Below are 72,089 nucleotides of genomic sequence, written 5' to 3'. Positions count from 1 at the left end.
TTACATAATGCTATGTGGTTTGTTAGTAGCGCACTGCTCCTTGGCTATTTGACCTCTTAGCAGTGTGGTGGTTTCCACGCCTTTGGCACAAGTTGTGTTCTTCAGACGCTTGCATTTGCTGTAAAATTTATCATTGTTCACAAAATGTTCTCAAATTGTGAACCTTGGCATAATAGAATAGAAGCAGGTGCCGCAGATCACATGTGTAGTGGGAAGACACAGCTGACTTTGTGGGACCCAACAATGAAATGCCAGCTGGTACAGGAGAGAACTGGACAAGTCAAGGTAGAGTGGTACATCCATATTGTTGTGGGAAAATCGTCTCGCATAAAATTGTTTTAAATGTTGTCTACAAACAAAATCACCCTATTGGAGTTAATTTTAGAAAAGCTGCACCTAGTGAGAAGGTATTTTCGTAAATGATATTTAGGTCATGATATTTATGTCAGGCGATATTTCTGTGTACCATATCCTGACTTCCTACTGTTGACCTCCTTAAATTATAAACAACATACTGTTCAGCAGGGAAGTAGATACAAGGCACATGGTTGGTTACATGCTAACAGGGTGGTCTTGGAGAGGGAGAACGACCTTTACAACGCGGTTGTTACATCGCAGTATGTTTACATCACGGGCATTACAACACAAGTCGTTACAACGACTTGCGCTGGATGGCGCTCGAAACTAAGGAATAGTATGATTTACTATTCCAACACCTTCCCTACTGTTAAGTAGGCTGGAGTTGGAATAGTAAATCATACTATTTCTAAGTCCAGCACCCTCCAGCGCAATTCGTTATAACGACTTGCGTTGTAACGAACTCGATGTAAAATACCGCGTTGTAAATGTATGCGTTGTAACGTCATACATTCCTTGGAGAGCCGATGAAAGACCAAAATCATTTCATCAGCTTCTCTCTTACTGAACCTACCTATTGCTATCAATATGTTATACCAAAGAGAGTTCTGCTTCAACTGTGTCTGAGCTCTCATTTTGCAAATAACGACAGTGGGGATATAGAAAGGGTGGCATTGGTGGGGTTCATAAGAGGCTGTACTAGTATCTATGTTTGGCTTTCCATTGGGATTCTCAATTAAATTCTGCTGATAAGCCCCTGCATGTAAGGCACAGGATCCCATAAAAATACAGAAAGGAATAACGGATCAGTTGACGGTTTAATATACTGGTTAATTTGTTTAATGTTATTGATTTTTTTGGGCCTCAGAGAGCTAGAACGCTTCTCTTCTCTGTGGCAGGCAGTCTGGCATTCATGGTGAAAAGAGACTGACCTCAACAGACCAGGAATTTAGCCATCCTTGTGGCCTCCATAGCAAGGATTTTGGCCTCTAAGAATGAGGAACTTCTCATCACTATAACATGGCTTCTGATCCCCATGGAGCGTGTGGCTTTGCTTCAACAGAATGAGTTATCTGAAATCTGTGGAATGGCAAATGTAATATCTGTGGACATGAAATATGGCTGCATTAGGCATTCAATGTGGCATCTTTGCTGGAAAGATTGGTCACATTGAACAATGGGCAAGGCATTCATGTGGAAAGTTATCTGGCATCCTCTGTAATGTGATTGTGGCAACAATATAATGAGCAGCCTGGTCACCATGAAGCAAAGAGTCTGGCATCGTAGACGTCAGAGGGCCGGCTATAAGAATGGCAATATGGCATCAATGAAACAGGAAGCTTTGCTTCAAAGGAACAATATGTCTTACCTCCAACAGCCAGTGACCCTGACACAGATTGGACCAGGAGGATGGCTTTCATTGAATGCCATGGGTCAGGGTGTTTGGGATTCACCATATCAGGGAGCCAGGCATTCGTGCAGCAGGTAGGATGGCCTACAATGTGTAAGATGGTGGTATATTAAGATTTTGGGACAACTTGGAATATATAACTAATTTTGAGATAATTTAAGCCTTCCTGATGCTAAACAGTATTGAGTTGTATGTTAATCTTTCAGAAATATGGATTGTAAAAGCAACAAAAAGCATTAGCTGCCTGGTATCCGCAAGCCAAGTCGTACCAAAATAAAGGTTGAACAAGCATTGATAAATTAATTTCTTTTTACACTTAATCTAAGTTGTTCCTTACAACAACATTAATTTACATGGATTCAGCGACTAACCAACCAGTTCCACTCATTATAGGAAAAACACAGTAAGCGTTGATGTTTAATGGATTTGTACATAATATTAAAATATGTTATATGGACATAGCACTTGAAAGTGGAGATTAATTGACTAAATCTCTCTTCACAACTGGCATTCTTCTTTAAACAGTGAAAATAAAAGCTCTGAAGATGTTTTTTACCATTCATTGGGTGAAATTTGAACATTTTCTGCTGAAGAAATGGGAGTGGTCATAAGACAAAAGGACGGATTGGTAAAGGTGAACTTTACAGTACTAGAGGAGAAGTTGGGGGAGAAGTGAGATAGAGATGAGGGATCACTGACAGAATATCGACGGACCGAATATCGACCTACAAGAATATCGAGTACAGAATATCAATGGACAGAACTCTACAAAGGTAAGTACAAAAATATCTAAACCAAAATATCGTTGTTTAAAATATCATTTTTTTAAATGTCTTAAAAATAATATAAAATTAATTAAATAATAAATATAATTAATAAAAACGTAGTTAGAATTATTTTAAAAAGTTAAAATGATAAATAAATGTAATATAAAGATAAAATTAAACATACATATTTAAAAACATTTATATATATTAACTTAATAATAAATAATTATTTTATTTAATTATAAAACGTTAGAAACATAATAAAATTATACATACATATATATATATATATATATATATATATATATTCACTGAAAAAACCATAGGTTTCAGGCACGTTATAGTTAGGAATTAGCATTTAAAAAACCTTAGAAATTCACTGACAAAACCATAGGTTTCAGGGGCGTAATAGTTAGCTGCACTTTTCACTCGTACAAAAGTCTCGGCGCGGATGGCACTGTGCTAATCCTGTGCTTAAAGATTTTGATAGAAAAACAGACATTTGAGGTGAGCAGATCTAGAGTGTCTCTGGTGTTGAGAGTGCTCCATACAGGAGCTGCTTTCCACCTAAACTTGAGAACTACCCAGAGTTCTCTGCTTCTTTTTTGCATATATATATATATATATATATATATATATATATATATATATATATATATATATATATATATATATATATTACCTACTGGCAGTCACCAGTAGGTAGTTATAGTTAGGACCCCTTTTCCATAGGAAATCCGCAACATTCTATTTTGAATAACTTTGGCGCCGGTCGATGAATCCTCGCGAATTTCTCAAAATAGGTGGGGCGCTACGTTCCGCTCCTACCCTGAAAGTCTCGGGGGGATTCGTCAAGCGGGGGCTGAGATAAAAGGGGGATCCCAAAATGCGTTTTTCCCATGCATTTTTCCATAGGACCTTTAGAACGAGCTACAGCCCGAACGGCTGAACAGAATTACTAGAAATTTGGCAGAGAGGTAGTCCGTAGGTCAAGGAAGTGCCTTTTGTAGGTTTGGTGTAAATCTGTTCAGTAGATTCTGAGAAAATAGCCTTTAAATCAATATATATATCTGAGCCCGCTTACGGTACGCTTACCGTACGCTTACGGTAAGCTTACGGTACGCGTACGGAGGCGTGCGCGAGCGCGATTCTGATTGGCTGTTAGATCTTAGTAAACATTCGAATCGGCCGAAACCAGGAAGCGGCGTCCGCCATTTAGTCTCTCGCACTGAGTGTTATTTATCAAACATGATGCCCAAAAACATGTTACGGGGCTGTTTTGACAACTCCCTCCCACATAGTCATGTTGAGGGAGTCCCCAAACATCCCCCAAGTGCAAAAACGGTTTTATTTTTTTTTCGGCAATTTCGCCGAGTACGCTTACCGTACGCTTACCGTAAGCGTACGGTAAAAAATAGAAATAAAAAAAACACTATCCACACTTACCCCACCCCCTGTGCTTTTGGTGGCCGTAGGCCACCTAATGTACAGGGCTTATTACATCAGTAAAAAAACTATATTTTGGCAACATGAAATTATAAAATCGAAATAAAAAAAACACTATCCACATTGACCCCACCCCCTGTGCTTTTGGTGGCCGAAGGCCACCAAATGTACAGGGCTTATTAAAGTTGATAAAAACCGTGCACGGAACGCACTGCGTTAAGTGGGCGCGCACGCCTCGAATGGCGTAAAGTAACTTAGCATTTAAAAAACCGTACAAATTCACTGAAAAAACCATAGGTTTCACACACGTTATAGTTAGGAATTAGCATTTAAAAAACCTTGCAAATTCACTGAAAAAACCATAGGTTTCACACATGTTATAGTTAGCGGAAATTTTACTGATAAAAAACCAATGAAATTGCCCCGTTATAGTTAGTGCTGGCAACTATAACTCACGCGACCGCAATCTTCTGCTGATGACATATGTGTCTTTATAAAAAAAAATATTTGTAATATATGTATAGCTAAAAATGTATGGAAGAAGACATGGGCAAATAAGTGTCTAAATACAGTATTAGCATCAGCAGAGGATTGCGGTCGCGTGAGTTATAGTTGCCAGCACTAACTATAACGGGGCAATTTCATTGGTTTTTTATCAGTAAAATTTCCGCTAACTATAACATGTGTGAAACCTATGGTTTTTTCAGTGAAAATATATATATATATATATATATATATATATATATATATATATATATATATATATATATATATATATATATATGTATATATATATATATATATTGCTGTGATTTTGTCCTGAAATTAAAAACAGGACACTGTTCCCGTGAGTGCTGGTGTGTTTTGTGTACCAGGAGCTTTGACTGTACGCGGTGTCCGTCACCGCGTTGGAAGCACCCGATCGCGAGTGAAGGGAGGGAGACGGAAAAACTGAGCTGGATATATATATATATATATACATAAACCTGTAATATAATTATAGAAATTAAATACATATGTAATAAATTAAAATATTAAAATTTATATTTTTGTAAAAAAATATTTTACACTACATTATGTAGTGAAGATTGCTATCTATATACGTACAATGCTAAGTTAGCACAACTGCGTTAGATGTTAGAAAGCCATCTTGCCGCTTTTGCTGCTTTTGCACACGACACTGTAGTTACATGTTATTAATTGAGAAATGCTTGCTCGACTTTGCTTCACATGAGAACTGTCTGTTGTTCACACCCCGAACAGTGAGCAGCGACCTTGGTCTGAACATTGTGTAAAGAAACAGTCTGGGTCGCTAGACGGTGCATGTTGTTGGGTTCAGGTTGATCGGCCCACTATTTAGCCATTACACGCACGCAGCTGCAAATACCTGAAAGTCGGGAGCTTTTAATATTGCAGTGTTGCATATTTTTCATTACTTTCGGAAGAAGAGCTTTCCCAGGAGCAGAGTCTAGCTGATCCTGTGATGTGATCTCACTAAGCTGATCTTTACGGTATGGGGTTCCCCATTCAAGCCTAGAGACCTTTTATTAGTCTAATAATATTAATATTAGTTTATTAGCGAAAGGAAGGTGGCTGATATCCACTGTCATTTTAGTATGATTACTCCTTTCATTTTCTATGGTATTGTAACTATGCTGATGGTTTTGATCTTAATCATTTGTCTGCTTATGTTAACCAAAGTACTGCATCTTAGGACACGAGGTTTATAAAATAAACTCTTTAAACTATACTGTGTCTCTGTTTATTCTGTTGTGGACTGATATGAGAATAATTACGAACAGGTATTTCTGATACCCTAAGTCGCTTGTTCTGGGTTGTCTATACATTGGGACCGCCGAGCTAAAACTCGGATAACGAATGGGACACTGATGCTGGTCGGATAAGGGGTTCTGAGGTGAGTTTTTGGTACACCACAATTCACTGAGGTCCTGGTTTCCTGTGCATAGTTCTGTGCATAAGCAGAATCCCTGCAACATGGCGCACCTAACGTTTTGTCTATTGATTTGAAACGCCTTAGTAGTGCTTGTATTAGTCCACAACACCCTCACTCTGGTTTCCGGTTGACGGGAGTGACGGTTTAACCTATCTGTGTTTCGACTAATAGGTTCATTCAAGCTTGATCATTAAAATGGTTATTTTTACTGAACCCCAGTGCTACTGTTGATATCGTTGATACTCTTTAGTGTGTCCTAATGGCGGTCGAGATAGCCGCGCATAGTCGTGCACCTCTACGCCGTCATTTGACGACGTATGGGGTGCCAGATGATGGGACGGCTGTTATTTTTGTGGTGAGCGCTGATGCGTCTTACCCGTATGAGTTGTTTTACTCTTGTGTGACTTTTCCGGCGGTGGATGAAGATGATACGTTTTATTCCTTTACTGCCACACAGCTACCTGTGGTCTATACCCCGTATAGGACACAAGAAATTCCAATCTCTGCCTGGCAGCAAACCATTTGGTTTAATGGCGCCCTTCCCCATGCGGTTGCACCGGCAAGAATGGGCCCGTTGTCTATTGCAGGGGCCACATGGCCGGTGCTGGCCGGCTATATGCCTCATCCCCGCTATCTCACGGTGGCGGTGGCTGAGTTGCGGGTACTACACACAGCCCTGATTACAATTCATAGGGCTTTAGTGCAGTTCGTGTCGTGCAACATGCAGGTGGGGACACCTGCTGTTGTGGGACAACCAACGGACCACCACGCGGTGGTTATTAGTCCTGTTATGGTTAATTCGGTAATGGGCAAGCGCCCACAGAGTAAGGATGACTTTCCTTATTGACTTGCTGAGAAATTTGACCAACTGGAGGCGGTTTTTCCGCATACCACTCCTGTGGAGAAACACAGGATACTCACCATTAGTTTGCCGAAAGACTTGGTCCCAGATATGGTTGATTGCACAAACTGGGGCAAGGTCTTTGCCGCGACCTACTCGAAGTGCTTCGGCACTCCGTTCATGTCTGTACTACCCTCCGTCATCAAACGTGTTCAAGAGAATCACGGTGCGGAGGCTGCTGTTGAATTAGGAAGAAGGCTTGTCGGAGTGTTCGTTGTGGTGGCTTCCATGGTAATGGGCAACCTCAAAGGCGATGCCATGCAGTTCCAAGTACTAAATAAGCTGGACAGCGTGGATGAACTCGACAAGCCCAAGGAGTTCGCATAAATAATTGCGCAAGCCTACAGGCAAGTGGGCCGTAGTGCTTTGGGTGTTAAACCAGCCGTAATAATTCCTGATATTGTGCAGCAAACTAAGGTGAGCTCGTCAACTAAAGACGAACGCCCAAATTTTCCTAAACAAAGTTGGCGAGCGGAAACAGGGGAAGCAGCAACAGAAACAGGGGTCTCGTCCTGCCTCGCCCGTGCAGTCGTCCAGCGAACGCACATATGATCTGCGCGATCGATCTCGTATTAAGTCACCTGATAGATTTCAGGTTTCTGAACAACGCTCTCCTCGTTCTTCACAGGAAAAATCAGCTTCACAATCCGGTGGCGGAGACCATGGGAAAGGAAGGCGTGCCCAAAGTCGTGAGCAACCCCGCCAGACTGACGGCAAAGGCAAGCAGAACGAGTCTGCACGTCAACGACCCCCGTTTCATAAGAAGAAAGTTGCTGCGCTAACAGCGAGGTATGCCACAGATGGTGCGGACGCAGCTTCAGAACCTGACATGGGCACTAACGCTTCTCGACAGCGCGGCGGAAGTTACAGTAGTGCGACAAGCACTGCGTCCATATCTGGTGGCGACAGCAACTGATACATTCATAACTGTAGAAACAGCTGACACTAGAGTGGCTCCCCCTGACAGACTATATAATATAGTCTTTTTAATTGAGGGTGACATACAACGCACGATTAAAGGGATTTTTTGGGATAATCTGACCTCTTCATATGATATTCTATTAGCAGAGGCTGATTGGCCCCCGGCTTTCGTTTTAGATGCTCCTAGAGGGGAGGAGGTAATCCTCCTGTCCTTCGCGCACACAGTGCCAAAGGACCAAGCTAAAAAGTTCGCCGAGGAGTGGGCTCTGGTGCTTGCACCTGCGCTGTATCGTAATCAGGTAGGCTGGGATAAATTGTCCCCCAGCCATGAAATTCCGTTGCGGTCCACGCCCCAGCCACAACCCCAATATCCCATGCGTCGCGAAGCACGACCTCACGTCGCGGCTATCCTTGAACAATTGGAATATCAAGGTGTATTTGAAACTTGTGTGTCACCAATGAATAATCCTTTATTCACTGTGATGAAGCCTGACGGGTCGTACCGCCTAGTTTTGGATTACCGGCATTTAAACTCTCATTGCCGGACATGCGCAGTACAAAATACCCACACTTCGGCTCTCGTCGATAGTCTCGTGAGAAAACGGTTTAAAACCATACTTGACATTTCCAATGGCTTTTACAGCCATAACCCGTCCTGTCTTAGTAGTGAGTGGACGGCATTTACCTCGGGTGGCAAACAAAATCGTTTCAAAAGATTACCGATGGGCTATATAAACAGTCCTGGTGTCTTCGCCGCTCGCGTGGTCTCTCTCTTAGAGAGCATAGACCCTGATGCGTACTCGTATGTGGATGATATTTATCTCACAGATGACAAGTTGGGACCGCATCTCCGTCGCGTTGATCGCATCATTGTTTTGTTTGCAGACTTCGGTTACAAATTCAACTTTGCGAAGTCTCACATTGCGGAATATACAGTGTTGTTCTTGGGATACGAACTCAACAATGAAGGTCGAGGATTGGCTCCGCACTTCCTAGAGAAATGCGCATGCCTACGTGCTCCCACAACATTGAAGAAATTACAATCTCTGCTGGGTTGTCTGAATTTCGGTCGAAGTTACATTCCAGATTATGCCCAGCATATCAAGCCGCTTTATGCCTTGGTACAACCTACTTTTTCCAAATCATGTTGGCTGCCGGAGCATTCAGCTATATTGCAATAATTGCAAGCTGACCTTCTTGCTTCAAAATACTTACTGACGCGTGATAACCACACTAACCTGGTAATAAGAATTTTGCCAGGCGCAGTGGGTTTCACATACTTAACGTTCAATGAGGGCGACACCGTCCCCATTGCCTACAAACCACACTTGTACACTTCGGCTGAACTGCGATTTTTCGCTGTCGAGAAAGTTCTGACGGCAGGACAGATGGCGATTCTGAAAGAGCGAGCGCTATCACAAGGCAAACGCATGTTGGTGGTAACACCATATCCTGCCCTTGAGGTGGTGACGAAAGCAAGTGTACCTAATTCTAAGGCTTTGCATCCAAGGTGGATACAATGGGCCACTTCCTTGACATCGCCTGACGTCACATATATCTTTGACGCGGCACTTCAGACTCAGGAGTTTTTGCAGTATGAATTTGTTCATCCAGCTCCTCTGTCTTTGCGCCCGCTCGAGGATTACCATTGTGTCATTTACACTGACGCTTCTGCGCAACCAGCTACTGGATCGAAGCATGCCCATTCAGCGGCCTGCGCAATTGTGGTCGGTACTTTCGTGAATGGTGAATTCCAATCCGATGTCGTGCATACGCAGTCATTGGGTGATTGTACCGCACAGTTGGCGGAGCCTCGTGCTCTGGTGCTTGCACTAGAGTTTGCTGATTCCCGAGTCACTACTCTTATAGTGAGTGACTCATTTTATTGTGTCCAATCATACAACGACAATCTACATTTTTGGTCTCAGAATGACTACCATGATTCCAAAGGTAGCACGATTAAGCATAAAACGCTTTGGGTTCAAGTGTCAGAACTTAAAGAACATCTGCCTCTCGTGAATGTTATTCACACTCTTGGTCACCAACGAGTTGGTGTCCATGCTCTCGGCAACAGCCTAGCTGACGAGGCAGCAAAAACAGCAGTGGCGACATACTTAGTAGCAGCAGTTACAAGATCCAAAAGTAAGATCGATGATGACATCTTGGCAGCTATTGCTGCTACAGAGAAGGGAACAAAATATCCAAGAGGTTTCCCTTCTCGTTACCATTATCGCTTAAGTCCTGATAACGTCCCATTAGTGAGGATTAATGACGTTGGTTACAGATTGATTCCCAACGCGGACTGCAGACCATCTTTGATATTAGCAGCTCACGAGGGCATGGCGTCTGCGCATGCCGGCGTAGCAGCTACTGTATCTCTGTTACAACAATGTTACTGGTGGTGCGGTTTAGAAAAACAAGCCAGAGCTTATGTTCTTAATTGTGACATTTGCCAGCAGATAAAACCTTCAACTGCGGCGCGCCCACCACAAACTCAGTTGTACATATCTAATAAACCACTGGGTTGTGTTTATTTAGATCATTGCGGTCCATTTACCTCTGATACTGCATACAAATACATCTTGGTTGCAGTGGATTCGTGCACACGTTTTCTGTGGGTGTGGCCACAAAGGAGTGCTGATGCCCGTACTGTCATCAAGGATTTGCGTGTCTTTGTTGGAAGTTTTGCATGTGGTACCTTTCATTTTGATCAGGGCCCTGCGTTCGCCTCTAAGGCGTACAAAGAAGCCATGAGAAATTTGGGGGTCCAAGTCAAATTTTCGTCTCCATACCGACCTGAGGGTAATAGTTTAGTGGAGCGAATGAACCGTGACTTAAAGCAATCTTTGACAGCCAGGGTTTTAGGTACTGGCCGGAACTGGCTAGCCCACTTATATGACGTGCAACGTGCACTTAATAATCTCCCTAGAAGGTCTCTGGGTGGGCGGACCCCATACATGATGCTCTTTGGCATACGAATGTTTGTCCCGGACCTTGATGGTCTAGACATGGCGGCGTCGGCCGCACCCTTTGACGTAGATGATCACTGTGCTGTATTGCAGAATCTTCAAGAAGCCAGAGACAGTCTAGCGAAGGAACACGTACCCTCCACATCTGATGCTGCACTTCAGATTCCGGTAGTCGGCTGGCTACCTCGAGTTGGTGATCTGGTCCGTGAGAAGGTGGAGAACAAGAAGGAGTTCGGCCCCTCTTATCGTGCACCAGTTCCGGTGCTTGGAGTACAGGGTACACGTACAGTCATTTTACCTCCACTTCCTGGTCGAAAGGCTAACAGGTACATCTCTATTGACAATGTCAAGCTACAGCGAGTGGCCGATTCTTCTTAGTATGACACCGGCAGTTTCTTGCCCTTCGATGCTGAGAAATTCTGTTGTGGCCCCAGCTTCTAACACCTTGCCTGATGTTGCCGTCGAGATGCATATAGTTTAGGGGTGGGCGTAATTTGCGTAATCGCGTTACGCAAATCTCCGCGAAACGGTAAAAAATCTCCGCGAACACGCAGAAATTCCGCGAACACGCGGAATTGCTTGTTCGCGTTACTTTTTTCCTGTTCGCGATCGCTGTTTGCGTGCTCGGGTTGAAATATCTCGCGAACACGCATATTGAGAACGCGAACAAGCAAAAAATTTCGCGAAGTCACGGAACGCAGATTTTTGGGCAATTTCCCGTTCACCGCGGAACGCGAAATTACCCAAATTCCGCAAATCCCGCGAACGGAACGGAATTTACCGCCCAGGCCTAATATAGTTACTGGTCCTTTGTTGCCACCGACACCTGGTGGTCTACCTGAAGATATTGAGTATGCTTATCCTGCGGATGTTCCATTGCCTGTTTTACAATCCACCACAGTTACCCAGTCACGATACTCCTTTGACACTAATTCAATGACTTCCATTGCCCCGTCAAAAGTTTCAATTTTTGTTGCCTGGTTCAAAAGACATTTTTTTATTCCCCCTTGGACTTACATTTGGCTGGTGCTCATATGTATTTCTTTGTTTATGTCCATTGGCTTTGTGGTAGTGTTTTTTAGACTTATCAATGGACACTACCTGAAAGAAAGATCTACGATTCGATTAATTGATGGAACTTTGGCCCTCCACTCCTCATCACATGTCATGAAAAGGGACCAGACTTTTGTGAACATTACTGCCTGGCCTGTACGTGATGGGATCGGTTGGGATGCTGTAAAATTTCAAATTCATGGCCCCACTGAAGTAATCAATGTGCCAAATGTATTTCGTGTTTCTATGGGTGATGTAGTCAAGCAGAACATCCACTCAGATGATTGGGATGTACAAGCAATAGAAGCACTGTTTTCTGATTTGCAATATTATGCTGCATTTGATGCTGAAGATTTGTATTTAGATACTGCTAATTATGATGAGCAATTCTGCTATCAACATTATGGCACACATTTCCTACACAAAGCAAATACGTTTAGAAATTTCGTAAATGATACACAATGGGAACACTGTCCCGCCCCTAGGCTGGGCAGCTCCACCACGTTAGTGGACAAATTCACTTTTTTTTCGGATTTCAGTGTGTCAAATCCGGCCTCCTTTTATTTTAAGGTTGCGGCTGAGTCTGCTTCTAAAGTTAGACGGACACACACCAAATTGTTGTATTCCAAGTCCATTATGGACAAGTTGGCAATTGGAGGTTATGATCTGTGGAAAGCTACTATCGATCTTAAATCGGTTTGGGGTTCTAAACCGTGGCAGGTACAGGGAACAGAAGCTTTGCATCGTGCCTGCCTCATCCCGAACCACATGTTATTTTTAAATTCGTCAATTTTTCAGACCACCTGTTTTGGATTGGCTACTTCTAAAAAATTAAATTCTCCCTCCATTCCAGATCTGGGTGCTTATCCTAATTGGGGTAATCATACGAATCTGCCCCTTGCTACGCTGCAGTCATACATTTCCAACACATCCTTCAATATTTCTGAATTGAATCCGGAAGGGTGGTTGGTGTGGCAAACGAGTTCAGATTCCTGTCAACATCGGTTTCTGGATTTAGCACCGGGGTATACACAAGTTCGTGTAGACCCCCGTTTTGAGTCTTCTCACACTGTAACTACCTACTCAGTAGGGAAGTTATGCCAATCTTGGTTGCAACATTCCACCTTAGCATCTGTTAAACTTCATTTATCACAATTAAATGACAAAATAGATTTGAATGATTTTGTTAAGGGTCCTGCGGTTGGCAGGTCCAAAAGATGGGTATATGCTATTTACAATGAAGTTTGGAAGCTATCACAGATTGAGGCTGCATCCAGATTACGAGCTATTGATCAAGCCAATATGGAAAAGGTATTGGCTGTAATAAATAATAGCATTAACACCCTGTCTTCCAGAATTTATACCTTAGATAATATTGTTTCATCTGTGGTAGACATTGTGCAGGATGATTTGTCTGTTTTGTATCATGGTCAGAATCAATTGCGTTCCATTATGCAGTTTGCATGGACATTGCAAACGTTAAAGGCTGGGAAAGTCCCTTGGGATTACATGAATACTTCATATTTGTTTCTCCCTTTTCTGCAAAACAACAATTTATGTCCATGAAAGATGCGACATATTCATTGCTGCACATTGAAAAGTTAGAACCTTTACCTTTCTCTGTTGCCGAATTAAACTCTGCTGTGTGGCTTATCCACGGGTTGATCACGTTACCATTCCCCCTGTTTAAATTCAGTTTGTGCATGAAACATTATGCCCTTGGCAGATATGAAACAATTGGTACTGCCTTCCTGCACGAAGTTTGGTCACTCCCATTCACGTATAGATGTGTGAGGGACAGAAAAGAGGTATACTTAAAAGGTGAAGAGTGCACTTCCACTCCAGATCACTCTGTGGTGTGTAGGCACATTCAATTGCATGGTGCATGTAATGTGCACGCTCCTAATTTAGCATGCGTCCTGAAAGGGATCCCTGTGCCAGTTATAACACCGTCTTTTACGCTGCTTGCTAACGGTAGTTATTTGCTATTAAATAATGAAGCTTGCTGTGAGATGTTAGTGGGAATTCCCTACATAGTGACTGTCTCACAGAGGGTAGTTTGCTGTAATAACGTCCTTTTCCCACCCCCGCATGGACGGCTTGATTTATCCATCTGGCCTTCCATTCCAACCTTGAAAGCAGAGTTCAATAAGATGAGCAGAATAAGGGCTCTATTGTCTCAAAAAGAAGTCGCGTTGACTTCGTCCAGGAAAACATTTGTCCTTCACGTAGCAAATACACGCACAGAGGTGCAAGCGCTCTTGAATACTGATCTCCCACTTCATTTTGGGGCCCTGATTCAGACTATCTTTAATGCCTCGTCAACAAGTGGCCTGGCTCATTTTTTTAAAATTGTGGGCTCCGGCCTCGTGACCTCCTTTTAAACTATTTTTGGTGTGATCCCGGCATTTTTTCATTCTATTTTTTCCAGCGTCTTCGGAGGTCTCCCTTTGCTTCTCGGCCTCGTAGCTGGGGTGCTTTTGTTGATCTGCGTACTACGCTATGGATGCACAACTTGCTTCACACGATAGCAGGTCCCGGCTGCTCCATCTTCGTAACCGGATGCTTGAATACTATGGCACTTTACCACTGGTGACCTTAAGCATAGCCTATGGATTGTCCTTCCGGTTTCCCTACTTTACTTGTGTGCAGCCTGTCTTTCATTGCCTAGATTGTCCATTCCAATGGGCTCTGGATTTGTGCCTGTCGAACTCGGTGTCTCCTGCCCCGGATTATGATCGGCTAATGAGCCCCTTAGTGGCTCATGAGTTGGACTGTTCTGGCGTCAGGATTATGGCCTGTGGAGCAGCACATGGAGTCCTTGGGAATTGGGACATCGGAACGGCTGCAACTGAAGTCTTAGCGAGAAGTTATCTTGAAGAACACGCCAGTTGTCCTCGAATGGTGCTGGAGGCTCCGGTTGTCGAGGAACATGTGTGTTCCTTCCCCGTGCTGAACTGGATGGCAGATAATTTTGCAGAACGTTCCAATGATTTCCTCTTGGAAGCTGTTGCAACTTATTGCGCTTATACATTGATGGATTTACTTTTTTGCACCTTCATTTCGTCATACGTCCTTTAATGATGTTTTATTTTATCCTTTAAATGGTTTTTTTTTCAATCCTTTTTATTTTTTTTCTTTGTTTTTTCTCTTCAAACTTTTTCACGTACCTTATATGGACTTATAGTTCATGCCCTTGGTTCCGTTCTATAAAACTTGAACTCTGCGTTCTTGCAAGTGCGCCCCTACTGGTTAGTGGTCCGATCAAGGGGGGGTGTAGTGAAGATTGCTATCTATATACGTACAATGCTAAGTTAGCACAACCGCCTTAGATGTTAGAAAGCCATCTTGCCGCTTTTGCTGCTTTTGCACACAACACTGTAGTTACATGTTATTAATTGAGAAATGCTTGCTCGACTTTGCTTCACATGAGAACTGTCTGTTGTTCACATCCCAAACAGTGAGTAGCGACCTTGGTCTGAACATCGTGTAAAGAAACAGTCTGGGTCACTAGACGGTGCATGTTGTTGGGTTCAGGTTGATCGGCCCACTATTTAGCCATAACACGCACGCAGCTGCAAATACCTGAAAGTCGGGTGCTTTTAATATTGCAGTGTTGCATGTTTTTCATTACATTCGGAAGAAGAGCTTTTCCAGGAGCAGAGTCTAGCTGATCCTGTGATGTGATCTCACTAAGCTGATCTTTACGGTATGGGGTTCCCCATTCAAGCCTAGAGACCTTTTATTAGTCTAATAATAATAATATTAGTTTATTAACGAAAGGAAGGTGGCTGATATCCACTGTCATTTTAGTATGATTACTCCTTTCATTTTCTATGGTATTGTAACTATGCTGATGGTTTTGATCTTAATCATTTGTCTGCTTATGCTAGTCAAAGTACTGCATCTTAGGACACGAGGTTTATAAAATAAACTCTTTAAACTTTACCGTGTCTCTGTTTATTCTGTTGTGGACTGATATGAGAATAATTACGAACAGGTATTTCTGATTCCCACCATTCCTGAGAATACCCTAAGTCGCTTGTTCTGGGTTGTCTATACATTGGGACCGCCGAGCTAAAACTCGGATAACGAATAGGACACTGATGCTGGTCGGATAAGGGGTTCTGGGGTCTGAGGTGAGTTTTTGGTACACCACAATTCACTGAGGTCCCGGTTTCCTGTGCTTAGTTCTGTGCATAAGCAGAATCCCTGCAACAATTAACTATACCAATAGGGAAAAAGTTGGATAGCGTACGGGATACAATTACTATTCCCACTCCAGAGAGTGCAACAGTAGGGAAAGTGTTGGATAGCAGAGGGGAATAATTTATTATTCCCACTCCCCCAAGTGCAACAATAGGGAAAGTGTTGGATAGCCGAGGGGAATAATTTACTATTGCCACTCCAAGGAGTGTAACAGTAGGGATAGTGTTGGATAGCGGAGGGGTTACAATGACTATATCCAACCCAGTAATAGCAACAGTAGGGAAAGCGTTGGATAGCAGGAGGGTAAAAATTACCATTCTCACTCCAGTGGGTGCTCCAGTAGGGATAGTGTTGAATAGCAGGGGGGGGGGGTAAATATTACTATTCTCACTCCAGCAAATGCAACAGTAGGGAAAGTGTTGGATAGTGGGTCGGTATAAATTACTATTCCCACTCCAGTGAGTTCAGCAGTAGGGAAAGTGATGGATAGCGGAGAGGTATAAATTAATATTTCCACTCCAACAAGTGCAACAGTAGGGAAAGTGTTCGATAGCGGGTGAGTAAAAATTACTATTCCGACTCCAGCAAATGCAACAGTAGGGAAAGTGTTGGATAGCGGGTGGGTAAAAATTACTATTCCCACTCCAGTGAGTGCAACAGTAGAAAAGCGTTGAATAGCATAGAGGTATAAATTAATATTCCCACTCCAACAAGTGTAACTGTTGGGAAAGTGTTGGATAGTGGAGGGGTAAAATTTACTATTCCTACACCAGTGAGTGCATCAGTAGGGAAAGTATTGGATAGCGGGTGTGTAAAAGTTACAATTCCCACTCCAACGGGTGCAACAGTAGGGAAAGTGTTGGATAGCGTGGAGGTAAGAATTTATATTCCCACTCCAACGAGTGTAACAGTAGGGAAAGTGTTGGATAGCGGGTGGATAAAAATTACTATTCCCACTCCAACTAGTGTAACAGTAGGGAAAGTGTTGGATAGCAGAGGGGTAAAAATTACTATTCCCACTCCAGTAATTGCAACAGTAGGGAAAGTGTTGGATAGCGGGTAGGTAAAAATCACTGTTCCCACTCAAGTGAGTGCAACAGTAGGGAACGTGTTGGCTAGCGGGTGGGTAAAAATTACTATTCCCACTCCAGCGAGTGCAACAGTAGGGAAAGTGTAGGATAGTGGGGGGGGTAAAAATTACTATTCCTACTCCAGTGAGTGCATCAGTAGGGAAAGTATTGGACAGCAGGGGTGTGTAAAAATTCCAATTTCCACTCCGACGAGTGCAACAGTAGGGAAAGTGTTGGATAGCGGGTGGGAATAATTTACTATTCCCACTCCACCAAGTGTAACAGTAGGGAAAGTGTTGGATAGCGTAGGGGAATAATTTACTATTCCTACTCCAGCAAATGCAACAGTAGGGAAAGTGTTGGATAGCGGAGGGGAATAATTTAGTATTCCCACTCCTGCAAAATAATTAACATTAATTAAGAAATAATTAATTTGGCAAAAATAATTTACCTCCCACCAAATTGCCCTATAAACAACACCACCAATATTGTAAAATAATACACAACTAGCAAAGTTAATTATCAATTAATTAATTAATTATTAACAATTAACAAGCAAATTAAAAACCATCAAAAATAAATTAGATCACACAATTAACACTATAAAATACCTTTAAATAAATATTATATAAAAACCTAATAAAAATCTTATTCAAATTAAATTGCTTCCCACCCTACTCCCCTATCAACCCACAACCCATTCTAAAAAAAATTACACAATTATCATATCCACCAATTAATTAGTAACAATTAAGACCCAATTTATAACAAATTAATAAAAAATTAATTAGCACAATTAACGATATAAAATAACTGCATACATATAAATTAATACAATCATTAAACAATTAATTATTTATAATTAAATTACTTCCCACCCTACTCCCCTATAAAACCACAACCCGCTCCTAAAGAAATTACACAGTTAACATATTTACCATTTAATTATTATTTATTATTTAAAAATAATTAATAACAAATTAATTAACACAATTAACAATATAAATGAATAAATAGAAAAATATCAATTAATAAAATTATTAATTAATTAATTTCAATTAAATTACTTCCCACCCTATTCTCCTATAAACTCACAACCTGCTACGGAACTAAAACACGATATATATATGTTTTTTTTTTAATTAATAACTTCTAAACATTTATTAATGAATATATTATAATTAAATTACTTCCCACCCTATTCCCCTATAAACCCACAACCCACTATAGAACTAAAATATGCAAAAATTAATTAACATAAAGTTAATTACTTGTAAAAAATTCAAACATACATTAAAAAAAGCTATACTCTTAACACATATACTAACATACAGAACACTAAAAAGAAAATCGATATTATAAACAATGATATTTTTACTTACGATATTACTAACTTCGATATTAAGTAAAATGATATTTTTTACCTGCATGTAGATATTCTTGTTGACAATATTCTTTCCGGTCGATATTCTGTCACATCGAAATTTAAACATCGATATTATGGCATATCGATATTTTAAACTCAATAATATGTCTGCATGCCAGAGATGAGGTAGAGACAGGTAAGTTAGAAATAAACATAAGATAAAGAGAAAATTGTTAGGTGGATAGAAAGAAAGATACAAAGAGAGAGAAAGATGGAGAGGCAGACAGAAAAAGAGAAGTAGAGAGAAGTAATATTTTTGAGTGGGGTAGAAAAAGCTCAGGATATGAAAATGTATTGTGCAGGGGAGGTGTGAGGTACAATGAGGAGTGAGGCAGAGAGAGCTGTAAGGTAGAAAACAGGGTGAGTTATAGAGACCTAAAGACATAGAGAAGCATAGATAGATACTAGATAGACAGAGCAGTGAGGTAAGAGGCAAAATGATATAGAAAGATAAGTCAGATAAAGAGAGTAGTGAGGCAGAGAGAAAGGTAGAGAATGAGAAGGTGAAGGGTAAAAAGAGATGAGGTGAGAGAGACATAGGCGAAGCGAGAAAGAGAGGTGAGATTGATAAGGCAATAGAGAGAGAAGTGCTGATGTACAGAGAGATGTTAGGCAGAGAGCGAGAGAGAGAGAGTTTGAAACAGAGATATGAGGTAGAGCGATGAACACAAAAGGGCAGATAGAGACAAGGGTGAGATAGAGAGTGTATGTTGAAATAGAGATGGGATGCAGAAAGAGATGAGGTACAAGAGGCGATGTCAGAAAGACAAACGAGTCAGAGGTAAAGAAAGAGAGGAAGCAAGAAAGGACTAAGATGGTGAGAGAGGTGATGTAGAGAAACAGAGGTAGAAAGAAAGAGATGGAGAGAGACGATGGAGCGTGTGAGTGAACGGCCATTGAAATTAAGAGTTTAGGTAGTGAGAGATAATGGTAGTTGGGGAAGAGAGAGGTACGTTAGGTACAGATGTGAGTTAAGGAGAGACATTAGATAGGCAGAGGTAAGGTAGAAAGTGCTCAAGGTATGAGAGAAGAGGTAAGGTATAGACATGAAGAAAGAGGTAACGAGGTGTTGTAAAGAAAGATTAGCTTCAGAGGGAGGTATTGTAACTGGAGGAGAAATACAGGTAGCTGAGATGAAACTGAGTAGTAAGGTATGAAGAGAGAGACTGAGGTAGAGAGTGCGTAGAGTGGCAGAGGTAGGCACAGAGGGTGATTGAGAGAGATGGGCTAGAGCACGGGTACTCATAGTATGGCCCGCAGGCCGCCAGCAGCCCGGCAAGCCTTCCTTGGCGGCCCGTAGACCTTGCAGACATCGTACCTGTGCTTGTCAGCAAACACCGTCGAGCTATGGGGGCCGGGCGATTCTTTTAAAGACCATTCACTTGTTAATGAGACTTTGTTGTATTTCACCTCTTCTTAGCGCCCCTGCATCTCCCCTCTGATTGAGTGGAGATGCAGGGGCGCCAAGAAGAGGTGAAATACAACAAAGCCTCATTAACAAGTGAATGGTCTTTAAAAGACCTGTGAAGTACACAGTGCGGCAGTGGCTGTGTGCGCCCGGGAAGCAGCCTCAGCCCAGGGTGACACACGCGCGCGCGGGGGGGGGGGGTGACAGAGGGTGAGGACAGCAGAGTGTGACAGCAGCGGGTGAGGTGATAGAGGGAGACAGACAGAGGGAGACAGATGGGGACAGAGAGAGGGAGATGGAGGGAGGGAGACAGAAACAGACGGAGGGAGACAGAGAGAGAGGGGGACAGAGAGAGAGGGAAACAGAGAGAGGGAGAAACAGAGAGAGGGAGAAACAGAGAGAGGGAGACAGAGAGACGGAGGGAGACAGAGGGAGGGAGACAGAGAAAGGGAGACAGAGAGAGGGAGACAGAGGGGGATGGACAGAGGAAGGCAGGGGGATGGACAAAGGGAGGGAGACAGAGGGAGGGAGACAGAGGGAGGGAGGGAGACAGGGGAGGGAGGGAGACAGAGGGAGGGAGGGAGACAGGGAGGGAGATAGAGGGAGGGAAACAGAGAGAGGGAAACAGAGGGGGATGGACAGAGGGAGACTGACAGAGGGAGACAGACAGAGGGAGACGGAGGGAGGAGGGTGACAGAGAGGGAGGGAGACAGATAGAGGGAGACGGAGGGAGACAGAGGGAGACAGAGACAGACAGACGGAGGTAGACAGACGGAGGGAGACAGACGGAGGGAGACAGACAGAGGGAGGGAGATAGAGGGAGGGAGACAGAGGGAGGAAGACAGAGGGAGAGAGAGGGGGGAGACAGATAAAGAGGGCGACAGAGGGGGAGCCAAGCAGAGTGAGTGAGACAGAGGGAGACAGAGACAGAGAGAGGAAGACAGAGAGAGGGAGACACAGAAAGACAGAGGGAGACAGAGGGAGGGAGACAGGGAGAGAGAGGGAGGGAGACAGAGAGAGAGAAAGAGGGAGACAAGCGAGAGTGAGTGAGACAGAGGGAGACAGACAGACAGAGGGAGGGAGGAAGACAGATAGAGAGAGAGGGAGAGAGAGAGGGAGGGAGACAGCGAGAGAGAGGGAGACAAGCAGAGTGAGTGAGACAGAGGGAGACGGCGAGGGAGGGAGAGAGGGAGAGAGAGAGTGATAGAGAGAGGGAGGCAGACAGAGAGAGAGAGAGAGAGAGAGAGAGATAAATAGAGAGAGAGAGATGTGTGTATACCGGGTCTGGTGGCACAGTGGACGAAGGCATCCGCTGCAGGGGCCTGTGTTCAACCTCATGGGCATAGTTATTTTTTTTTTGCTCTAGCCCCGCCCCCTCACCCTACTGCCCAGCCCCCACCGGTGCGGCCCTCGGCCATAAACCACACTGTAAATTTGGCCCCCGAGAGAAAGCTTGTGAGTACCCATGGGCTAGAGAGATGTGTCTTGAGAGAAAATTGAAGAATAAATAGATGAGTCAAAGAGTTGAGATACAAGGGGTATGTATAGAGATATAGAGATAGGTAAACAGGCAGCATGCGAGGCTGAGGTAGAAGAGGTGAGGTGAAATAAATGCAGAGGCTTGAGGTAGACCAGAAAGATTGTTTTTTTATTATTCATTGCCATCAACTGCCTGAAAGTGCAATAGGATAAGATTGGACAGTCCTAGAGATTCGATCAAGTGTGGATGCCCAATTATCACATTTTAAAAGGCATATTTTTCATGCATGCTACTATTATGACAGGGCTGCCCTTATCACTTCACCAAGGGAGGGTCTTGGAAAGTAGGGCCCCTGGGAAATTGCCCATTTTGCCCATGCCGTAAAAGGTCTGGAATGAGGGAACCCGGAATCCATGGGGTAGAAAGTCAGGTATTCATGGTATCAGGGAGTCTGACACACAAACATGGATGCAATAATAACTTTTGATGTAGTACTTCAAAGAACACTTCTGCTATTTCTAAGCAGTGTAAATAAAAGTGTTACTTTTACCAAATTCAAGGATTCCCAATTTACCGACCTCGGAAGGATGGAGGGCGGTGTCGAGCTTGCCGGATTACCCGTGTTCTACACACAGAATTGTTTCAAATAGACGTATCCATTGAGACTTTTATATATTTTCTTAGCATATACATTGGATATGGAACTATGCACTTTTTAACGCTGTGTTGTGTCGTTTCCCCCTATTCAGTTGTTCCATGTGTTATGTTTTAGCTAGAAGGTTCCCGAAAGTGGCAAAACTAAAAACTGCAAGTCGCCCTTTTTCTAGCAATGCAAGATGAAAAACACAAAACATGATTGGCTGAACGTCTCAGAAACGACAGCAGACATTTTAAGAATGCTGAAGTATCTCCCTTTTGAGATTAGAAACTGTGCCCGAAAGTTTTCTGACAGATTGCTGCAGCAGGCACAAACCCACCGAGCTATCTTAACGCACGATTGCCCCCTTGTCATCATCTTAAGCCAGAACATCTGCATGATTGAGGCTAATGCTCTGGCACAGCTGAATAGAAAAACAACTCCAACCCGCCACTTCTGCCAGGCTTTGTCTGTCTGAGTTAATAGGGACATCACCCCACCCGGCCTCCTCCCCTGCTGCCTCCACCTGAGCACGCTGTCAAGCAGTTATCAAGACGATAAATAGAGTGAGGTAGAATAAATGCGCCACTCCCTTGTGCTTCGGGCAGCCAGGGTTGTGTACTTTGGCACCGAGACAAGAAAAGCTAAGCCCCAGCCTGCAGCAGCGTAACGCCCAGCCAGTCAGCTGCCAGGCTCGGGCCTAGTGATGGCTCACACACTCAGGGAGTGACTGGGCCCTTGCTCCTGAAACGCAACCGAGAGGCTAGAGAGCAAACAGCCCCCCCCCCCCCCACACCCTCCTGTCCCCGTGATCGTGCGTGATGCATCGTCGGCCTAGTAAAAACACGCCGCGTCTGCTCTGGTTTCTCGTGTTTCCCAAGGTGCGGAATTTCTCGCTCGCTATTTCTTTCTAATTTATTCGTTCAAGGAATGTAAATAGAAGCCGAGGCGGGTCGCCCGACTGAGCTGGAGACGCGCGTGACTCAAGCACCAAACAGGACAGGCAAGGGCGACGCTTGGCAGTAATTAAAGATGAAAAAAAGCCAAATCAACTTGGCAATATCCCCGTATAATGTTTAGACGCGAGAATGCTGTGGGTGTTTCCAGGGCTTCAAGTGGGATGAAAAAACTCGGGGGTCTCTCAAAGGGGCGTGACCGATGCAATTAGGGCGTGGCTTAAAAAGTAAGCTATACATCTGTGCTTACCGTAGTGTGCCACCCGACTGGTAATTTGCTGCTTCTGTCATTGCATCCATATGTATAATACAACAAGTAAGTATCATTACATCTACAACAAGTCAGGACTATTGGCTTTGCTAATGGTTGTTAGTTGCATAAGATAAATAAGCAACAACTGTGGCTTAGTTGTGTAGAATATTGAAAATGCTTCAGTTCTGAAACAATGAGACTGTAAAGAACTATAAGGAGTCTGTCATCGAAGCCAGGGAAGGGTGGTACTGTTGCAGAGTTAAGGTTTTATTTTTTTCATCCTGAGGATGAGGGCAAAAATGGAGTATCCGATTGGGACCCGTCTCAGCAGGGGCGCAACGAGAGCCAAATTTCGGGGGGGCTGAACAAAAATTTCGGGGGGGGGGCTGAACTTTAAGCAATAGTGGAGCTGCAGGGGCTCTTAGAAGGGGTGAAACAACAGCAAGGCCTCATTAACATGCAAATGGTCTTTTAAAGACCTGTGAAGTGCTCGGGAGCGGCTGCTTTTTTGCCCAGGAAGGTGCCTCATCCCGGGCTGCCACACACGAGGGGGGGGGGGGTTGCTGAAGCCCTTTGAGTCCAATGGGTGTTGCGCGCCTGCGTCTCAGCACCTGCTTTTTAGAACTGCTAGTGCTGAGCACCAGCAGGACCTGGCCCACATAAAGCCTTGGAGGTTTCTGTAAAGAAGAGAAAAAAATACATTATGTAGGAGGCCTCATGGGCGTCGGTTCAGCACGAACGGTGTCTGATGGGCTCGTGAAAGTGAGCGTGCATAGGAATCTCAGAACCTCCTCAGAGAGTCTGCTGCAAATGCTTTTTGGCTCCATTGCAACCCCCCCTACTGTGCCAAGTGGAACACGTGACATGTCTACAGGCTTTCTGGTGCTCTCCACATCCTTTTATTCACATTTTACCCATCTATTATTTTATGTTATGCATGGCCACCTAAATGATCTGCCCGTGTTTTCAACTGCTAACCTGAGGCGAAGGTGTGACGCAGGAAACAATAATGACTGATAGGGAGCCATACATAAAACATGGCCTCTCCTCCTTGTCCCAAATTTTGAAATAATGCATTTCCTCCTGCAACCACTTTCTCTGTCTTCCTTTCCCTCTGCTCCAGAAGCTGTGCTCTCTGTTTCCCAGCACTGCTCTGACAGACTCTCAGAAAGCCCAGCCAGAACAGCCTGGAATTCCCTTATGAGCAGCAATAGTAGTTAACAAGCTCTGTAACCCACTGCTGCTACGTCATAGCAGTGAATTACTAGATTTAGAATCCAGTTCTTCATGCTAATGTATTATTTTCTTTTCAGTGCAACTGCCCTCAGCTTGAGTGCTGTTTCATCACTTTGCTTGGCTAGTTTTCATGTTTAATGTTGCCTGTCAGTCTTCTTGGAGGAGGTTCTTTGCATGCAGTCTTCTCTGAACAGAGGCCAATGGTTCTTCCCAGTGGGTAGTGTTTTTAGGTCTCGCCTGACCCAGCGCATGCGCTGGTCTGGCGAGACTTATTGAGAGGGCTCCAAAAAGTGCTACCAGGCCAGTTTAGAGCTACAGTGCTTGTGCGCGGGCGCGCGCGCCGCGCTTTACCGCCATTACTTTCGGTTTGATGTTTGATCGCGATCACTTTCACTTTCGTGGCCGCATGGCCGCTTGGCATAGCCAATAGGGCTCGCTTTTGGGACCTTATAAGTATTTAGTTATGCAACTGTTGCATGGCTAACACTTATAAGGTTCCAAAGGCGAGACCTATTGGCTATGCCAATGCTTGTTGTCTCCTGTCAGACGGACTCATAAAAAGGGTCTGGTTTTTATCCCTATAGATTCCCCGACCCTGGAACATTTCAGCCACTTACTGAGTTTGAGTCTAGAACCTCGGGGTGCACCTCATGATTCACCTCCTCCCTAGGCTTGTATCACAAACCATTGAATAAATATACAAGGGAAGCAAATGATGTCTTTTGGCAAAAAAAAAAACAGCAGTGCAATTGTTATTTACAATTATTTGCAATTAACTTCTTACCTGAGAGGAAGGAAAAGATGGGTGGATTTTACTTTGTTGTGAGTATTTTGTTGTGAAGTGCTACAAGAAAAGTAAAGCGGCATGCAAACTTTTTCCATCCAACATGTTTCTACCCTCCATTTTCCCAAGTACAAACAGCTAATTTCTCACTCTGCATGTCCCAACGTTTTTTTTTATTATATTGGGGCAAAGAATTAAAATCCATATTTATCATAGTGGGCTGTCACTCCTGGTCCAAAACCTACAAAGTAGCCTGTTCTCTGTCCACCTATAGTGCTTACTGCCTCGTAAGTGTTATCAAACGCTATATAAATGCAATTACAATTGTACTATTTGAACGACTGAGCTGGTTTATAGAGCACACAGCTACACCTAGAAGTGTCCTGGCACTGAAGACTAACAATACTGAAATGACACCAATCAAACAAAAGCAAATAACCAGATTTTAAAATACTTTTTGAAAAGCAGGTCAAAGCTCAAAGTGCAAAGTATTCTCAAGCAGGGAATACACCACCAGCATAGTAAGTGAGATTTACAGAGGACCAGCTATAAGGGTGATTGAGCATAGAAGACTAAAGAGGGCCAGACCTCCAAGGAACCCTATGCTTCTGAGCTGCTTGCAGGATTCAAGTAATAACAGACAGCTAGAATCACAGGCTGATGCCCAGCCAGCTCTGAGAACTTTTGTCCTCCTAAGATTACACTTAGCAGTTTGTAGAGGCAGATGTGGGGGCAATCGAAGCAATTAAAGTTTGTTCCACTGACCTCTTTTTGCTACACTCTTATCACAACACCTTTTTACCAGCAAAGCAGAGTTGTGCCACATGTACACCCAACATTAAACAATTTTCGCTGCTTCCAAGGCCTTTACCATCATGCATCTTCGATTCAGCATCCTCTTGTTCCCTCGAAAGGCCAAGTTCTACGATGCTAATCAGACGTGCTTTGCAGGGCTTTAAGTGGGATGAAAAAACTGGGGGGTCTCTCAAAGGGGCGTGGCCAATGTAATTAAGGGCGTGGTTTAAAAACACGTAAGCTAAAAGTCTGTGCTTAGCATAGTGTGCCGCCCGACTTGTATGTTGCTGTTTCTGTCATTACATCCAGATATATGATACAACAAGTAACATTACACCTACAACAAGTCAGGACATATTGGCTTTGTCAGTGGTTGTTAGTGGCATCAGATAAATAAGCAGCAACTATGACGTGTATATAACATTGAAAATCAGTAGCGGCTTGTGGAGGGAGTTCGGTGGGGCAGTGAGGCGGGGCGGGGGAGGGGCAGGGTGGGGAAATGTAAACATCGGAATATGGATGAATGGAGGTAAGTACACATTTAAATTAATAAAACGAATTTCGTTGCGCGCGCTGCATCGCAAAATGCGATGCAGCGCGCGCACAGGAATTCGTTTTATTAATTTAAATGTGTACTTACCTCCGTTCATCCATATTCCGATGTTTACATTTCCCCACCCTGCCCCTCCCCCGCCCCGCCTCACTGCCTCACCGAACTCCCTCCACGAGCCGCTACTGTTGAAAATGCTTCCACTTAAAGCCCTGGTGACAACACATCTATCTTTCTTCTACCGAGATTCAAAAAGAGAAGGGAAATTCAGAGAGAAAATGACTCTCTTTAAAGGATTTCCATCCCCTTACAACGCTCACCTGGCATGACGTCATGCCGTAACTTCTCCAGTAGTGAAAAGTGAGCAGTGTGAGCACACGCACATCGATGTGCCTGCAGTCACTGCAGTCCGAACAAAAACGGACCGCTGGTGTCAGGGAACAAAACAGAGCCCGTTAGAGACCCGTTTCGAGGCCTCCTTTAAAAAACTGCCGGTGATCAGCACCGGTGAGACCCGGCCCACTTAAAGCCCTGTATGAGTAATATTGTATGTCAACAAAAAATGAGAGGGGGGGACCAGGAGCTAGTTTTATGTTTATGTTTATGTTTGGGGGGATTTTATATAGCGCTCTATCGCTCCGAGGAGCATCTTGGCGCTAGGTTCAATTTGTGTGGTTCGTAGGCAGAAGGGAGATGTAATAGACCCTAAAGTAGATATTAGACCAGGGTTTTGCAGGTGGAGGCAGTTAGGTTATAAATCCAGGTTTTAATGGCTTTCCTGAATTTGCTCTCACAGGAGATTTCACGAATTTGAGGTGGAAGTGTGTTCCAGGCTCTAGAGCCTTTGACCGCCAGGGACTTTCCCCCTCTAGTGGCCAATCGAAACTTTGGAATGGTCATTAGGTTGGCCGTAGCAGATCTTAGATGACGTCCGGGGTGGTAGCGATTAAATTTGTTAGTCAGGTAGGTAGGGCCTCTTTTATGGAATGCTCTGAAAGAGATGATCAGTAGTTTGAATAGGATTCTCTTTTGGATAGGGAGCCAGTGGAGGGTGTCAAGTGCTGCGGATGCTGAGGATTTTCTTGGCATTTTTAGCACCAGCCTTGCTGCAGTATTTTGCACCATCTGCAGCTTATGTAGGAGGGCCCTGTTGGCACCCACATACAGTCCATTACAATAGTCCAACCTAGATGTAATCAATGCCACCGCTACCGTTTTCCTTGCTGGTAGGGGGAGGAAGTCAAAGAATTTCCGAAGGCTTTTGATGATATTGAAACAGGAGCCAGCCACTTCACTGGTCTGTTGCTTGAAGGATAGTGCCTCGTCAATTTTAATTCCTAAATTTCGGGCACTCTTTATGGTGCTCGGCGGGGCTTCAGCATTAGGTGGCCAGCAGGTTTGGGGGGAGAACAGATTATTTTTCCCAAAGGGTAAAATTTCTGTCTTTGCAGTGTTGCATCTCAGGTGGTTTGTGTTCATCCACTCGAAAGTGGCCTTCAGACAATCTCTGAGGGAACGTTCAGCAATTGCCGCGTCCTCATCTAGGATTACAACTAGTTGAGTATCATCGGCGTAGGCTATTGAGCTGATAGCAAAAGAGGAGATAAGTTTCATTAGGGGGACCATATATAGGTTAAACAATATGGGGCTTAAGCTAGAGCCCTGAGGTACCCCAGATTGAACTTCTCTTGCCTCAGAGTAATGTGGACCTAGGAGAATAGTCTGTTTTCTTTGTCTGAGGAAGTTGGTAAACCATTTCAACACGGTGCCCCCTAGTTTTGGTCCAATGTCCGTGCTCCAACGTAAACTGTTAAATCAATGAGGACATTGTTCCAGTCTGGAGGTGAAAAAATATTTATAAACACCTGCTCAGCGAAGAAATAGGAAGATCAGAGAGTAGAAAGGGAGACGGGGGGAGACAATGGAAGGGAGAGAAAGATGAAAGTGAAAGAGGCAGAGAGATATCCTCGGTATCAAGGATCCAGTCCCGAAGGGGAGGGCTCAATCTTGCCTCTCAATTGCCCTCACACACCCCGAAGGATGTCATGCTTCATCATCGGGCTTTTTTGCTCCTCGTCGGGCCGGCGCTGCAATGCCCGACGGTCCCGCTGGCAGAGGGTAGGTGCGGAATGAGCCGGCACCCGACGCAACCCAAATAGGGTGTGGGCAGCCAATGGTCAAGCCTAGGAAACCCTCGCCCATACAAACGAGGGTATCACAAGTCTTGGGTCGCTCTAAGGAACAATACTTAGACATACACTGCTCATTAGGCCATTGAACCTTGCGGTCTCCACCCAAGCACACCTTCTTACTTACGCGGGTTACCTTACCTAACCCGGAACCCCCACCAACACCGTGCACAACTATCCACAATAGCTGGGTCCTGAAGAAACGCCATTGATCTTTTTAGGCTAAGCAGGCGTGAAACATGTCAACCTTATTTTGAGTTACACGGGCACATTGCGCCCATTAGTGACTTACTGACCTCCGGGTCTTTTATCCTACCAGGGGTCCCACAACATTAAATAACCTTATCTGGACACCCCTAGGTAATTTTATCCACATACCTTTGCACGCACCTAACCACCAATTTTTTTGATCCCCCCTTTTTTACCCCAGACACTCGCATTCACCTATAGGCTTTTCTCTTTAAAAGATCTCCGCGAAAGAGACCCTTCGGGGGACCATCGGGCATTGCAGCGCCGGCCCGACGAGGAGCAAAAAAGCCCGATGATGAAGCATGGCATCCTTCGGGGTGTGTGAGGGCAATTGAGAGGCAAGATTGAGACCTCCCCTTCGGGACTGGATCCTTGATACCGGGGATATCTCTCTGTCTCTTTCACTTTCATCTTTCTCTCCCTTCCATTCTCTCCCCCCGTCTCCCTTTCAACTCTCTGATCTTCCTATTTCTTCGCTGAGCAGGTGTTTATAAATATTTTTCACCTCCAGACTGGAACAATGTCCTCATTGATTTAACTGAGTAATATTGTATTCAAGTATCCTCAGTGCATGTGTTGGCTTGAGGAAACACATTTTTAAGTATTTATGCGTCATGTGTATTACAGTTTTTACTATTGGCTATTTCTCTCTAGAACACTTTTATGAAAATTGCACTTTTTACTTCATAACAAATTTCATCCATTAGGAACTGGAGCAAATTGATTTTTGTTGCAGATATAAGATTCTAATGTGATGGATTATTTTGATATTTGAAAGCTACATCAGTAATGAAATCATATTGTGGGTGACTATTGGGGCCAAGTTTTATGATTGCATTTTGTTGTCTTATTCATTATATTATATTTATATATCAAGTTATTGAAAGAAGCAAAATTTGTTGTATGTATTATATGGTCGTTTTTTGTTCCTTTGATGGTTTAAAACCCCCCAAAACTATCCTGACGAGTAATATTGTCTGTTACCGGTTTGTACCCATTTAGGGCACCGACATGCTGCCAAAGTGACCTTCAAGCTGAACAGTAAGCTGTACCTAATAGAACGTTTCAAAATTAATAGACACAAAGATATTCAAAATAAAAAAACACATTTCTTATGCTAGAATGTAAAAGAAATCCTTATCCCAATTTAGCCCCCAGCAGATTAAATAGCCTGAAGGAAAACATGTGGTGCAAAGAGTGTAGCACGACTGGCCAATCTAGTCTATAACATACCAAACCTCTTTACAGGCTACATGTTCTAACTCACTATGAAGCAAGCACATTATAGGCACACAAGCATGGCATTCAAAGACACCCATTCATGTGGAAATACTTGCAGCCTTTTCCCCTATGTATTTACCAATTCAGCAGTTCCTACTCTATGTTTGACTCTATGACTGACGCAAATGCATTACTAGTGGCAATCAGCAGTTTGGTATGAATATTCACAGAATTTGTCTTTGTTTTTATAGTTTTTATAATTCACTCATGCAACCAAAGGATGTTGTGGAGTGCCAAGAATGTCATGGGCAGAGCAGGGAAAGATAGCTAGGGGAGAAAGTAATTTAAGAGTGTATGCATGGCGGGAGAGATGTGTCTTCAATTGTTTCTGTGTGAGGAATAGCCCTAAAGTTGGGGGCAGTTGTTATTAATTTTGAGGGCCCACAATTGGTAGGCTTTTTATTGTAGTGGTTAAATTGCACTGGCATCTTGGACAGTAAAATAAAAGTGAACCCCTCTAAGCGGTGAACAGCGTTTTGTTCACATGCTAAACAATGCATGCCATAACAACGCGGTCGTTACAACGACCGCGTTGTTATTTCGCATACCGTTACAACGCAGGTCGGAAGAACGACTTGCGTTAGGGGGAAGAAGGTGTTGGATTTAAAAATCCAACACCTTCCCTAGTGTCCACACAGACTGGAGTTGGAATAGGAAATTAAACTATTCCAACATCCAGCGCCCCCTAAAAGCAAGTCGTTCTTCCGACTTGCGTTGTAACGGCATGCGAAATAACAACACGGTCGTTGTAACGACCGCGTTGTTATGGCATGCGTTGTAAAAGCATGCGAAAAAAAGGCCTATATTCCCTCTAGGCTACTTTTACAAACCAATTAAAGGTGTAATTATTTATAAAGCTTCTGCACAAGGTCCAGTGAGTGTGACGGTCCTTCCCCACAGTAGGTTTGCTCCCCATGACTTTGTGAGGCAGGTAGATTGACTCACAAGTAAAGAGAGATCAGGGGGTACTGGGACTGCTGTTTTTGATACACCCTTCCTTATGATTTCCTCAGTTTACAAGGACAATTTATTATTAAATTGTGGTTACACTAATGGATGTATTTACCAAGCATGCCTGTACCACGCAGTCTTTACCACGCAGATACCATTACCACGCACGTCTTTACCATGCACATCTTTACCATGAACATACATAGGGGTACATTACAGGTACCATTACCAGGCATACCATTACCACGCATATTATTATCATGCAAACCGCTACTACACAATTGTGTTTCCAGTATGAAAATTATAATATAGATTAAACATATGCTAATAAATGATAACAAAAAGTAATACATATACATAGTAAAATACTAGAATATATGTATATTTAATGGTATGATTATGATGTAACATACATTATCAAAACAATTCTATAAATAAAATGACTTTGTGAGGAGCAGCTCCACGTAACATAACACAATACAACGTAATATACCGCAAAACCATTACATGCATCACAGCCCTACGCAAATATTTACAACAGAATACTACCATGCAACCCAGACTAAAGTGTAACATGACGCAAATTTCTAAATCATCATTATAAATCGATAGAACACAGTGCAAAATATGGCAACCCTTTACAGATTTTGTTTTCACTTTTTCCTAAAATTATGAAACACATTGGAAGTGTAATCTTTTTACAGAGCAGTTTAAGAGCCTTATTATGAGTTTCAGCAGTCCTGGAGCGGGCAACATGCCCCTGCTCCACTCCTTGACTGCCGAAACTCACTGTTGCCCGCCCGCCAGATTACAAGTAAGTTTGTGGTCCGGCTGGTGGGGGGTGTGGTGGTCCCATGGCTCTGCTGTTTAAAGGCTCATTGTGAACCTTAAACTGCACTGCCATGGAACTGCCAGTTCACGCTCCTGCACAGGAAGGAATGCGTCATGTTGGGCATTCCTTTCTGTGCAGGAACTGTGGGTGCATAACTACAGGTGCCCCCTGTATGCACCCCTGTGCACAGAGGCACAAGGGAGCTCTATAGAGCACCTTTTGTTGTCTCACCCCCACCCTTTTCATTGCAGTGTGACCGCCATGAAAAGGGTGGCAGTGGGGCAGCGCAAAATAAGCTCGGCGGTGCTGCAGCAGCACCACCAGCATATTTTGTCCTTGATCGGCTGACAGACCTCTGCAGGATCCTTGATCCACGGCGGTAGCAGCTGTTCAGTGGCAGTCTGACTGCCACACTTATAACACTGTGGGCAGTCCCTTGGTGTGGCAGTGGTCAGACCGCCACCACGGCTACGGCATTCCCAAGGAACCACCATAGTGGTAATAAGGCACTTAGAGTTTTAACATGTTTATATTTGTCTCTCTTTCATGTCAAGATAAGCAATGATCCTTGTCCCCAACCAAGAAGACATATTGTGAAGAAATTCAAAAGCACGTTATTTGTCACAAACAAAAAAACTATACATTAAGGGCCTCATTCCGATGTCGGGCGGACGTCCGTTGCCGTTTGGAACTGCCCAACCTTAGGTTGGCGGTTCTGACCGTAGGATTAGGATGGGACCGCCCATAGATTTGTTGGAAACATTGAGAGCCCTCTCACATGATTTAGTTTAATTATGCATGATGCCAAATGTGTAATATATTCATGTTTTAAAAACAATACACATGTATTAAAGGTAATACTTGAGTATTTATACACTTCCCCTCCCAATATTCCATAACCTTACATCCCATCCCTAAAAGTCAGTTTTCTAATTGTAAAATTATTTTTAGGAAATCATTTTAGTATTAGAAACCCTATAAATTCACATTTTAAACATTAACACTCGGCTAGGAAAAATTATACCTGAGTATTAATGCTCTTCATCACCCAATATCCATGTATCCCTTACATCCTGACCCTAAAGGTCTGTTTTCTAGTTTTAGAGATTTTTAAAAAAGTAAATATAATATTAAAACCCTATAAATTCATGCTTAAAAATTAACACATATGTATTAAAGTTTATACCTCATTATTAATACACTTCACCACCCAATACCCCTATATCCCTTGCATCCTGTCCCTAAAGGTTTGTTTTCAAAATTAAAAATTATTTGTAAAACATAATTTTAGCATTAAAGACCCTATAAATTCACATTTATTAAATTAATACTCAGGTGTTAAAATAAAAACCTGAGTATTAATACAATCCCCCACCTACTACCTCTATATCCCCTGCATCGCATCCCTTAAGGTTTGTTTTCTAGGTCTATAAAAATATATTTTGAAAAACAAATATAATACTAACAACCCTACAAATCCTTGTTTTAAAAGTTAATACTCTGGTATTGAAATGAATACCTGAGTACTAATACATTTCCCCACCTAGTACCCCTATATACCTTGCATGCTATACCTAAATGTTTTTTTTACAGTTTAAAAAATATTTTCAAAAAATAATTGTAGCAATAAAAACCCTATAAATTCATGTTTTATAAATTATTTCTCTGTTTTTTAATTTAATACCTGCATATTAATATACTTCCCCACCCAATAGCCCTATATACCTTACATCCCATCCCTAATACATTGTTTTATGAGATTTAAAATAATTCACAAAAGTATTCTTATTTAAAAATATGTAACATATGTATAAACTTATTACAAAATATATTATTGAAATTTTCCCAGTACACACCTTCATAATAAAACAGACACCTGTCCATACTTGCATGTACTTGGCTATATACTTACCCAATAATGCGTGGCAAAGATATGTGTGGCGAAAGCATGCGCGGTGAAGACATTCGTGGTAAAGGTATATGCGTGGTGACAACATGCGCGGTAAAGGCATATTCATTATAATGCTTGGAAAAGGCTGCATGGTAATGGTTGTTTCCCCATTAATTAGTGTACCGAGGACACTAATACTATGATGACTTTGAACTCAGTCCCAATGAGTTGAAATGTATCAGGATCCATTGATATAATAGACTGTACTACACCAGGTTTTAGTGAGCCCTCTACTTTAATCCCGTCTGTAGCAAATACCCAAAAATGTAAGTTGACTGGTTTTGCTAGTAAACTGAGTTATTCCTCTTGGATTACAATTAAAAATGAATGTATGATTGGGTTTCTACTGGAGACCTGTCTGTGTGATACTTTATACATATAAAGGAGTTTATCTCTTTGGTAACCCGGCTGTCTCTTATACTCGCGGTCAGCACAAGGGTGACCAACTAACTTTGATTTCTGTCTCCTTAGCCTGCAGGATTACTGAAATCCACCGTAATTCCCGCCATTTTCAGATTGCGCCTATTAACATTCCCGCTATGCAGAAAATTCTTGTAGTCAACTTTTACCTTAATAACTTGGACCAGTGTACCACAGAGATTATGAAGTCACTAGATCATGTGCTAAGTAACGCACTCTGTGGCTCAGAGGGGGAATCAGTAATAATTTGGGCCAGCGATTTCAGTTGCAGACTTTGCACCCTCTCATGTAATGGAGTGTGCAGCATCCCAGGACATGCTGATAATGTGGACTATTTGCATTTTAAGCCTATTCCTTCTGGGGCATTCTTAATCAGGTCATGAGAATTATCAAGTTGGTGCTTACAGTGGGTTTAGTCCCAGGTAGGGAAGAAGATCAAGTTGCTTTTACATGGAAGGGCAGTGGAAGCATGATTGATTATATTGTTATCTCAAAATCCATGGGACACTAGGTTGAAGATTTTAGAATATTGCATAATTGCTTGTGATCACAATCCTTTGATACTCACACTGTCCATAAGTTGTGTACTTCTACAGCACGCCTGCTCTATACCTCCCTTAGAGATGCGCAATAAAATGGGCATTCTGAGAAAATGTTATCTTTAAGCAGGTTAATATGGACCCCGTCTGGGCCTGCAGCACTGTTCCTTGGGCTTGGCAGTGATTACCTCTTTCAGAGTGATCACTGGAAGGTCCCTGCATTCAGGCCTTTAATACCCAAAGCGCTATTTCCCACCCAAACTATTGTAGGAATATCGTACACCATAGAGAAATGTACCACCCACTGGTGGAAGATATTCCAGTATCCACAATAGTATTAAGTCTATATCTGAAAGAAGACATATATTCCCTGTGTTGAAAATAGGGATGACAGTTGAATATGTCAATGACCTCTGTGGCCCTGTATTCATGGCACTCCTAAGGACATTTACTAAAATGGGTTTAGTTAATGGACTTAGGAGTGCCATGAGTGTATGGTCTGAGCCAGAAACAACACTTAATCAACTTGTGATGTTAGATTGCATGAGACATGAAAATCCTTGTAATCTTCCATTGTTGGTGTGCATAAAAGAGCAATTCGCTTTGTTGGGTTGGGCGTAATATTATATGAGAATGCAGATGTGCAGTAACCTGCTGCTAATGCATCTGTCAAACTCGACTATCTAACAATGTCAACAAGGATTGGAGAGGTGGCAGATTGCAGCATTCATAGGGTGGCAACTTATCAACTTTCATGAACCACAATTCATGTAGAACTCTATTTATCTTTTACATCCAATCACTGCCACACGTTTTACTCGGTTAGATTCCATTTTAGTATGGCTCATAACTGGGTTTCCTATCCCAAAGCTGTGTATAGAGATTGGAACCTTGCACTTTGTCCACTGCCAGCAAATTCTAAGTTGCATTTTTTTTTATGTGCAACCTTTATGCAAATCCAAACAAATTGGCCTATTCCGGAGGCTTTCCGACCGAGATCGTCGGTTTCATGATACACAAATTCATTTCGGGTGTGATTAGGTTAGGCGGAGTACGGAAGATAGGTACTGAAGATTTGTGAATTCATTATTCAACCATGTTTGGTCTTTAAACAATGTTTTATGCTTGTAATTTAATTTGCACATTGTCACCTTAGGATCTATTCTTGAAGAAATTGTACCCCTATTATAGTCTTTTACTTTTAGAAAAGGCAGATCTGTTTTATTGTACTTTCAGCTACTTCAAGTACTTGTCTGTCTAAATGGAATTTGGCTTTACCGTAACTTGGGAAGTGAAGATAAGGAGAATGAATTGATTATATATGTCTGGCTCTGGCTCTATTTGTTTGTTTTATGTTTGAATTTTAATATACACACTGACACTTGTTCCTGTTTTTATGCATGACGAAGCTGTACTTAAATCTTACATTTATGCTCCTATTAAATTATTTGCACATGTATGAATTTAAATATCTATACTGGAATTTGGATATGTGCTTATGCTCAATTAACTTGTTTCTACAATTTGAATTTCCTGTTGTCTAATGATCTTTTTTGCACATGTATTCTTTTATGGTTTACTATACGCCTAACAAAGATTTTTATTGATACAAATGCATTACTAGTGACAATAACCAGTTTGGTATGAATATTTATAGAATGTGTCTTTATTTTTACAGTTTTTATATTTAACTCATGTAACCAAAGGATGTTATGGAGCACCAAGAACTTCATGGGCAGAGGCAAAGATACCAAGAGGAGAAAGTAATTCAAGAGTGAATGCTTGGAGGAAGAGATGGGTCTTCAATTGTTTCTGGAATGATGTACAGTTGGGTTCACAATGGAAATGAGTCCCAAGCAAGTTATTGAGTGTTGAGTCTAGCAGGTGCAAAGATCTTCCACCAAACCAATTCTGTCTTGAAGGAACAGTGCAAAATGGTGTTTGAAGGATGCCCTTAATAGTTTAGTCCACTGATGTGGATAAATAGCTTGGATAGTTAGTTTGTTGCTGTGCTGTGCCTTGATTTGTGTACCACGAACATGCTTTTGAAGTTAACTCTTTACTTACTAGAATAGACAACCAGTGGATTGTTCTCAAGGCTGGGATGATACTGCAAGTGCCTTTCCAGCCAAAGCGGAGGCCCACAGAAACATTTAGGGCCTCAATACGAGTATGGTGGTCCTGGGGCTGCCACACTCGCGGTGTTGGTCTGACCACCACCACAGGTCTGCTCTATTACGAGTGTGGTGGTGGGACCACCACAAGACCCCTGCCTCTGCTGAAATTAAGGATCTTGTTGTTCGGTGGCCTTCAAAGGGACTGAATATATTGGATGTGCCTATGCCAGTATCGCAGAGCATATTACAACCTGCATTTTCACCACCTATTTCATGATGGGGACCCCACCATGAAAAGGTGGCAGAAATGCAGGCAAGGGAGGCCTCCCAGGGCCCCTGCCAAATCTGGCCACACGATGCATATGGGAGGGCACATGTTGTGCCCCCCTGGAATTGAACATTAGTTCCTGCACGGTATGGCATGCACAACATGGTGCATGCCACACCATTCAGGAACATGCTGCAGGCTCTCTCATGGCATCAGTATGCTTGTTAGGCTCTCCTATGAGCCTTACATACTGTCACCATGAGACCGCCGCAGCACTGCCCACCCACCCTGGATTAAACTAGTAATCTGGCGGGCAGGTGCACCAGAGGCTTTATAGTCTTCCTGGGACCGCGGCCGGGGTGGTCCCAGCCAAAGACCGCAAAACTCATGATAAGCCCCTTAATGTACTTTGTGCCATGCTTTACCTTTTCGCTGGAAAGTCCCCCATAGATGACATTGCAGTAATTGATACATGGTAGGGCTTCTGCTAGAACAGGGAATAAGGTTTTGAGTGCAGAAGAGAGGCAATGCTGCAGAAGCAACTGAGATGGAAAACATGCTCTGTGTCACAGAACTGGCCGAGATGAAGAGGGATAAATCTTTTTTGAAGATGCTGCCCTGGTTTTCAGGTTTTGCACAGAGGCAATTGGGGAGGGTGGGGTTTCTCGAGTGATAGAAATTGAGTTTCTTGTTGACAGAGGTATGCACCATGTCCAAGCAGAAACCACAATTCTAGTCAGGGTAAGTGTAGTACACACTAAAAGTTTACCTGTGCTCACCCTTTAGTAGCTTGGCACAGAGCAGTCAGGCTAAACTAAAGAGGCAATGTGTAAAGTAATTGTGCATGTGCACACAGTAACACTGTAAAAACACCACAAAAAGTACTCCACTCTAGTTTAGAAAAATAGCCAATATTTATCTGAGTAAAACAACACCTAAATGATAACAATCCAACATACACAAGCTTTTATGAATTTTGCAAGATTAAATCAAAATGCAATGCTTAAATAGTTCCAACTTTGGCTATCTGGTCTCACTTGAACGGGGTAAATCCAAAAGTTCAGTCCGACCGCGATGAAGTGCAGGCTGGATACAGGAGTCACGCAGAACCGTTGACAGTAACTTGGATGCGTCGAAGCTTGGAGAGATGTATGTTGGGCAACGTCTTTGATGTGTCGATGTCCAAAGTGCTGTGTGTTGGTTCTGATGTCGAAACACTGGGCTGTAGACGATGCGTTGGCGCAAAGCTGTGCAAGGCAAGAAATGCATCAGAGTTGGATATGGTGCATCGCAGTCGTTGTCGATGTGCTGTCTGAGACTCATGCAGCAGCAGTGAATCAGAGGTGCTGCGGCAGCAAAGTCGGGACTGAGTTGTAAGTCGAGGTCATTGCGTCACACATTCAGCATGCTTTGTCCACGGCATCAAAGCATGCAGCGGCGATGCGTCAATATTGCAGGTAATACGCCAGTTACGATCAAAGCTTCGGTGCCGATGCATTGGTTTCTAGGGTTGCAGTACCAAAGACTCACTTCCAAGGGCCCAGGGCTGGTTTTGGCACCACTTGGCAGGGCAGGGTGCACAGCAGAGGAGCACCATGGCTCCCTTTCTGGGTGACTGTCTCAAGGAAATCCACAAAGTGCAGCTGTTGTCCAACCCAGACGTGTGTTCCAGAGACAGGCAGAGGCACTGAATGTTTAATGAAAGAAAATGCCAACCTTCTAAAAGTGGCATTTTCAGGCCTGCAATTTAAAAAACAACTTCATTAAAAGATGTATTTTTGAATTGTGAATATAGAGACACAAAACTTACTCTTCACATATTTTCCCAACTGGAAGTTACGCTTTTAAAGTGTTATATGGCAGTTCCAATGCTAACAGGCCTCGCTTTAGTGAAAACCAAATGTAACAGTTTTTCACTATCAGGGAATGCAAAAACTCAAAAGCACATGCCCTACCTTTTAAATATACTGCACCCTGCGTATAGGGCTACCTAGGCCCTACTTTAGGGGGTGACTTCTATGTAATGAAAGGGAACATTTGGGCCTGGTAAGTGGGTGAACTTGCCAGGACGAAATGGCAGTTTAAAACTGCAAACACAGGCTCTGCAGTGGAAGGCCTGATACATGTATAAAGGGCTACTCATGTGAGTGGCATAATCAGTGATGCAGGCCCACAAGTAGCATTTACTTTACAAGTCCTGGGCACATGTAGTGCACTATACTGGAGACTTATCAGTAAATCAAATATGCCTATCATGGAGAAACCAAATGCCATTACTTATTAGTCACAGAGCACATGCACTTTATCACTGGTCAGCAGTGAAAAAGTGCTCAGAATCCTGAAGCCAGCAAAAACAAAGTCAAAAGCAGGGGAGGAAGAAGGCAAAAAGTTTGGGGTAACTAGGCAAAAAGGGCAATTTCCAACACCAAGACAGCGCATTTGAGTCTCAAGTTTTTCAAGATCTATGAGTAGGGTATGGGAATTTGTGCCATTCATATGCAGCAAGTTCTCTGTCATTTATTTTTTAACATAGTAGATGCATTAATGTGATTTACTTGTATGTCCTGGTTCTTTGGTGACTATGATATGTAATTGAGTGATGTCGACACACTTTGTACTTGGATCATGGATGTGTTAAAAAGAGCCGGTGCGGGTAATGATCCCAGAGGCTCCCTGCAAGTAATTTGAGTAGTTTTTGATAGGAAGGAACCAAGATTTAGTTGAAGGATACAAGATAAGAGGAATGAGCTAAACCAGTGGAGAACAGTACTTTCCAAGACAAATGTGGTTTCCATTCAGGAGAGGAGAATGCTGTCATCAGCCATATTGAATGAGGCAGTCAAGTCTAGAACACTCAGTGCCCACCTATGACCATTATCTTTGGCTGAGACAAATTCTTCCTCAAAGTTCATGAGACAGTTTTGATGCCTCTGCTAGGTCTGAAGCTGCCAGGAAGTTACTGATAAGTTTGTTGGTTTCCAAAGGGGCAAAGCACCAATAAGTAAATACAGTGTTTAGGGTTCTGGTATTGGCACTTAGGTCAAATATACATGTTTACCTATCCAGGACTTTGCAGTCACAACTAAGTTTCTTGAAAATGGGTGTAATTATAGCATTTTTACTTCTGTTTGCGCAGCTCCCACCTGTAGGAAAGTGCTAAAGAATGGGTTGGTCATCAACCGTAAAGCAGACATAAAAACATCTAGATAAACATTGCAAGAGTGCTCTGATTTGAAGTCATCTGGTCAATCCTCCACTTAAAAGGAAAGTGTTGTAAATTGATTAATTTTAATTTAAAAGTCAAATAGACCAAGAAATACACATTTGAAAAAGGGATTGTGAGATCCCGAAAACTTGTATATATATGAGTGATGGCGGTATATAGGTTACTGTGGTCCAATAAAAGTTATCATCACCTGCACAGAGAGCAAAAACTCAAACATTGCATTTTGCTGCTATAGCTACAAATGAATTAAAGCAGAAGTACTATTTTGTCCCACTTTACCTCTGCAATCAGAACGAGCAGTTGTACAGGGGTGATTGCAGAAAGAGAGGTGTTAGTGAGGGAGTATCAAAACTTCATAGGGAGATGTGGTTAGAAAAAGGGAAGAGGTAGAGTAGATAGGCTGGTTTAGATCCCAGACTTTACAGATAAACTGCAGTTATAAATACATTAGGTTTATATGATATATATATTTCTTATATGCACCTAAAAAGTAGGTTGCAGGTAGGGAAAATGATCTTCACATGGTAAGACTATATGTGCATGACCGGTGCTTCCACCAAGAGATGTAAATCTGCCTTTTTTAGTACGTTGGGATTGCAAGGAGGCAAAATTCAATTTTGCCTGGAATTTTGAAAACTCTTGCACAGTGTTTTAGTTCAAGCAAAGTCAAAATAAAACCTAGATTTTCCAACTGACATTGCCATCAGTTGAATCACAACCATGCCTCCCTGTGAGGTTTTTCAGTTCTCAATAGAAATTACACTTTTAGTTATTAAATTTCTGTTCCAAACATACTGACAGAGGTCCAGCTATTGCTGGAGAGGCATATTGCTTGTTTTCCTTGGTTAGTTACCGCAACCCCCACACCCATGATGCTTGGCATTGCCCACAGCAGGGGTGTTCTTAACTCATAGGTAATGGAGCTGATTCACAGAACCAATCTGAGATAAAATCCTAAACATACAACTTTTGGTATTCACAGAAGGCATTAAGACCCGATTCCGATCCCGCCTCCGAGCGCCCGAGTACGATGCAAGTATGCGCTGACAGACTTGGGTCGCTCGGAGCCCTATTGAAGTCAATGGGAGCCTGTTGTACGTCACGTTCATAGGCTGCCATTGACGAAAAAGGTAAGTTGCGGAAAAAAGCGCCCCCTGTAGTGGGGACGCGTCGATGCCACCCACACCGTACATGCATGTGCAGGTGGGACCCTGTGACTGACTCGTAAGGCTACGGGTGAAGGGGGGCCCTCTACGGCATGCGTTTCAGCAAGCACAATGAAATTCATTTTATTTATTTATTTCTTTACATTACTCTGGTCGGCCGTGAGCCAGAGTTTACTATCCCCCACCCGTTCCCTCCCCCGTCCCACCCCACCACCCCGTGGCACTCCTTCCACTGGCCGCTACTGCTCTACGGCCCCCCGAAGTCTGCTTTCCGGAAGTTTTTCGTGTCGGAGGCTTCGACTCGATCCGGCTGCCCAAATCCTGCATCGTACTTGCTCGGTTGGAAATCGGCTCCATTGCATGGCACGGTTAGGCTACGAACGATACGTACAGAGCGGTTCGGTCCCAGATATGATTCGGTCGGTGATTATGCGATTATCGCATCGTACTTGTTCGCTCGTACAGCTGTACGTGTCGTTCAGAAATCACGCTTATGGCTTGGACTTTTTCCGGCCGGATCGCGTTCGGAGCCCTTCCGAGCGAGATCGGAATCGGGCCCTTAGTAGTAGTAAAGTTAGGACTCCTAAATTTACTACTACTAAACTGAGACAAAATCCTAACTTTACGACTTTCGGTATTCACAATAGGCATTTAGTAGGAGTAAAGTTAGGAGTACTAACTTTACTACTACTAAGTGTCTTCTGTGAATACCAAAAGTAGTAACTTTTGGATTTTATCCCAGTTTAGTAGTAGTAAAGTTAGGAGTCTTTACTACTACTAAATGCCTTCTGTGAATACCAAAGTACTAAGTTTAGGATTTTCTGTGAATACCAAAAGTAGTAAGTTTAGGATTTTATTTCAGATTAGTTCTGTGAATCGGCCCCAATGTGTTTAATTTTTATCCTACCACATTCCTCCCAATTCCTTCCCTTTCTAGGGCCTGCTGCTGAACCTTCTTTGGACCCACTATAATAAAACATTTTACAGTTGCAAACTGCAATACATCATATGGTTTGTGTCTGCAAAATTACGTTTTAGTATCTACTTAACACTTTTTGAAATTCAGAAAAGGTCTTCAGAATCACAAACGGTGTTTTATAATTCATACTGAATCACAATTGGAAAGAGGTGTCTCCTCCTACTTAGGGGTGTGTTAAATTTGCGTAATTTGCATTTGCATAGTTACCAACATTTTGGAAACAATTATGAGATATTAAATAGAATACAGTTATATTGTAGCATAAGATAAACGTCTTTGCAGCCATTTTGGGCATAAAGGCACATTTTGCACTAAAAAAAGGGCAAAAAACACACGTGCTCCAATCAATAGTAGTTTGCGTTCTGGTTGTTCTCACTGTTCCCATGCGCTTGCACAACATTTGTGAGGTAAAGGGCACATAATTACAGGACATGATGTAAAAGGGTAATTTATTTTACTTTTGTGAAATATCTGCCATTATACAAAATTACTACAGCGTATTTTAAATTTCGCCACTGATAAGGCACACTGACGCACCCTTTTGGCAGAAGAGATGCAGTTTATGAAAACGTAAAATACGTAAGTAAAATATGTATCAAATTGAATGAATAGCTCCCTCCAGCAACATGAGGAGTTAATAAACGGCGATACAATGGTAGACCAAAAACCCCTAAATTTGCATCAACTCTCAATGTGACTGAAGAACGAGAGAATGTTCCCGATTTCTCATGGGTGCCCGGCAAGTAACGAGTGTGCCATATACAGGCAGAGAGCCTGACAGAGGGGAAGGGTGAAATGGCTGTATGCCTAGCTGCTGAAAATATACCCTCCAGCACACATTTCTATTTATTCTTTGACCTGTGCACGTCATTTATCTAGTAATCATTTATTAAAAGCATTCTGGGACTTGCAGTCCCACAGATATGTTATGAACAAATAAGTCTATAGGTAGCAAATGTGAAGGAAAGCCCTGGACAGGATGAGCGGTGAACGCCTGGCTTGCGGCAGCCTGTGAGATCTTTTCTGTGGTAGTTTCCACTTTTTTGTGGCCCCTGCAAAGGAGCCCAATTTTAAGTGCAGAAATGAACCCCATTCGTTTGTACGTCACGTGACGGAACCTCACCCTCACTATAGCTTTAAGTCCGTTCGTGTTCCCTTACCCTTGTTGCTGGCTGGAGTCTGATCTGTCCAGGTCACCTCTATTCAGTGACTCAGCTGCGAACGAGGTCTCTCCCGATGGCTTCCAGATGTGGCTCGCACGGCTCGAGACGGCCCTGCAAGGGGTCACAGGAGACAGCGAGTCGCCATCAACCCCTCTGCGGTTTTACGGACACAAATGCTCCCGGCACAGTGTCGTTCATCACTTCTCACGGTACATTTTCCATTTCCTTCAAGTTTCTGAGCACTGTCCAGAAGCAGTAAATGAAGGGTAGAATCTGTTTAATAAAAACAGCAATGGCCTGAATCGCCTTTCTTCCGTTTTACGTTCGGGCAAAAAAACACAAAAGTAGTCAGGGGAGAAGATGCTCAGGAACTAAGACTGTGAGTTTGAGACGGAGTGGGTTTGCATCAATTTAACTGCATTCATATAGGATAACCAGGAATTATTTTGTTATTTTCACACGTTTACACTCTCTGGACAAACGTTTCTCCTCATTAGAACCAGCCTGGCACCCACATACAGCAATAAGCAACAGAAAGATGACCAGTCAACCTTTGGGAAGTGCCTTGCACTGCGTAGCAACACCTTATCGCATTTTTTGTAAACTTTTAATACTTTTGAGCTAAAAGCAATATGTTTTTGTTAAAATATGATGATTAGGTAACAGATGATGGATTATCTGGCAAATGCCACAAATCCATATTTATGCAGAAAATGCCGAAACTGTAATATAGCATTATTCCACAGGACCTGATCATAGACAATTGGTTTTCATATGTCACCAGAACTCCACAATGTCAATAATAAACCATATTACACTTTCCTGTTACGTATTATTTTTATTTTATATGTTTATTTTGCGGTAGTTATCTTGAAAGAGATGTTTTCCTCAAAGTGCGGCCAACAACGGTCACTGGCTGGAATATGTAGGTTTTGGTTACCTTTCAAAAATAAAGTGTCTATAAAACAATGGACACTGAGGAACGCCAGTAGATTTGTGCATTTTGTGGCTATCAAATAATGTGCCACTTAATTTACATTTTCGTCACTTAGTTTGTATATATAACCTTGCCACATGATTTGTTCCTCCATGACCCATAATCCCAGTGGCCATGACATCAGTAAAGCTCCGCAGAGAGGTTTGTGGGTGTTCATCAGAATGGTGATATTGATTTTCACAGGGAGCCAGCCAGCCAGCCAGCCAGCCAGCCATCCATCCATTATGTGCCATTAGCAAATTGGTGCTTAGAGCATGGTAAAATGTAAATGTAAATGTCAAGGTACTTATAGAGCGCACTGTCACCAGACGGCCACCTTGCAGTGTCACCTTCGCGGTTTCCTGGCGCTGATACTCATACCGCTGTGGAACCCCTCCTGGCTTTCCCTGTGAAGTGTCCACTCCTGGGCACCCCCAGGGTGAAGCCAGGCATCCTTAGTGCTGTTGGGGCCGATGTGGAGGCTAAGCAAGCTATTGCCCAGAGTTGCAGTGTGGGGCCCGTGATTAGAATAGGCACCAAGGCGAGAATAGACAGGTCCGAGGAAATTGAGCCCAAGCCCTGCTGAGACGGGAATCGAACCCTGGTCCCTGGCCAGAACTCTGCTTCAGGGTCTGCCGCTCTAACCATTGAGCCACACTCCTCCACAACCCCTTCCTAGTTGCCAACCATGACTCACACGGTCCTTGGCAGTGCACAGTGGGCCTTGCACCCAACCTGCTGGCACCAAACACTTTTTGGTTCCTACCAACTGTACCCTGGGGTTCAAACACTGGTTATAGTGTCTCCCCTTGCCTGTCGATTTTTTTCCCCACAGTGCAATAGTCATGACTCATAATCAGTTCGTAAATCGTTCCAAAATGGTGGTCGAGTCTAGCACCTAAAATTGCGGCTTGGAGGATTGCAACAGCTTTTTGTGTCTCGATTCGTACAGAGGTTACCTCGTTTACTGCTGAAGTGGGATTTGAGTTTTCCATGCCTATGGGCACCCTTCGCCAGCCTCTTGGGTTGCACACCTTTGAGGACGGTCACTTATGTCTGTAAATTATGTTTTCCATCGTGCAAGAATCACAAATCAGTATTGATAGCAGATTTACAAGATGGCTTAGAAGAAACATTTCAGATCCCTTCTCCAGCGAATCCAATTCGTCAAAAAATGCAAAATGTGATTATTAGGAGTAGCAAATCATGATACGCAATTTTCAGTGACACAAATATACAAAATATCAACCCTTTAACCAACTCTGTAACTTTTTTAACACTTATTTCTCAGAAACAAATGAGCGGATTTACATCAAACCCAACAAAATGTGCTTCCTGAAGAATGTTAACCCCTTGAGTGCCCGCCCCTTTCCCCGCCCTGTGCCGGCCGTTGCATTAGCGGGCGGGGTTTATGACGAGCTGGTCTCGTCATGGGCACAGCGCAACCGCGGCCCATGACGAGACCAGCTCGTCATGGGCACTCAAGAGGTTAAACTTTTGTTTTAAGTTTCGGTGTAAATCTGTTCTCAGGTAGCTGTAAGCATGAGCAACATTTCCTATGTGAGCTAAAATGGGAGCATATGTCATTTCTTTGACCCACCCTTTACATTTTTTCCAGTGGATCTGTATGAAAATTTGCATGCACAAACTCAGGAGACTATGCCAAGTGACTGCCAAATTTGTTGCTAATTTGTCCTCAGTGTCAAAAGGTATGGGCTAATAAAAAAATACAATATCTCGTTACTTCAGTCAACTATAACTGATGAATTGAGAGTGCGGCGGGAGCCAGCAATATGTATTTTTTAAAGTGGGTGCCCCCGGTCCCACTCAGGGAACCAACAACTTTTCCTGCCCTTGGGGCCGTGGGTGGAGGTTCATGGCCCCTGCAGCCCTACCAGCTCACCATCCAGCACCCATCCAGGTTTTCATGCTAGGCAAGAGCAATGTAGTGTTTTGCTGCTGCCTGGCTGGGAGCAGCTTTTCTTTCTGCTCCTGCTGAGTTGGAGCAAATTTCAATGTACCTGGGGCATGCCCTCGTCCTAAAAAAACCAATATCGGCCTGGGGGATGCGGTTACCAAGGACTTCTAATGGCTAGGGAAGTGAGGAACATGCCCCTCCCAATGAAAACAGCATGGGCTGTGGGGCTATGGGTCCCCCGGGGCCATTTAAGGGCTGTGGGCGGGGAGCTGAATGTCCACCACCCCATAATAATGACATTAGCCCCAGGGAATGGGGTCCCTGGGCACTTCAAATGGTTTGGGGAGGGTATCCGAACACCCCCTAACCATAAAAATATGGTGTGCTGACCCCCTGGGCCCTAGGCCATCTCAGGGGACTTTTGTTGAAAAGGGTTGGGGCTAATCGTTCTTTTAACTTTTTGCAGCAGATCTGCAGATCCACTGTAACGTTAATTAAATTACGTGTTCGGTCCCCGAAGGATCCCCCCCACTATGCCAAGGGGGTCAACATATCCCTACCCTGCCCCCATATGTATTTTCTATTCTATTTTTTTTAGGACAAGTGACTGAGTTCCTGAGTCCTTAGATGGCTGCTGCAACATCTTTGTTGAAGTTGTGGCAGCCAAGCAGATCTTCTCTTTTAATCCGTCGGGTCCGCAGAACCTCAGTTGCAAGAAATATGCACACATTTTAACCTTAATTTCTCAAAAACTACTGAACAGATTGACGCCAAATCACGAAAGCACACTTTCTCGGTCATGAGTTAGCTTGCCGCCAAATTTGGTGTAATCGTGGTCACCCGTTTTGGATGAAGCAATGCCTAATTTTCCTATGGAAAACTGCAAGGGGAAAACACGTTTTAGGACACCCCCTTTTTCTCGGCACCTTGAATGACAGATAACCCCAAGCTTTCCAGGAAATGACTGAGGTGGATGAGACTTTTTTGGGAACATTTCAAGAAAATTTGTCAAATTGCGCTAAAGTTATTAGAAAACTAAAAATTCAATTTATAACTACCCAGTGGTGCATATATATATATCAGCATTTCCATAGTAAATTTTAGCCATCGCCACTGGGTAGTTGTACTTAGTTCACGTGTTCCATAAAAACATAGTTTTTTGTTTTGCTGATTACTTTGGCACCATTTGACAGATCGCCACAAAACTTTCCAAAAAGATGCTACTTTTGAATAGTTTGTGCAGGGAAAATTTCGGAGGGGGTGATCACTCAAGCTGCAGCCAAGAAAAAAGAGGACTCCCAAAATGCAAACTCCATGCAGCTTCCATAGACTTTTTAGACAGGGCTACAAGAAATACTTCTGAATGGATTTACTCCAAATTTGGCAGGAAGTTATATCTTGCTACGCAGATTGTGCTTTTGTGATTTGGTGTAAATACGGTCAGTATTTTTGAGAAATTAGGGTTAAAGGAAATATAGATATCCCGACGGATGGGTCCGCGAAAGGCTTGAGTGACTCTCAGGAGCCCCAATTTCAAAATAGGGCGTTCCGATTGGCATAGGGAGTTTTTTTCCCCTTGATCCATCTTGCTCTTGCAGGAGTTCGAATCCTGTGAGAACGAGCACTTTTTTTTGGCTGACAGCAACATTTGAAGAATGTTGCTGCTAGCCATTACAGGACTCGGGACTTAGTCTAGTAAAAAAAAGAAGATATGAGGGGACAGGGTAGGGATACACTGCCCCCCAAGACCTCATGGGTGGTCCCAGAGGGTCTATGATAACAAAGATGTCCATGTAGGTTAAAGGCACTGAAATATGGCTACCGTACTGATGACAGCTGCTATAAGTTTATTTAGAGAAGGAGTGTAGAAATGGCATAGGGACACATGTGGCCAATATTGCCACTTGCTTTATAAATGTGTACAGGAGGGTGCATGCTGCCCCATCATTTATTAGTTCACCGCAAATGAAGGGAAAAACTAATTCCATACAAATCCAATAGCTCCGGCTTTATCAATGAGGCGTTGAAGAGTTTTCACAGAAGAGGTGATTAGTGCCATGCCATCAAACCAGCTTTGCATTGTTGGTGGATGACAGTCCCTTCATCATCTTAATATCCATCAATTAGTCACCAATAGAGACGCGCTCGTCCGCCCTCTCGCATGAGTGTTCACGCCTGTGAAAGCTGTTAGATCATGTAATAGCCGGATTTAAGGCGCTTAGGTACGTGGGCGCCATAGAACCATATTCAGTTATCAATCCTGTAATGAGACCAAATAACATGACTGCTTCTCTTCAAGGCGTGCAATGCGAGCCGGATATGATTTTTTTTTTTGCTTTATTAAAAGCCAAGCTCCAAATCTCTGTTGACATACACCATGATTCTTGAACTATAATAATATGTGTCTTTGGTTCTATACCATTTAAATCTTTTCTGGAACTTATGACAATAAGCCCAACCTACTGAATATGGTGCACTTTTTGTGACTTTTTAGAGACACAAGCGGGCGGGGTCACAAATCCTCACTTGAATGAAAATATGTTTTTGTCAATTTTTATGCAATTCAAGATGGCAGTGTCCAAAAACACAAAAATGGCGTTCTACAGTGATGGCTTCCAAGCATAATACGGCTTTAAGGTTATATGCTCTAGGTTTCTACAAAGTTTTTCTCTCCTGAACGTCACGTGATTCTTTTGAATACTGAGCTCCTTGTTTTCCGACTCCCTACATTGCAAAGTATTCCGCATTGGGTTTTCAGGTGAAAATCAGGACTTTGGAACACTTATAAGTTTTTTAAAGAAAAAAATACTTCAAATATCCATGCAGGTTCCAAGCTGCAAAGAAAATTGTTTTAAAATTAACGTTCAAGAATAAAGGCAAACTATATTAAGGGCCAACTGTCATTCCTGATGAAATTTCAGTTGTCGTCATGGAAAAACTAAACATGTGCGTAGACCTAGCAAAACGAGGACTCAGCTCATTGAAATTACTTTAAGGAACCTTTAACATAAAGTGAATAACATAACTGTAGAAAATCAAATGGATGGTGACCTAAGACATCTCCACACAATGTGCATTTTCAAGATTTAAAAAAGCGATGCCAGTTGTTGCATTTCCTTGGTTAGTCTAGAAATGCAAACCCTAAGGAGCCTAACTTGTTGGGCTGCACTGCGTGACAGGGAAAAGGCAGAAATGCACTATATGTAAGGCTATGCGGTGCATTCCTGCCTTTTCCACTGCTTTGGCACACTTTTGGCAGCCTAGCACCAACGCAGGCACCCTTGTACCAAGGTACAAGGGTGCCTGCGTTGCATGGAGCATTGTTTTTGTGCAGGAGGGGACGACTTCCTGCACAAAAACAATCCTAAGAGGCATAGTCCTCTCTTCGCGGCACACATAGAAATAGGAAGTAACACGGAGAAATCAAGATATTACTCCTCGTTACACCTCCCCAGGAAGGCATATCTTTTTGGCGCATTCCCGGATTTACCAAGTCTGGTAAATCTGGGAATGCATCAAAAACCATGGGAGTTGTGTGGGACCACCCATGCACCGACCACAGAACACCTCCCTTGCACAGAGTAAGGCAATGCAGCGATTTGCGCTGTGTTGCTTTACTCCATATTTATGGAGTCACTCAGGGCCATACAAACTGGCCTTGTATAGCTTCATAAATCTCACTTAGGAATTGCTTCAATCTTGCACCACCTTTAGAAAAACAACGCAGCTCGTAAGTATGCCAATATGTACTCTGCCAACTAGGTACTCTCAGACCTGCCAGTCTTTACATTGCAATTTCTTTGGTGACTTCAGCTCTCAGAGATGGCAAAGCACTAGTAAATGTTCATACCCCTCTTCACAGAGACATCTATAAACAAGTCGCTCTCTAACCTCTAAAATTCCAATTTAGTCATTTTTAACAGACCCACCAGTTAGGATGAACCACGCCTCAGTGAATAAAGGCAGTGATGATTCAGTCTCGGTCTGCATTACTCACACGTGAGGGCACGGGGGGTCGTGCGGGGAGGTGGTCGCACGGGGGGTCTAATTTAAAAAAAAAAGTTCAACTTATCTTATCCAGTCCGGTCCGGTCCCGCATTGCGTCTGCTTCTCTCTCTGCTCCTTACAGGAAGCAGGCAGCCTCCCACACCTCTCCTAAGCTAATCACAATGCTGCAATGGCAGTGTTGTGATTGGCTGGGATGCCGACCACACAGGCATCAATAGGAAGGCCGTTTTTAGGTCTCGCCTAGGCAGCGCTCATGCGCTGCCCTAGGAGATGACCTTTAGAAATTGGTCAGCTCCTTTTCAGCACTTGTGCTTGTGTTTGGCATCCACCTTGCTGGACCGAGCAGCGGCGCGCGTGCTAATTGAAAACATATGGTGTGCGCGCCTCTGCTCGTTCTCACAAGGGGCATGTTAGCACAGGCACAAGTGTTTAGCACGAGTGCTTAAAACTCGCTTTTTCAATTTGTTGAGTGTTTAGCATGAGTGCTTAGAACTCGCTTTTTCAATTTGTTTTTTCCCCAACTCTCGAGTGTTTAGCATGAGTGCTTACAAATTGCTTTATCTATTTGTTTTTTTCCATGCCTTTAATAGAAACCCTCCTCGAAGGTTTATAGCACCTCGATGCAGCCAAACTCACGATGTGGCCTACTTGTCCGAGGGCGCCAAAAATGTCAGTCTCCAACTGATATAGCGCTTTTCATTGGGGGTTATTGTACTTCTAAGCGCCTTCAGTGTTAGTTAAATTGGGAAACGCCAGTCCAGGATGATGCAGTGCCCAGGGTTACACAGTGCTGTTTAATTGGAGAAGCCTGCATTGGAACACACTTATTGTGCTACCGAAACCTACAAAGTTCCCACATATTTTTCTAACGCAAAAGCCTACGGCCACTAGCGTTAGGGTGGATAATGCCTACAGATGCTTTTCACCCTTATTTAGCCCCCCCTTGCATACTCCACTTGTGAGCACCCCCCAAGCTGCACACCAGAGCCCGCACAAATGAGAGCCCCCTCACCCCCTGCGGGTAGTCCCTAATGCATTCATTGCAGGTTCATCAAATAATTAACCTTCACTTCAGGTTCCTAATGAGACGCGCACATCCAAAATAAAATTCATTATGAGTTAAAAAGGAATTCGTCCCTCACGTCACGTTGTCTGCTCATTATACTGTAATTCTGTGCAAAACAATTCTTCTTCCTGTGTGTTGTAAAAGTAAATGTGTTCTTGTGTTTTGGCTGCTGTTGCCTTTTTTTTCACCTTCCCAAATGCTTGTATTGCCGTCGCTTTCTTGTGTGTTCTTTTTTTTATTTTCCCTTTCCAAATGCTTGTGTTGCTGTCGCTTTCTTGTGTGCTCTTTTTTTAGGTTTCCCTTCCCAACTGCTTGTGTTGCCGTCGATTTCTTGTGTGCTCTTTTTAATTTTTCACTTTGTTTGTCTAGCACTCGCTATCCCTTTTGAACGTTTTTTAAAATTTAAAAATAATTGTCACTATGGCTCGCTTTTAATTATTATGCTTGTTATGGCTGCACGTCTGTCCTTGTTTAACGGTTCACGGACCTTAGCGCCCATTCTCGTGAGATACATAGAGCGCTTCACTTCTGAAGTTTTTATTTATTTTATGGGGGCATGTTAGCGCAAACCCTGGCTGTGTTTTTATGTTGGATTATTTTACATTACTGTAAATTGTGAGGGATTATACATGGAGCGTACTGACGTCCTTCAAAACACTACCCTATCCAGTCATGCACAGTTCTGTAAACTGTATAACACGCTGCTCCTTTATGTGCCCCCAGACCCCATCTTTCCACACTAACACGTGATGCATTGCATCATTGTGGCGCACTGCACATAATATTACGGGTAAATAATCCCTCTTTGCAACCTAACCGTACAAAAACAGAGCATAGGCCCATAACAAAAAAAAAAAGGGTGTGGCGTAATGAACTGATCTGTTGAGTGGGAAGCTGGTGAACCATGTTCCAGTCACGGCGTCTGCTCACTATACTGTTATTTTGTGCAAAACAGTTATTCTCCCTATAAAGCATGAAAGTTACAGTCAGCTTTGCTTTGTTTTAACCCTGTAGCTGCTGCACACGCACATATTTCTGGGGTTAACTGTTTATAATTAGCGTTTCCGCACACGCTTACTTATATTTCCTAAATCATCATCATTTGATCTTTATTTCGACTACAAAGAGTCATAAAAGAACACAAAGAAAAACAAGCATACAATTACAATTTTGACAAAATATGTAAAAAATACATCGTGGCAAGACAATTGCACTAGAATTAAGTAGTAATTAATTGTAACAGATCACAAGTATAATACCTGGAAATAATTTCCCCCATTCAGAAGAAAAGAAGACATATTTAACATGATATACTCATTGTTCCAAGAATCTTCTTCTAATTTTCCATAGTGCATCTAGGTATTTGCTAACAGCAAAAACGGTCATAAATGACAGATCTGTTTTTAATAATCGATACGCCTCCAAATGTTTCCTGAAGCCCCATTTTTTACATAGTGGAACAATCCACTTTTTCCTAGAAGCTTTATACAAAGGACAGAAAAACATTATATGGAGGTCATTTTCCGGGTATTCAGTGCAAAGAGGACAATTTTCAATGGATGGGGGGTGCCATCTGCTCAGAAGAGCTCGTATAGGAAGCGAGTTATATCTCCATTGAAAAAATTATTTGCGGAGACTAGCGGGGAAAATGTCATTCATCACAGTCTCAAACTTGTAATAATCTTTAGTTAAAAGAAATGAGCAGGTCAAAGAACCCAGTTTATCAGAGGCTAACCAAACCGACTGGTTACTTTCATAATACAATCCCACCAGATCTTTACGTGATATCATTTTTGAGGCGTCCACAGGGCTAGTCCACAACAAAGGGCAACCCAACCTATAGAATTCTTCCTTTATATATTTTAACCACGGAAGTTTTTGTATGGAATGGTATTTTAATAAATCCAACAATTCAAGTCTATAGGTATTCAATTCTGGGGTTGCCCAGAGGCGCCTCCAAAAAGTTAAGGGCTTGAGGCCTAATTCCTCCTTAATTGATCTTATACCTAAATCTAACCTGAGGGGGAGAAGAGGAGTACCACTAGGAAGTGATAAGAGTTGCCGGAGAAATTTATTTTCGGTGACCACAATTTCGTGTGGACAATCGTGGCCCCATAACTCAGCTCCGTAAATTATTGCTCCTCTTGCCTGCATTTTATTTATCTCAAGTGGCGGGGCAATAGGTTTTACGTGACATTTATTCCATAGTTTAATGATCCCTCCTGTTTTTTGTATTAATTTTAGTTGGGATTTGATCCGATGTTCGGTCCAAAGAAAGTTCTCATTTACGGTCACTCCCAGGTACTCAAACATTTTGACTCTTTCCAGGGTAACTCCACCAATGGTAGGAGTAGGACGGGATTTTTTGGGAGGATTCAGTATCATGTGCTTTGTTTTAGTGGTGTTAATTTCCAGTCCTCTATCACAGCAAAAAGAGACGAATCCATCCAGCACTCGCTGGATGCCCATCGGGGACTTAGCGAGTAACAAGGTGTCATCGGCGAACATATATTTCCTAAATGGTTATGCACTATCTTGCTATATCCCTCCTTAGCACAGTTTGCCTTTTAAGGTATGTATATTTTCATTGAGGACTGTTTGGTAAAGAAGGCAAAGCGCGTATAAAAGCTATTTAATTGCAACTGGCTTAGGGACTCTCTCACTAACTAACTAACTAACTAACTAACTAACTAACTCTCTCATTGACTCTATAACTAACTCACTCTCTCACTCGCTCTCTCACTAAATTACTAACTAACTTACTATCTCACTAACTAACGAACTAACTCTTTCACTAACTTTTATACAGGTACTATTTCACAACCTTCACCCTCCTGTTATTTATGCCCCCCCATAACAAAAAAAACCCATAACAAGCAACCATTCGAACAGGCATATAGAATTTGCAGGCCTTAAAAGAACAAAAAAAATATCAACACATTATTTATTCTAAATACGTTTTTAGCATAAACGTTCAGTTGTTCTTAATGCTTTCTTAATCATATATAATGTATCAAAAATGCTTCTAACACCTCTTTATTATAACTTTTCAGCATGTTGCACACTTCTATACAGCACAAATTAAACACATAGGCAAAGTCAATATCTCTGGCTAAACACTTATAAGGTCCCAAAGGCGAGACCTGTTAGCTATGCCAATGCTTGTTCTCCATGTAGGCTGCAAGCAGCCTACATGGAGAAAAGGGAGAGTGTGTTTGACTGGTGTGGTCGGCCCTGAGGCCGATCAAACAGTCAGTGTCCTCAGAGTGGGCAAGCCATTCCTCCCCTGCCCTAGAGCAGAACCGCCCACCCGCCCGTCCCCAACCAAACCCTTCTGCTTTCTCGCAGTGTGAGAAGCAGTACCTTAAAATGGTATTTATAATACCATTTTATGTTTCTGCTTCTTGCACTGCGAGAAAGCATTGGGACGACGCTCTTCCGCCCACATGGAGGAGCCGCCCATGATGATTATAGAAGTGGATATTAGCAGCAGACGTCTGGATGACAAATGGCTAGTGGCTGCAGTGGAGAAGACCGTACAGTTCACAAGGACAAGAATAACATGTGGCGAAAGACAAAAGAAGTGCGAAGCCGAGCTCAGGCTTGCTAGGACAAAATGGTGGAATGTTCTTCATCCCAATTTTCCAATAGAGAGAGCTCCGTATTAATTCCATAAAAATCATAAAAATATATCATAAAACTCACTAACAGGAAGTTGCTTCATGATAAAAAGAATATCATTTTCAGTCATGCATTTTGAGCTTCTGAGGCGATCCAAGCCTGTTTACGTAAACATCCACACAATGAGACTTGTTCTATACAGCTACCATAGTGAGGACAGGACCGAGCAAGATGGACCACAAGAGGTAATTTCACAGAGCCCCGTCATCCCTATTGAAATCCTGTGGAATCCTGGACAGCAACTGAGAGAAATCTGGGTCCCTGCTGGAGCCAAGGACACCCCACACCTTGACTTTGTGGTTGGCTGGGGGCCTGGATGGCCTTTCGAACCATGGAGCGTCAAGAGTCCTACAGCACGGCATTGCAGAGGAGGAGTCTGAGGCTGCAAGAGGGTGGCGGAGGCTGTGAGCTGGTGAGAAGCTGCGGACAAAGGGGACCCCTAGAGGTGTGAAATTAAGAGGGGAATCTCCCTCAATCAGTTATAGGGAGAGCATCCTTAGCTAAAATGGTCTTCCTGCAATGATGCCTGCATGTGCTGCAGAATGTGCTGTACTGGGTCCCAGCTGCACGTTTTGACCAGCAAGACATACTGCTGTGAATTCTGGTATGGGTAGGAAAGAGAAGCCAGTGAAAGTTGCCATCCTGAAACACCCCTGGGTAAAGAGGGGACTGTGGCTGCTAGATCTGTTCTCATATTCTGCAGCCACCCAGCTGCAACATGATGTGAGCTGGTTTGACGATGACCCTAACTGGGAGAAGACTTTACTGACGGGTATGCACAACCTGTATACTCTACCAGAGTTATTTATGATGGGAAAGGGGGTCCCGAAAGACCTCCCATGCCTGATCCACTTAATGGCAGCAGTGTGGCAGAGACTAGTCAGCAAGCGATTGAAAAGGTCCTCCTTCATGGTAGATCTCCCCATATGGGTGATACAACCTTTCACTGTTGAGAGCAGACAAGGCTTATGAGAAGTGGAGAAAGTGTGGCTGTGACCCCTTGGTCGATCTCTACTTGAGCAATAGGTTTATCTCTTTTGCCTAGTACAATAACAGTTTGGGATTGGCCTAGGTCAGTCCTTACACTATGCTAGACTGGCACATGTGGCGTGAGGAGTCTGGTCCTCCTTCCCTGATAAACCCCAGGAGCAGGTGGTGGTGAAACAGCTGATGGGGGGCTGTAAGCAACTGATCACACACTTGCAGGCAGTAATGATGCAGGATAGGGTGACCAACAGATATGTCAAAGCAAAGATGGAGTGTGGACTGTCCTGAGGAGATTATGGCACATGTGTGTAAATGGGCCTGTGAACAGGATAGAAAGGTCTCCCCCAATGCTAGTTTTAAATTAATACATTTTAACTATTTACAAAGCACCTACTTGATGTCGTATAGCTGATGCGGACGTACCCGGCGAGCCTAGCGACTTGTGGCAGATGTGGGAAGCCATCACTTGACTTCTAGCACATGATGTGGGCTTGCTCTCCGCTGACAGAGTACTGCAGGAATGCACTAGCGATACTTACACATATAATTGGACAAGAAGTGGAGGAATCCACAACCTTGTGTCTGCTGGACGTAGTTGCAAGAGAAGGTCACCTCAAAATGCAAACCTGAATGTTGGTGTTGCAGTGGTGTTGGCCATAAGGCCCATTGCCAAGGCACTGGCCTTCAAGACAGACTTGTGGGAGTGGGCACTGGCAGACGAGCAGCCCATAAAATGTACCCAAAAGGATGACAAGTTGGGGAAGATTTGGAGACTTTGGGTGGAATGTTACAAAGAGTTATGGACTTGCTTCCAGGAGGGACTCTGTAAGGGGATACTGATGATATGGGTGGGGAGAAAGCCCGGAAAAACTACAGGGATAGGAGGGGGCAGTTGGAGGATTATGCTGTCATGTACATGTGTTTTGCTAATTAATTGGAAGCCTGCTATTACAGTATTGATGTATTTCCCAGAATGTAAAACACCAATAGAAACAAAAGTACAACTACCAGTGTGTTAAAGCGAAGAAGGCAACAGAATATTGCATAATGTACATGAAGAAAATGTAAAACACCAATAAAAACAAACGTTCAGCTACCATAGTGTATTAAAGCAAAGAAGGTCCAGTGTATTGCATAATGTACATGAACACTGTAATGTATACATTACTAACTACAGCCGACTCAATTCCGTGAACGTATAGTAAACCCCCTAAACAGACTGGAAAGTTTTCTGGATGATTTTTGCCAATTGCCAAGAAACAGAATTAGCCATGACTGGTTTGATGCAGTTGAGATCACGATTGTGAGAAACTGTGTTCTTGTTGCAGTACCCCCTACCCCCATTTTTCCCGTTTTTTTATGCAACTTTGACTGAGGTGTACTGGGTCCCTGCTAATCAGGTTCCCAGTAGCAGTGCTCTTTTCCTAAAAACTGTACTGCTATTGGCACAACTTCAAAAACAACAATTGGTTCTGTCGGGTAGGAATAATTTCTTTAGATATTGAGTAACTTCTTTAGTTATTCAGAACACAACAGCAATTCATAAAAATATACACACAGTGAGACCACAAAGAATATAAACGATTTTATAAATTCCGTCATTTATAAATACTTGAATTGAATTATATGGCTGTCAAAAAACGAGAATGATTAAAGAATTATTGGTGACAAGGTGACATGTGGTGCTCAGTGAAATAGTGATAGTGCGTACTATATACAAGGTGATTATTAAAATTCCAACAATTTAAAGAGGCCAGAAAAACAGGTAATTGAATAGATCTGCATATAGGTATGAGTCAGTCTTTTAGCAGAGTCTTTCAACTGATCCAATATTAGTCGACGTTTCAACCCTGAAGGTGCACAACTGGTTAGTCAATGCGGGTCTTCATCAGGACATTACGAAGGGGGGGTTTGGGGTTGACAGCCTAGTGTAGTCCGATATTTCTTAAAGGACTTGGTACAAAATCTTCGACTGGCAAGTGTTCAAAGATCTCCTGAGTCACACTAGTTCCAGTATCTGTTACGGGTCTTGCAATCGGGTTTCACATTAATCAATAGCCAAGCGCAGGCATTCGTCCTGACTTCTCTGAGCGCATAAATCGCTCGTCTGGGAGGTTCCAGTATCGGTGATTCGGCCGTGGGGAGACAGGACGTATGCCTGAGCCCCTCTCCAACTAATTTCCAGTCGTGAATCACACCAAGAACCCTCCTGACGAGTGATTAACACGCTCACAGGGATCCGGACGTCTGCACCCGGCTTCTAAATAATGCGAAACCTGACTGCAAGACATAACACTGATACTGGAACCTCCCAGACGAGCGATTTATGCGCTCAGAGAAGTCAGGACGAATGCCTGCGCTTGGCTATTGATTAATCTGAAACCCGATTGCAAGACCCGTAACAGATACTGGAACTAGTGTGACTCAGGAGATCTTTGAACACTTGCCAGTCGAAGATTTTGTACCAAGTCCTTTAAGAAATATCGGACTACACTAGGCTGTCAACCCCAAACCCCACCTTCGTAATGTCCTGATGAAGACCCGCATTGACTAACCAGTTGTGCACCTTCAGGGTTGAAACGTCGACTAATATTGGATCAGTTGAAAGACTCTGCTAAAAGACTGACTCATACCTATATGCAGATCTATTCAATTACCTATTTTTCTGGCCTCTTTAAATTGTTGGAATTTTAATAATCACCTTGTATATAGTACGCACTATCACTATTTCACTGAGCACCACATGTCACCTTGTCACCAATAATTCTTTAATCATTCTCGTTTTTTGACAGCCATATAATTCAATTCAAGTATTTATAAATGACGGAATTTATAAAATCGTTTATATTCTTTGTGGTCTCACTGTGTGTATATTTTTATAAATTGCTGTTGTGTTCTGAATAACTAAAGAAGTTACTCAATATCTAAAGAAATTATTCCTACCCGACAGAACCAATTGTTGTTTTTGCATAACTGCCCAGGTTCTGAGGGATACTGGGTTACCCCATTGCTATTCTAATTGGCACAACTTCAGCAACACCTATAAGTCCCTAGTAAATGGTACTACTGGTACCTAGGGCATTAGGGCTGAAGAGGGTCCCCTAGGGCTGCAGCACAAATTGTGCCATCCTAGGAACCCCTCACTAGGCCTGGGTGTGAAATTCTGCTCCGCTCTCGGAGTTTGCAGAGTTTTTCCCACTCTGCGCTCCATGTAGAGCTCAGAGTTCAGAAAAACTCTGTGCAGCGGTGCGTAGCAGAGTTTTTCCTCTCACCAATGTTAAGATGGTGAGTGAGAACGAGGAAAATCGTACTTCAGACATCTTCCTGGCGAGATTTCTTAACAAAGGCGGTCGCGGCAGGTCGCTAAGCTCGCTTCGAGAAAACTTTGCTCGCTTGAGGAAGCTGCCGCTCGAGTGAAACATCTACTCGAGCAGCAGAAAGAAGTAGCGCCCTCTTGCGCTACATGTGGTGCAGTTTGTGCTGATTTTACATCGCAGGGTAAACCCCTGGTGCTAGAAGTCAGTGTGAGCAGCACAACATATCGCACTCCACTGCTTGCGGAACTCCGTGTAGTATGGTGGAGTTTTTTGGGCACTCCATGGAGTTTTACATAGTGGAACTCCACGATCTCACAAATTTTGCCCAGGCCTAGCCCTCGCCAAGACCATGCATACTGCTATTGCAGGATGTGTGTCTTGGTGTAGAGAAAACTGAACAGCTGTATGCCATGCCCCCCTACACTGCATAAGATATAGGTAAGTCACCCCTACTGGAGACCTTCTAGCCCTGAGGCAGGGTTCACAATATCCCATGTGTGGACATATCTGCATGAGCAGATGTGACCCTATAATATCTAAGTCCATTCTTGGATAGTGTAATTGCACAGGGATGCCATAGAGAGTACATGGACTGGATACTTGTCATCCCGAGTTTCCTAGCTCATGATGGCTTCACTGTACCCTAAGATGTTTGGTACCATTCATCTTGTCTTAATAAATCCTTACTGATGCTATTGTTGGATTCATTAATAAATTCACACAGGAGGCCCATTACAGGGTTCCCTGAAAACCTACCAAGCATCAGTGTGGTCTCTGACTAGTCTTAGGCACCCTGCCACCCCAGACATCTTTCTGACCTCAAGGGGTGAGAGTCAGCGCTCTCAGAGGCCAGAAACAAAGCCTGCTGTTGGCAGAGATGCTTCACACCTCCCCCCAGGCCAGGACAGCCTTCCAAGGTGGAAAGCTTCAAAGGCTATACCGCCTTTGAAATGCGACCCAGGCAGCTCCAGCTAATGGAGGATGCCAACACCCCTTTCCTGCTCCACATTTGGCGGGAGGAGAGGAGGGAAAATTAGTTGCATCAGGAGGTCGGTCCCCATTTAGCCAGCACCACCCCTAAGTTGGGGCAGGTGATGTGAAGCCCACTTTTCATTCCCCTCCATCTTGTTTGAGGGGGAATTAGCCAATTAGGGTCAGGGTAGTGCCCCTTCCCATAGGAAGTGGTCACCTACAGGGTGTGGACACCCTAAAGTTAGGTAGCTCATTGGCTACTACCTATAACCCCCTTTAAAGCACATAAATGTAGTATTTAGATGGTATCCCTGGACACTGTCCTTAGATTTGATGGACACAGAGAAGAAATGGACAAAGAAGAGCTGTTGACCCGAGGGCTAAAGCCCTTTTCCAGAAAATTGGTGCCAAACCCTGCCTGCTCCCTTGAGGATTTGACAATCATGGTGTGCTGTCTTGTCCTCCAACTGAGAGGCCTCCAAGAACCCCAGAACTCCTCCAGCATTCTATAATTCATCAATGAACTCCCTTGGAGTGGGGGTACTGCCCCGCTGCAGCCTACAGGCACCGAACCGCAGAATCCGGCTGCTCCCTGGCGACCCTGACCCAGCACCCAAACTAAAAGTGGTGCATAGGCTCCGGAGGGTCAGGTCTGTTGCCCTACCAAGTTTGGAGACACCAGGACCTATTGGAACCGTGCCACACCAATATCCGTGATACTGGACCCTCTGCAGTAATCACCGAGACGAAGAGATCAATCTGGACTCCAACTGACCAGGAAGCAAGCACCCATCGGAGGACATTGAGACCCCCGAGACCCACTTTGTGAGTGTCCCAGCTGTCCTGGATTCGCCTCTCCAAGCTGCCTGGTCCTGACTGCAAGGAAATCTTGACATCTGCTGCACGCCTGATCTATCTGATCTGCACCCAGCCTTCCCAGCATGGGAACTGATCAACCAGCTGTGCTCCCGTAGTCCTAAGACCCATGAGACTTGCTTTCTTTAGTGGGACCCCTTGGACTTACCTTTAAGTCTGCTTATGCAGTGTGTTTTGAAGTGGCCCCCTGCTTCGTCCACACCAGCTACCAACGACCTTAGCACCCTGCTCCCGGCCGAATCCGGGATGCTCCCAAAAATCCGCTGGTGGAATATTGGGCCTGGCCTTACCAAACTTTGAGACCCAATTGTGTGATTTTATTTGTATTTTCTTATTTCTTTCCATTGATTTCAAAGGTGCGTAACTGAGCACAAAAGTAATTCATTTCGCGATCTTTGAAAATTCATATCCTAAAAAGTACTTACTGTAGAACAAAGTTCTTGGTCTGAAAAATTACAATCTTAGATTTATTCTTGAGTGTGTGTTTCATTTCTTGCCTCTGTGAGTACAAGAAATGCTTAGCACTACCCTCAGATAAGCCTAACTGCTCCCCCACACTACCACAAATAGAGCGTTTGCATTATCTACTTTTGCCTGTGTATACCAATCTTGGGTACCAATCTTGGGTCTCCTTGGAGTCTCTGCACAGTGTACTTCATTTTAGTGCACTATATAGAGAGCCAGCGTCCTACAACGATGCTGACATCATTTTGCAATTTTAGTTCCCATTTAATGGAAGACAGTTGGTGTGGTATCATGGTTCAAGCACAGAGTTATTGAAGTTTGAGTAATAAGATTATAAATACAGGGCACCAACATTTTATTTTCTTGCACAAAAGTAACTTTGTTGTGGAGCCACTAAAGGAAAAGGCGGAAGAGGAAAAAGAAAGAATGTGCAGTCACTGGGGTTTAATAACTGAGCCAGTCAAATGGAGTATGAAAAAATAACAGCGAAAATCACATTAAGATCTAAAGTTCCCATAGTAGCACATTAATGCATATTCAATATTTGGGTTGTTTTTTTCTCTCTGTGAACATTGATATAGCCATGAATGTGTCAAGATGGGCCTCGTTCTCCCTCCAGAGTAACCTGATAATATACCGTCTGCTTTGCTGGCAGTATATTTTGTTATCAGTATCTAAAAGCTAAAATCCTATAGTACTCAAATTAATTGCAGCATATTTGCAGAACAGAAAGTGTAATAAAAGTTTGTGCTGCATAAAATGCATTTAATTTTTACAACGATGACATAAATACATTTCAGTGGTGTAAATGTTGTTTCTTATTTTCTTTTAAAATGTGAAGAAACGCCTTTGTGTTATTTTTTGCAATGCGCATTTAATAAGTGATATGTACTTGCTGCATTTCTTTGGGGGTTTTGCAGAGCGTCGTACTGCTCTCTAGCTACCTCAAAGGTCTCAAGTCTGAGTGTAAAATCCAGTTTGAATCAAAGAGAGTAATCTACCTCTTGGCATTTATTTATTGTTTGAGGGATCTTGGGTAGGCCTAGGAAGACTTGATGCCAGGGTAAAGGAATTCAAAAGTCAAATAAAGAATAATTTTAGAATCATGCGTCTGTACCACACGCTTGTTGTAGAAGAGGCTTTAAGTGTGAGACATATGCTCAGAAGGTGGTCTCTTGCTCTCAGATGGGACACAGAACACACTCTATACCTCAATGAAGAGGTCTAAGCACATTGGAACACGTCTCAAGTCCTGTTGGAGGAGCATGAACTCTCAGCTAGTGTCTGAGATTAATTCAAACATTAATTCCATAACTTTGCAGTGTGTTCCTATGCATTAAAACAGCTGCGGCCCTTGCAGGTAAGAGAGGTGGGGCCGGGTTGGGGGTATTCGAAAGATGATCGCGAGGGGAAATTAAATAAGTAATTCATTTTCCGCCGTCATCATCTGCCGAAATCCCCCCCACCGCCCCACTGCTACGACTTGCATTGGCCGCGGCTGATTAAAAAGGACAGATCCCATGCTAGCACATAGAAAAGCCTCTTTTGCTTGGGCTGCCTCTACCTCCCTTGATGTCTGGTAACAACCTATCAGGATTGGCTTTCCCGATACCATTCTGATTGGCTGTTAGTAGTGGTTCAGAATGGCAGTTTGCAATGGCTCACCCTTACTGTGCCATGATGTGTGGGTCGGTAGGCTTCCAGTTGTTCCTGCCCCATTGTATAGTCTATTGTTGACATTCTGCTCTGGTCAAGTGTGCAGAAGCACTATAATCCCTGAAACCACACGGTAAATACATACTATATAAAACAGGTTATTAGCATTTACTACAATCTGTTTTACTATTTCTGTTAAATAACGTTGATTTGGATTTGGGGTAAGCTGGTGGTGTTTGTGATTGAATGAGAAAAAACATTGATTTCATTGAAAGGACATCAGACCAATCATTGATCCATGGCTGGTTTGTGATACTGCACTTAATTACAATATTCAGATTTGGGCCCATATCTTACAAGAGGGGAGGCACCAGTGGGGGACCTTTAAGACCAGAGAAAGTAAAAAAATTAGGATGGCTAGGGAAGAATCAAGTGAGAACTTGTAATAAGAGAAATTATGAACTAGTCTAGTAAAAGCACCAACAGCTACAGCCTAGCTTTATGGAGCAATACTTTTTCTAGTGCACCCATCATGATGAAGGAAAGTGTGTTACCACTCAACTCAACACTTTGGGCCACTTATGACCACCATCTGATTGTGTTTGGCAAAATGAATTGAATATGAAGGAAATGTGTTTGACTTGATTCCACTGACAAATATGCCATATCCACAATTCTCCTTATCCCAGTACTATCATATCTTTAACTTGAGCTGAGTTACAGGGTGTGTGCGCTTCATGAGACTGATGGGGCGAAGATGATGTGGCAATGAACATCTCTATAAATTCAGTCTAATAAAACGTGGCACATTGAAGTAATTGCCTTCAATCTTTGCCCTGGGCTTTCCTGTCATTATCTAATGGCAGAAAATATCTATCATGATAATAAAATATTTTATTTCCACCTATGTATGGAGAGCCATGTTAAATGACTTGCTGGTTAACGTAGCAATAGTTGCATGATACCGAACAGTCCATATAGGGGTGTTGCATGATGGCTGCCCTGGTGTCAAGTATCTGGTAACATGCCCAATTCTGAGGTGGGTAGTGTGCACAGCTGAGCCAATTAGTGAGTTCATACTAAACACATTGTTCTGTAATGCTGTGGAAAAGCAAATGAACCTTGGTGCATGTCATTGTACAAATACCCATCACCAATTTGGAAAAGCCTTTTCTCACTACTACAAAAGTACAAGTCGGACAAGCGCTAACAATTTCCCAGCCTCCCTTAGTATAATCAGGCCATACAAAGGTGTAAGTACCCAGATCTGCGAATTCATAGTAGCCACATAGCACTTTAAAATTGCCTCTGTTCACCAGTGTCCAGAATGCAGATGAATATTGGCAGCCATTTTGTTTTTTATATAGCACGAACCTGACTTGAAGATATTAGAGCACTTTACCTGAGCACCAGTTGTGTTCCAGAAGAACACATTCCTTTTGTCAAGCATAGTGAGATTAAGTGATTTGCCCAGAATCACAGTTTGTTGAGCCAACCTGCCGAGACTCGAACCCAGTTCCTCAGCTTTGAGAGCCACCGCTCTAGCCATTAGGCCAAATCCTCTCTCCACCATAGCCTCCTTAACTCCCCCATGTAGCTTGGTGGACAGTAAAGAACTATCCCAAGGCTAGCCGAAGGAAGTAATGTGAAAGTTGAGAGAATATACAGTTGAACACAATTGTGGCAATGAACTAAAGATGGGATCTGCAGTCAGAGTTTTTGAAATAGCATCATTTTAGTGACAGAGAAGTCAATTACAACTCAACAGCAGGTGGCCCATGAAATACAAATAAAATATGGCATTCACAATCACCACTAAGGGCCCAATTACGATGTGGGCTGAAATGGCACCGACCGTCGGTTGGAGCCCTTCAGCCCGCTTCGTAATCGGCTCGTTGGATTCTTTTCCGACCGACCCATTTTGATAGAGTTGGTCGAAAGGGAGCCCGCTATTTCGAAAGCCTTCAGTAATCCCTCGGCTGCCTCTTTACAGTCGAGGGATTACGATGGCTGATTCCCATAGCCTTTCTGACACAGAAAGGCTATGGGAATCAGTCTTTAGGGGATCCAGCAGGGCCCCATGGGTGGAAGGTCGCCGAATGGCCCCCCTGGTGATCACTGCACCCAATGTAAGGCACCTTGAGGTGCCTGCCATGGGACGAGGGATGAACTGCACCTCTGCTCATTACAATGAGAGCATGCATTCCATTCGAAATGCATGCTCCCATTGTAAAGTATAGGAGTGCGACCGAACAGGGTTTGGTTGCATCCTACTTGCTGGGCTGGAACCGACGACAAGAAGTAATTCGGTCTCAGTTCCCAAACGATGTTGGACGGATTCCAGGTCGTAATCGGGACCAAGAAGGGATGTGAGAAATTGGGACCTTTTCTTTTACCAAAATTTCATGACATTCCACAAATATTTCATAAAATTATGCTTCCACAGAGACATTTGGTTTGTGGTTATCTCACGTGACTTTTTTCCACACTATAGTGCACTTCCAATGAGTCTTGCATATTTCCTTCATGAGACTCTTTTGAGCAGAAAATGTCTCTCAGCTAGACATTTCTGTGTGAATAAGCCACACATTGAAAACAAGATGTAATTTGAAATTTTGAGAAACTTTGGAAATTTTGTTAATTTCCTGTAAGAATTATGTGTATTAACCAGCATAATCAAAAAATATTCAGGACTACAGTATTTACTATTACATTTTCGAGTAACCTTAGTACTTTGGGCTAATCAAAAAATCCAAGTGTAAAATCACATTACTCAGAAGAAGGTCTCCACCCCTGAAGCATGGAGTGGAGCCAAGTATACAAGTATAAAGTTACTATTGCCAAAAAGGAGCAGAAGTAAGTCCTGCACTACACATTGCCAGCCACTGATACTGCAAGATCCTCCAATAGACAACAATGGAGGCAGGGACTTAAAATTATTACATATTAGTGAATATAAATAAAAATATTATTTATTTTTACATATTTTAATAACCTTTTTTATTTCATAACAAATATAACTAACTTTTCCCCCCTTGATTCTATGCATAACTGTTTGTAATTTTTAATGCATAATAAGTATCAAATCAATCAAAAATTTCTTTATTCGACCTTCCGAAGACAGGTCATAAAAGATGCAGAAGCAAATACAGTGTTAAAAACATCTCATAAGAATATGCCAACATTATAAAATTCATTGACTTTGATCACCGGAATTTAATCACGGCTAAAGTGACAATGCATATAAAATAACTGGATAAAAAGCATCGAAATAACTTTAACAACCAGTGAATAGTAATAAAATCGATCATAAAATAAGTGTAGATTAAAACACTCAAATCCTATCATCAACCCATCCTTGCCATCTAGGGCGTATCAAAATCATCCTAAGTTCGTTCTATGGCGCATGATGTACTGCAGAAAATTAGAGACGATGTAAACCAGCCCCACCCCATCCAATAACTGTAAAGAAAGGAAAGCTGGACGACATGTTCGAAAGCCCAGTCGTTTTAATAATCGGAAAAGTAGTTTTTTCCGTTGTTCCGTGTAATATTTGCAAAAAAGAATGGTATGCATTGTGGATTGGGTAGAAATCCCATCACAAGGACAAGGGGGTAGTTTTTTCGCCCAGTTATTTCTCATCGGAAATGCAACTAAACGGCGGAAAACAATCAGCCTAAACCTAACCAAAAGAAACAATTCATAAGCAGTAATATTGTAGGTTAGGTAAGGCTGCATCCCAAATACCATCTGGACAGTCAAGCTGTGTCTGACAGATTGCTTCATAACTTCAGAGGTAAGTCGCAATTCTTCGAGGTGGTTTAGACAGAGTTTCTGAAAGACCTTCCTCGGTACCTCCCGAATTAAAAGGGGATCATGGTAATATTTTACTAACCCTAAGTCAATTAAAAATCTTTTAACATAGGATAACCACCTAGATTTGAGTACGTTTTCCAGAGCTTTACAGTCTTGAATGATTGTTTGTGAGAAGACTGTTTTGTCCGACGACCAAATTCGGTGCCACAATAAAAGTGGCTGTATTCTCGCCAGGTCTGCCACATAAGGAAGACCCAATTCCAAGTGGCAAGAAAAATGTGCGGAGCTCCTTGGTAATGCAAGAAGATACCTCAAAAAAGTGTTTTCTATCCCCTGAATAGAGTCCAAAGCTGCGTGGCCCCACACACCCGCTCCGTACAAAGCCACTGTAATACATTTAGCTTTGTAGATTTTAACCATTTCCATGGGTGCTTTTTTGCCTAGTTTCCTAGAGAAATTTACAAGGGCTGTGGTAGTTCTCATAAATTGGAGTTTCCTCACATCGACTGCCGCCTCCAGTTTAATTTCATCACGCCTAAATAAGGATATTTATCTGTGGTCGCCAGTTTTTCATTATTCATGTAAATATCCCTAGTTTTATTTTTATTGCCAACCCCGGCCTTCATAACAAAGGTTTTACTAATATTGACCTTGAGATCCAAATTGGCCATAAAGGATGAATACCCACTTAACGCCCTTTGTAGTTCGTTTGGGGTGCGGGCCAGTATCACTGCGTCGTCCGCGTAGAGAAGAGCCGGTATTAGACGGTTGCCTACCATAGGGAGGTCCTGGGCCCCCCTCAACATGTCCCTCTCCAATCCGTTGGTATAAAGGGTAAAGAGAAAGGGAGCCAGGACACATCCTTGCCTAACGCCCCTCTCCACTCCGAACGACGCAGTGAGTTCTCCACTGGTCCCAAACCTCACCCTGGTGGTCGCATTTGAGTATAGTTCCCTCAAAAAGGTAACTATACTCTGCTCCACCCCCATCTCTAACAGAACAGACCAGAGTTTAGCGTGACTGACACAATCGAATGCAGCAGATAGGTCAACGTAGACCATATAGAGAGCTCCAGACTTAACATTTACATATTTATCCATCAAAAGTGATAGATTTAAGGCTTGGTCGATGGTCCCGAGACCCTCACGGAACCCATATTGTAAGTCGGATAAGATGCTGCTATCCTCCGCCCACTCCTGCAAACGGCCGAGAATTATCCGACCCATCATTTTCACCAAGGAATCCAAAAGGGAGATGGGGCGATAGCAGGATACTACGCTTCGGTCCCCTTTCTTAAAAATCGGGACCAGTATGGATTTTTTCCAGGATTCTGGGAGTCCCATAATGCACAATGCATTAAAGACCCTAGTCAAAAAAGCGATCCAAAGATCGGTATGAATTTAAAAAAAGTCTATTGGGACCCCATCGGGGCCCGGGGCCTTCCCTTTCTTACTTGCACTTAAAGCCCGAGTGACCTGGTCTAATGAGATGTCCAGGTCAATGGGAAACGGGGAAGACCGTTGATAGGGAGAATCACTATTGATTTTATTAATAGATACTGGGTTTTTCATAAAAAAATTTGAAAAGTGCTCTACCCAGTCTTTTTCATCGATAGCGGCCTCTATTTTGGGGGAGTCACCGTTATCAATTAAAAAAGGTGATTTTACCACTTTCCAGAACGCAGCACTATTTTTAAATAAACAGCTCTCGTGCAATTGGTCCCAAAGTTATTGTTTTAACTCCAATTTTCTTTCTTTTATAGCAGAGTTATATGCCCTCCTCAGTTTGGAGATCTGGATGGGAACCCTAACTGTCATGCGTAAGGCAGATTTTAAGTTTGAATAGGCTACAGTACACCTGTGGTTAAACCAGCCCTGTCTTTTCCTTGGTTTATTATTATTTTTCACCGTTAGGGCTTCGTTTATGGCCTTAGTCACTGTGCCAAAATTAGTAATAACATCAGCATCTGTGGTGGCCAAATCTAAACATTTCTGAATGGACGAATGTGCGCTGGTTACCACAGTTTTAACAATTTCAACGGGATCGACAAGAGCCCACTTAAGAGAGTAGCCATTACATCTGTCTAATACTAAATTATTTTGATCCAGTAAGCTAGGGATATTAGGGTTGGGCCTATAAGAGAGTTGAATGGTGATGCTCAGAGGATAGTGGTCGCTCAAGACTATCTGGTGTAAATGGAAAGAGCTGTCTCCACTTATTGCTCCATTTGACATCAGAATAAAATCAATGGTGGAATGAAAACCTCTCCCATGGAAGGTAGGGGCCATTGCCATGTTCGAATTGACTAAATTATTGGCAATTCCCAGGTCTAAGTTGAACATAGTTTCGTTTAGGGAGCTACCTAATCTCGTGTGGCTAAAATGGGGAATAGGGTTATCTCTCTCATCATAAATGCCACATATAAATTGATTAGTTACTTGGCAAGAGGTCTGAATAAAATCACCACCCCATATGGTAATTACCTCTCTAGCTAGTTTCCTTGTAATGGATGATATTAAGGAACAGATAGAGTTTACTAAGTTAGCTGCTTCTATCTCGGGAAGATTATTATAAAAATTAACCAACAGGAAAGTGTCCTTCGTGTTTATACAAAAACTAAGGATCTGAAAGTTAGGATCAAGTTTTGTAACCCTCATCTCATCTATATTAATCAAGTTTGAAATGTAAATGGTTAAGCCTCCCTTAGCCCTACCAGACTTAGAAGGTTGGGCAGGTGAAAAATAGGTTTTGTACCCATCTACATGAATCTCCGTCGTCAACCATGTCTCCTGTAAACACAGAATATTAAAATTTAAAATAAAATTAGTCCAGACATCATTCCCTAGTTTGGAGCGTTGTCCAGCTACGTTCCAAAATACAACGTCAATTTTTGACTTAGTGATCTCCCGATTATGGCCAGTCATAATGTTTAAAGATGGGGGGGGGGGGATACCAACAGTTCGTCCACCCATTGAGGGGCGGTGCTTTGATCCTGTTGTTGTACGTTCTTATTATGAGCTATAAGAGGATTAGGGCAGGGAAACGGAGAATCACTGTTCTCTGGTATCCTGTCGCCAGACCCTTGAGAATCCCGATTTTTTTCCCCAGTAGGGAGTCAGTCTACGTCCTCCAAGCCTCGAAGAGGTGAGAAACGGTTGGAGATAGGAATATTAAAATTAAAGCCCCCAGGTTGGTACCGGGGATGGGCTCTAGGCTGTATTGGGTTCCTCAATAGTGTCAGGGGGTAAAAATAGGTCAGATCGTAAGTTCTAATAACACTCTGCCCTTGAAACCAGTTCATTATGTGCGTTGTTGCCCTGCGATCTCTAAAATTTACAATAATCAAATCCCCTTGTGTTTCCTTCGGCCGGGGACCAACCCAGCCGAGTCTGCGTACATTTAGAATTTCCTCGTCAATGTTAGGGGGTAAGGGTCTGTTCTGACCCAACCAATGAACAACCTTGTTCTTTAAATCATAGTATCCCTCTTTTTTCCCTTTTTCTAGTATTGGTACTCCTACTAAAACGAGAACATATGGGACCGCCTCCGGGGGCAAATCTATATGTTGCCTGTTTGCGCCGTCAGACTTACCCGGCACAATAGATGCAGTTTCGTTTCGTCTGGGCAGGTCAGACCCGTGGGTTTGCGCACTGGGATTTGTCTGCCCATTTTCTAATTCGATGTCATCCATCAACTGGGGAATCAGGTTTTTTGGACTCAAAGGGGGAGGTACACTTTTAACGGCCACTGACTTACTCTGTCTATCAACAGTCAATAGAGATGGTTTTACTTGTGTAGAGCTATTTGGATGTGTCGCTCTATTAGTAGAGAGAACCTTTATTTGATTGGTGTTACTTAAAATCGAGTTCTCCAGTGACCCAAGTTGATTAGACACTCCCTTCAATCTTTCCAAAAGTGGAAGAAGGAGTGATCTGACAAGTATCTCCAAACGTCCCGTTAGCTCGTTAATTAATGGGTCAAAAAAATGAGGGTCCAAATGAATTTCGCCCCCCTGGGCCTTTGGGACGTCTAAAGAAACAGGCATCTTAGTAACTTTCACTAATTTACTTTTATTATTACTAATAATATGTTTGTTACTTTTTTTCCCTCCCCTCTTCCTTTTTTTTGGTGGGGAGCCAGCGGTGAAGGTTTCTTTGCTCTTCTTCACATGAGCAGTTACAATATCGTCTCTAGGTGTCTGTCTCTCTGAGATAATAAGGTCTGAGGGTGAGTCAGAAGATAAGTTAGAAACAAGCCCTATCGAGTCATTATGGGTTTTTGCCAAGAGAATGCTATCTTGCATAGGTATGGGAATACTGACGTCACTCGTTGAGTTATTCACCAAACAAGACAATGGTGGTGCAGTCTCCGGTGAAGTAACCAACTGGATCGATCCGATTGAAGAGCGTTTATTTAATAAGTGATCAGCCGATAGGC

The sequence above is a fragment of the Triturus cristatus genome, chromosome 7 (assembly GCF_964204655.1).
Source record: "Triturus cristatus chromosome 7, aTriCri1.1, whole genome shotgun sequence".
NCBI classification, from domain to species: Eukaryota; Metazoa; Chordata; class Amphibia; order Caudata; family Salamandridae; genus Triturus; species Triturus cristatus.
This window is presented reverse-complemented; position numbering follows the sequence as displayed.